Source organism: Zingiber officinale, chromosome 3A (genome assembly GCF_018446385.1).
Source record: "Zingiber officinale cultivar Zhangliang chromosome 3A, Zo_v1.1, whole genome shotgun sequence".
Classification (NCBI taxonomy): domain Eukaryota; kingdom Viridiplantae; phylum Streptophyta; class Magnoliopsida; order Zingiberales; family Zingiberaceae; genus Zingiber; species Zingiber officinale.
The window spans coordinates 61,241,388-61,313,476 of NC_055990.1; the positions used below are offsets into that span (position 1 = coordinate 61,241,388).

The 72,089-nt window shown below is 39.3% G+C and overlaps 1 protein-coding gene and 1 long non-coding RNA gene across 2 annotated transcripts; both read left to right on the forward strand.

Moving 5' to 3' along the window:
- The first annotated feature begins 53,123 nt into the window (after positions 1–53,123).
- On the forward strand, positions 53,124–55,503 carry LOC122053787. Its single transcript, XR_006132364.1, has 3 exons — positions 53,124–53,178; positions 53,279–53,341; positions 55,309–55,503. It is a non-coding gene; the product is annotated as an uncharacterized LOC122053787 (long non-coding RNA).
- Positions 55,504–62,116: 6,613 nt separating this feature from the next.
- LOC122053788 (F-box/FBD/LRR-repeat protein At3g26920-like) lies at positions 62,117–63,647 on the forward strand. The gene is made up of 2 exons (XM_042615749.1): positions 62,117–63,144; positions 63,216–63,647. Exons 1-2 carry the CDS (start codon positions 62,167–62,169, stop codon positions 63,642–63,644), a joined length of 1,407 nt encoding a protein of 468 aa, XP_042471683.1. The 5' UTR covers positions 62,117–62,166; the 3' UTR covers positions 63,645–63,647.
- The last annotated feature ends 8,442 nt before the right edge of the window (positions 63,648–72,089 follow it).

The window sequence follows — 72,089 nt, forward strand, 5'->3', positions numbered from 1 at the left end:
GGAGATCCTTTCAATTCATGAAGGAGGGTTTAAATAGAGGAGGAAATCGGGGCACATTGCCCCATGACACGTAGTGTGAGATTCACACGCCATGTCCATCCTTCTCCTTAAAAGCTGCAGTGTGACTCACCGCAGGGACCTCGTTCTCTGGAAATGCTACACGGTCGTGTGGTGTACACGGCCACCACCTGCTTGGCCTCTGGAAACCTCACACGGTCGTGTAGATCTACACGGCCATGTAAGGCATCTGCTCTAATTTTTTTCAAATCAAGACACAACCGTGTGAGATTCACACGGCCATGTCCTCTTCCCTTCTTGTTAAAACTACACGACCGTGTGTGGTACACAGCCTGATGCTCTCTCCCTTCAATTCCTTCCAAGCTTGCCCGAGGACGCATAATCTTCACCAATTTCGACTCCTGTGTATAGAAAATGCACAAAAAGCAGATCTCCGAACCAAAAGAGTAAATATGCTAAAAGGAAAGCTGGAAGTATAAAAGTGCATAGATCAAGCATGCTCAAAGTATGTAAATGTGCATAAAAACATGCATAAAAGAGTATATAATCTACGCACATCATCTAGCGATGAGTGACACATGACATCTTCCTATAGGCCTGAGCAAGGGTCGATGGGCAATGAGTCCCAGACCGTTAGCATATTCCCTAACATGCGGTGATTATTCTCTGACAGGTTGTTATGATTCCTTGGCTTGATTGTCGTATAGCGTTGCCCGCCCCGGCCTGTTAACCCTGGCTTGGTTCCTCGTACCTGCAATTCTTGACCTGTGAGCACAGGCCTGCATTCCCTGTCGCCTTCCTTGGCTTGTGTTTGTCACCTCGTAAATCTAGATCTGTATGTCCTAAGTCACACATCCTGGCCCACCTATCATGCTCTACGTGTCTCATCCTGTAAATCTCGATCTATAAATCTTAGTCCGCTTATCCTAAACTGTACGTCCTGATCCGCGTATCCTATTCTGCCTGTCTTATCTTGTTTCCTATAGGTCTTTACCAGTAATTCGTAATCCGCCTAACCTGTCTTGTGCTTCCTGGTATGTGTATCCTATCCTGCTTGATCCCGATCTGTAAACCTTAGTCCGCTTACCCTGAACTATGCGTCCTAGTCCGAGTATTCCATTCCGCCTGTCTTATCCTGTATCCTGTAAGTCCTGACCTGTAAGCTTTAATATCCTGTATCGTCTTATCCTGTGTCCTGTAAGCCTTAATATCCTGTATCTTGTAAGTCCTGATCTGCAAGCCTTAATATTCTGTATCGTCTTATCCTGTATCCTACAAGCCCTGACCTGCAAGCCTTAATATCATGTATCCTGTAAGTCCTGACCTGCAAGCCTTAACTTGCCAATCCCGACCTGTGCGCCCTTCCTTCCGAGTTCCTACTGGCTCGGTAGGCCTGACCTCTGAGTACCATATAGGCTCAACCATGACCGCTCTATAATCCTGTCTTTTGACTTATATGCGAGTTGGTCCTTTGACCGCCACTAGACTTGACTTCTGACCTCCACATGAGCTCAATTTCTGACCTTCACATTAGCTTGATTTTTGACCGCCATATAGGCTTGACTTCTGACCACCCTTTAGACTTAGCCTCCAATCACATCAGCTATCCTCATCCCTCTATCATGCACCGTATCAATCACAAATATATATATATAACCTAAACCTGTAAATCGGATACAATCCACATAAACAACATGCAAAAATCTTAGAAACAACAAAATCAAACATCAGATATATGACAAAGTCCCATATACAACAAAATACCATATACAATAAAATCAAACATCCAATAAAAAAAATATGACGTTCAACAAAGTCAATCTTATCATCACATACCATCCAACATTATTCCAATCAAACTAAGACAATATAACATAAGATCCCAGTAAAATCACATACTTCCTTTTTTGTTCCTTAATTTTCTTCTTTTATTCTTGCATCAGAAACAAAAACAAAAAACTAGATAGATAAGATGAAAAAACAGTACACAAACTAATGTAAATGTTCACCTCTTTCATGGATTTCCATTTCTCAACACCTTCCTTGGCAACTCTGTATGAAACAAGGTAATATTAATAAAAAATTCATGCAGTTAATCAAGTAACAAATATTTAAAACACATAAAATCTATGACAAATAACATTCATGTACAACAATTTCAATCACAATCATCACCACCACCATCATCATTATCATCACCATCATCAAAAAATCATAAATTTCTCAATGCTTTTGCCTCATTTCCTGATTTATTTGCACTAGTTGTTCCTTCAAACTGATAACCTCTTCAGTCAATTAATTTATTTGTGTTCTTATGGCTAGTGGGGTGGAAGAAAATGCACTAGTCACTCTACATCTTCTGTTCAAAGATCTCAGTCCAAATATGTTGTATCTTTTTGACAGCATGAATCAAACATAAAAATAAAGCTATAACCACTTACATTGATCTCCCGAAGAAATCGTCGGACGTTGCTGCTGTCGGAAGCACGATCACGAGTAACTGGAAAATACTTCAAGGTTCACGAGCTAAATCCCTAGAGCCCAGGACATTCTGCTTTGACTCTCTGATAACCTCAATCTCTCTCTTTATGCCTCTACTTTCTCATGGCTTGGACGCACTATTTATAAGATGACTGAAGAAGACGAAGGGGAAAAGATGCTCCTTCATCTCTTTGACGTTTGCAGTAATGAGAGAGATGAAGGGGAAACAGCGCCCCTTCATCTCCTCAACATCCAACATTTCTCACTCGTCCAAGTCAATCCATAAGGTTATATGGTCACATAGACCATGTCAGTTACATAGACTACAAGGTAATCATGTCATAATGCCAAAGCCAAACATTAATTGATCATAAAAACCAAATAAGTCACATAAATTAATTGACGATCAAGTCACGAAGACCAGAGCAAAATTAATTAGTCACAAAGACCAAATAAGAATATCCATTTCATACATTAGGGAAAATAGTTTGTGTGACAGCAAGCACACTGAGCATTCATTACTAAGAAGATTGTCACACCTTACATAGCTGCTCTTTAGAATGAATCAAAGACATCAATGACTTGGCGTTACCCCAGATTAAATCATTTACATCATTATGAACATCTCTAATCCCTCATATTGACTATATGTCAAGAGCATATTCAACATAACCAATTAAACAAATTATTCACAATTACATTTTATATACTGAACTAAAAATATAACTAGTACCAGTGAATAAATGTCACAGATGTAAATCAATCTTAATCTTCCTTTTTAGCTAAAATCTATTTATTCTAATCAGTCGCTTTTCTTGTCATGCTCCATAGATCTATAACCAATACGAAAGATACTAAAGTAGCAGACACTTATCAAAACTTCAAGTAGACAGCTAAATAGTCACTTAGGGTAAGATTGAGATTAACTTATAATCTCAAAGGGTTTCACATAGCAGAGAAGCAAGGATCCATTCTCCTACTACCCTTCTTATCGTCATAGCACATGTGGTATGAATCACATGCTACGATGTTATTCTCTTTACTAAAAAAATACATGTTTTTCCCAAAATTTAACATTGTATAGATTTCGATCTAGACATACCTAATGTCTAATCTTAAATTTAACATATGAATTCTAATCTGGCCTTAAGCAAATTCAATAAATAGTGGACATATTTATATGAATTCTTATAAATGGTCTCGTCTTGACACAATTATCAAGGCGACATTAACTTATGGTATGTCTCTATTGACAGCTACATAAGTTGTCCCAAAAGCAATGGTCTTACCTCTATTTGTACTTAACAAATATAGATGATTGTTCATGTGAGTGGACCAATCTCAATCTGCCAACATGCTTATCGAGACTTTTTATTTAAATATAACAAAGACATATACACTGAATAGATCATAGCAATTTTATTAATCAAAAATGTTTTACAATAAGTTACATTCTTCAAAATCCCAAAGACTTCACATGTACATGAAATGACTCTTTAGTCAATGGCTTAGTAAAAGGATTAGCAAGCATATTTCGTGTAGGGATGTACTCAAGAATTATCTTTTTCTTGTCAACAATATCCCTTACAAAATTATACTTAATTTCTATATGTTTGTCTTTGTTGTGATATTTGGGATCCTTGGAAAGAGTTACTGCAGCTTGACTATTACAGTACACTGTAACAGGACTCCCACTGTCCTCAGCAATCTTCAGATGCTTCAGGAACCTTCTTAACCAGATAGCCTCTTGCACAGTCGCTGCACAAGCCATATACTCAGCTTCCACTGTTGACAAGTCTACACAAGCCTGCTTCTTGTTGTTCCATGAGATGGTGCAACCATTCAGCAAGAAGGCATAGCCAGATATGGATTTTCTATCATCAAGGTCCCCTGCCCAATCTGCATCTTTGTAGCCACTCAGGTTCATATCTGATCCTTGGAAACAGAGGCAATAATCCGTTGTTCCTTTGAGATATATGAATATCTTCTTTACTGCTTTCCAATGTCTTGATCCTGGGTTTGACTGAAAATGACTAACTAAGCCAACATCATAGCTTATATTAGGACGATTACACAATATAGTGTACATTAAACTACCAATAGCACTGGCATATGATTTTTTTCTTCATTTTGGCTATTTCCTCAAGAGTCTTGAGATACATACTTTTGCTCAAAATAGTACCTCTCGCTATAGACGTCTGTTCAATATTGCAATCTGACATATTGGAGTATTGTAGCATCTTAGTGATATAACTTCTTGAAAAAAACCCAAAAGCCTTTTTGATTGATCTCTAATGATCTTCACTCCTAAGATGTACTCTGCTTCTCCTATATCTATTATATCAAATTTTGATGAAAGTTAAGATTTGACTTCTATCACACACTTTATGTCGCTTCCACATATTAGCATATCATCAACATATAATGATAAAATGACAAACTTTTCTTTTTCCTTTCATAGGTAAACACAATGATCCTCATTGATCATTTCGAAACCATAAGATAAAATAACTTCATTAAATCTTATGTTCTATTGTCTTGACGTTTACTTTAGCCTATATATAGACTTCCTAAGTCTACATACTCTTTTCTCTTGGCCTTCAGCAACGTAACCTTTTGGTTGTACTATATAGATTTCTTCGTCAAGATTACCATTAAAGAAAGCCATTTTTACATCCATGTGATGTAATTCCATGTCAAATTGTACTACTATAGCTAGAATGACACGTATTGATACAAACTTCACAACTAGGGAGAATGTCTCTTCAAAATCAATACCCTCCATTTGGGTATATCCTTTTGCAACTAATCGAGCTTTGTATCGATTAATCGATTCATCTGCTTTCCTCTTTATTTTGAAAATCCACTTATTCTCAATAGCCCTTCAACCTGGAGCAAGATCGACTAAATCTCAAACTTGATTCTTTCTTATTGACTCCATTTCTTCATCCATTGTAACTTTCCATCCTTTTCTAACTGAGCATCTCAAAACTTCCTCAACTATTCGAGGTTCCTCATCATCAACTAGGAGAATCATTAATGCCTCATTTTCAATATCAACCTTCTCCGAGGAATAATCTGATTACTACTTCTTCGGAGGTTAGACTGTTGAGAAACTAACTCATTCAGTGGCAAATTATTCCCACTAGGTTGACTAGATTCAAGCATCTCCTGATTTGTTGATAAAGGAACATTATCCTCCTCCTCTATCTCATATAGAAGAATTGTCATATCAACTTCACCTCGTGTTAGGAACTCAGTTTCAAGAAAAGTAGCATCACTTAACTCTATTTCAGAGATGCTTCCATCTTGTCGCTCACCAATAAAAACATAACCCTTAGAAGTCTTAGAATACCTTATAAAGATACACTTCTTATCTTTGGATCCTAATTTTCCATGTTCATAAGTCTTATCATGAACGAAGGCAGCTGACCCCCAAGATCTCAAATTACTTAAATCTGATTTCTGTCTATCCAACGTTCATGTGAGGTAGATGGAACTAACTTTGAAGGCATTTTGTTAAGTATATAGGTCACAACTAATAATATATCTCCCCAATAGGAGATTGGAAAATTATCATGTGTCATCATAGACCTAACCATTTCAAGAAGAGTCCTATTTCTTCTTTCCGTAACCCCATTTTACTGTGGAGTTCCAGGGATAGTTAGCTGTCTAATAATCCCTTTCTCATTATATATTGTCTTGACTGATCAGACAAATATTCACCTCAACAGTTAGTGCACAAGATTTATCACACCTCAGAGGAGTCCCTGCCCAGCAAACGGACAGCATCTCCCATGTAATTATGATAATATGAAGCATATATACATTGCCATAAAGCTACTCACAAGCAAATAACAGCCCACACAGTTGGATATAAACACAACCACGTAGTTTATAAGCAGCCCACAAGCTGAAAGTAAACACAACCATGCAATTGATAAAAAGTCCACACGGCTAGAACATAACACATCAGAAGTCATAAAATAACAAACGTGAAACCAACAAAACAACTAACTATGAGCCAGCCCGGCTTGACCCAACAACAGTAAACCAAAATACATGTAACCACAAGACTAAACTCCAAATCAACATCAAATTATTACAAAACCATGTTCATAAAGTCAAACAAAAGCAAAGCCTCAACAAAACCTGAAAGTCTGTCCTCAAATGTAACGTGGGATTGGCAGTCAGGATCCTCCAAGTGTCCTTGTATCATCTACCTGCTACCTGACGAAAGAAACCCAGTTTATGGGGTAGTGAGTACTGGGACTCAGCGGGTAATAGTCAGATAGTGCATGAGCATAATAAATATCCAACGATACAAAGGTATACAGTCTCATAGGGAAGTTAGCAGATACTACATTAATATCATAATCTATGTCCATACCTGAAACCATGTCCTAGACTAATAATAAAAGGTCTAGAGTAGTAAAGATCTGCTACAGTACAACTCATAACTACAAGGGTAACATGTGAGGTATATATATATTACGAATAAGTAATCCAATGTCTATACACACACCACAGGTATATAACTCAACAAATGTAAGCATATCTATCATATGGATAAACTAAAATCATAGCATAAGTACGCAACAGCAGCATAAGTAAGCAACAATAACATAAGTAAGCAACAGCAGCATAAGAATAATAACAACAACATATGTACGGATGGTCACCCCGCCCATCTCTCTGCACTATGACCCTTGTAAGGTTGAGAGGCCGGATCAATGATAATTGTACCACTCAAAGGTCGTCACTACTCTTTAGTGACCGAGTGGATAGGTGCTGAGTAGCTATCTAGCTACAAAGTGAAGGGGGTCACTGCTACTCGCAACTCCAGCTACTACTACCCATGAGTGGCTGAGTGTGGCATGACAGGACAAGTGGCATCTCCTCCAGCTACCACTATCCATGAGTGGTCGAGTGTGTGGTGCGGCCCGACGACTTACTCACCCACAAGGGAGATGTGGTCGCCTACATCCATGCAATAACATAATGTACAAGATGCAGCAGTCATAACATATATAAACAGAAATCATGTATGCTACATGAAGCTAATATGCTCAATAAGATACATGAGTAAACAGTAATCACAATAGATAAACATAATATATATATATATATATATATATATATAACAACGAGAGACTATATAGATACGAATTTGATTATCACAAAGATCGAGTGGATAAGTATCAAGCACAAGAAAAATATAAGTGGAATCAAGATAAATATAACAACTATCTAAGAATATAGCTCATGCACTAAGGTCAATCTACTAAAGGATCAAGGTAAGAAGTACCCGTCTTTATCTGTCGATCGTGCTAAACAATCCCACGTCGAGACGCTCGTCTCGAATCAAAATCCTACAAGTCACATAATGTGCAGTTTAGCTAATCACATAAGCAACAACTAGCTAAACCCAAAGATCCAAACTCATAAAAAACATCATATTCAAATCGATCATTAATTATACTTAATTAATGATAAACTTTAATTACTCTCATCCATGAATCTTTATTACAATCCATTTAATACTGTCGACAAGAAACTGTATAAATCCAACTCATCACCACTAATCGCAATATCAATACAATGATTCCAATAAAAATCATGTACTCCTTTAAAATCAACCAATCCTCTAACCAATCCATTACAAATAAATTCAATTCTATAATCAATTAACTCATCCTTCAATCCATCGTCTCAACTACAAACATGATGAACCAATAGGGTGATAATAAATCACAACTACTTTGGATTTAAGTATCCCTAAGCATTCCACCACTATAATGGATTAAACAATCATTTATCCCAATCTGATTCCAATTAATATCCTTAATGTAAAATATGGTACCCAAATAATAATTAAATAATAAAGTTATTTAAGAAAATAAACTTATTTGAATTTTTAGGAATTTTTAAAAAAAATTTGAGAATTTTTTAGAGCTCGTATGACGAGTTTAAGAGGGATGAATTTATAGGCTTGGGGAAAACCTATTTGGAATACCCAAAGATGGGAGTTAATTGAGGAATGTACTTAGGGTTTGATTAAGTAAAACCTAAGTATATATTTATATAATTCCTTTCTTTTCCTCTTATTGTGTCGTGCCCTATTTCTTCCCTCGCCAAACCCATCGCCGCTCCTTCTTCTCCTCTTCATCTCCCCTAATCGAAGTGACGTCGATCTCCTCCTCCTCTTCATCGCGTCACCCACACCTGAGCTGCACACCGCCATCTTCTCTTTTTCCTCTTCTCTTCCGTCTCTGCCTGTGCCCTAACCATTATCTCGGCCGCATTTTCTCCTCTTCTCGCATTGCCACCTGATCGCCTGTCGCCAGCCGAGCGCCACCCGACCTCCCCTCTCCTGGTCACAGACACCAGGAGCTCGCCGGAAGATCGAGCATTCGAGCCATGCCCTAGATTGGGTCTCTCGCCACTGCACCTCTACACAGGTTGATCTTCGGCCAAGAGCAAGGTTCCAAACCCTACCTCTAGTTGGTAGACACTAGTGCCGTTTAGCCTTGTAATTCTTCTGATATCGTCTCCTCCTCACCACTGCTGCCAACAGCTAGCCACCGACAGCTAGTCCCGATCAATGTCACAGTAAACCACCGGAAAGGAAAGAGGTCAACGACTGATTTGGGGTAAGTATGGTTGATATCAGATTAATAGGAATTGGAGTTGCATTTTCTGTATAGGGTTGTAGAGAATTGGGTTTGATTTCAGTTGTGCTATCTAGGATTGATCGTTCTAGCAGTAGGATTGTGGTAGCTCAGGCCACAAAACGCCGGCAACAGGCACCTTCAGTTAGTAATTTTCTGACAGTCGCTTTCCAGCCGTGGTCAAAAGGGAAGTCTCCGACTTGGGTGAATTTAGGATTGATTGTGCTTAGTAAATTCTATTAGAAGAAGAAATGATTAGGGTTGCATAATCTGAATTTATTAGTTGGTTGCCCTAGTTGGATTAATTCAAGGATATTAACTATGAAAGAAGGATAAGGTTATTAATGGGATTGACCATAGTGTCCTAATCAGATTAGGATTATGATTAGTATTTGGTTTATAATAAAACTTAGCTATACTGTGCATACTATGTGCAGGACTGTGATTGAGACGGTTATCGTAACAGGACGTCATTTGGTTCAAACTACATATTAAAGGCGAATACCTTGACTTATTTTTTAAATATTGTCATTTGATATACATAGTGGATTTTTAATAAGTAGTAATAATTATGTTATATCTGCATCAGTATGTCATTGCTTGATTCCTTCAGCATGCTTATTTATTACCTGTTTTGCATCCATTACCTCTTGATTATTTATGCTCATAGAGGTAGTGACATACCATGCCTTATGATATATCAAACTAGACATTTACCATATCTGATACGTGTACCTAGATCTTCTTGTTTGAGCCATTTTATTTTGGGTACATGTTTTATGGAGTTAGATATGGTCAGAATTTTCATGCTTAGTGTCACGCACCATCTCGCATGATTGCATGTTGAGCGATTGTCGACTCCATTATTATTGAGCACATCGCCAGTTGCATGGATCTGCACACATAACCACTCATGGGTTAGTGGTTTTTATTCAGGCAGGGTGTGTTGCAGCAGGTTGCTCTATCAGTGCTCCGCTGGTCTACTCATGGGTAGCGTGGCGCAGCGTGGTAGCAGGACAGGGGTCCCTCCTTTGAACTGTCTTAGGGAGATGAGAGAATTGAGCTCCCCGACTTATGATTTGGGGTAGGAGGATAGGTGTACTCCGACAGCATCCTGTCCACTCGATCACTCAGGTGTAGTGATGGCAGAGTGCACACAGCCCTACCCACTCGGTCTCACCATCGTGTGTGAGATGGCTGACTGGCGTCAGGGGTGACCATGTCATTTGCATCATATGCGTGATTGCATTTATTGCTTGCGTTTGCTGCATATTTGGTGGATACATATGATTGACATACATACAGGAGATATGATATTTTCGGTCTGACGACCTTATTATTCTAACAAGATGTCCTGGTGAGTATAGCTTCTCCCATTTCCTTCAGTTTTACATTTTCCAGTATTATTCCAGGAGACTGTACGCATAATTGTTACTATTGGTTATTTCCTACTATGCATGTCAGCTTGGTATCCGCTGAGTGTTGGACTCACCCTGTTGATATACTTTCTATTTTAGGTTGAAGCTGTCAGGAGATTCCAGTCGCTAGTCCCCACTAGGTGTCGAGGTGGTTTTATATATATTCGAATTTGTGTTTCCTTATTAGTGAACTACATACTTGTGATGTATGTGTTTTGCACTTTGGATTTTATATCGTGCTTCAGGTCTGATGCCCACGTTTCCATTGCAAAGGTTTTCCAATGTGTGTGTTGCCCTCATTGTAGTGGAGTAGGCATTATTATAAATTGTGTGATTATGTAGTCCGTCGGAGGCTGATTTATTATTAACTGCGTGGATTGTTTATTTTTGTCTATTATATATTCTAACCGTGTTGGCTGATGGTTATAAGCCCTGAGGGCTTTGTAGATGAGTTTCAGATTGTCATTCGTACAGGGGAGATGCTGTCGAAATTTCCTCGATAGGGACTCCTCTGGGGCGTGACACTTAAAACAATACTACTATCAATCATAGAAAATAGATCTTCTAAGTTATTCAGAATCAATCGAATTCAATTAATGCAACTCAACAATCAACCAAGCATTCTACATCTTATTAATCACTCTGTCCATTAATTTGTAATTCAATGTAATTGACAATAAAATAAGTTGTTACCCAATTCTCACCGGCAATGGTGATAGATGACTGAGGGTGATGTCTGTGCCAGTAATGACATGGATCGAGAGAGGAGGGCAAAGGTGTCCCTCATAAGATCGGAGTGGGACTGCTCTCAATGGCTGGAGGAGTCAAAGCCGATGAATGACCACGATGGATTGCCACCATTGTCCATAGGGCCAGGGGCTACGCCGGCTCCAATGCCTCGGATGCAGAAGGGGCATCCAGCCAGTCCCGTAGTAGCTGTTGCGGTGATGTACCACGATGGAGTACTGGCTACTCATGATCGGACGATGCTATACTAGTGCGGCGATGATGGAGTGTAGCTAGGGTTTGGGAGTGGCTGCGGTGGCCACTGATGCGACGGAAGGAAAACTAGGGCACGAGATGGCGGTGAATCTGTGTCGGCGATGAAGAGATGTGGAGGTGTGCTGACGATTAGATCTAAGGTGGTAGCGAGATCCAAGCTTTGGCAATCGAAGGAGAGGGAGAGGGTGAGGGAGGAAGGGATCAGGCAAAGGTTGAAGTCGAGGTTGTCGGTCAGATCCCTCGCAAGGAGCCGATGGTGGTCGTGTCTACAGCCATGGCAGAACCAGGCGATGATAGCTAGAATCCATGCCAGCGAAGTGGCCAGACGGTCAAGGATGAGGTCGCTGGTGGACGATGATCGGTGGTAGCATGGGGTTGCACCGGCAACAAAGAGGAAAAGATGGTCGGTGGCTGATCAGGATTGGGCAAGGGAAGGAACCGAGGGTGAATGCGTCGGCGAAATGGGAGAAAGAAGAGTTAGGGCTCGGCAATTAAAACTTAGTTATGTATATATAACATTAGGTTAATTAATCACAACCTTAGGTTAATTAAAACAATCAACTCCCTAATAAATGGGTATTCTAAACAGACTTTCTTCTAGCCCAATCGATTCATCCCCTTAAACGTGTCATACGGACTCCGTTTAAATCCTAAAAAAAAAATCAAAAATTCCTAAAAAAATCCAATAAGGTTATTTCTTTAATAACCCTTATTATTTAATTATTGGATCTTACATTTTCCCCGACTAATAAAAATTTGATCCCCAAATTTCCTGCTCAACTCAGGGATCATCATTGAGAGGTAACAACAAAGCAGCATACCCATATGTTACTCTATCCAAGTATTATGAACAAATCTCCAACAGTATGGGATGACTCTGTGGTTTATAGGCTCACATTACTTCCGCTACTCACACACTGTTGTCTAACCAACTATAGGTAAATCAACTATCTCCGTACTCCATAACACACTATCAGCAGATCCTCCATCATCCGTATAGTGTACTCAGATTATCCATCTGTTTGAGATTGGAAAGCTCAACTACAACAAAGCTCCATACTCACGATCTGCTACAAACTCTGCCAGAAATGTGAGGTGAATCACGTATCTCAAGATGTTTAATGGACCTAAACAGTGGTTGACCCAACACATGTCATACACACTACAAACAACTAGACAAGTACCAACAGAAATGTATGATAACAATACACAAACATACCTCCTATATCTTGGAGATGTCTTGTCGCTGCCTGATCCCAAAACTCGAAAGGTCACATCGAGAAACCAAATCATGAAAATCCAAAACACGAGAAAATAGGCCTCGTTTTATTTTATACACATCCAAGTCATACAAATTTATAATTTACATTACCAAATCATTTAATTTTTATAAATTTTATGCATATTTAAGTCATGCAATTTATTTAAGTTTGAATATACTATAACTTATTTGATTAATCACAATTAAAGCTAACCACTTAAATTAAAACTTCATTCTAATTAAATCTAAACTAATTAAATAAATATTTTTAATTAAAGCAATTGGTTCAGGACATTACACTGGGTGTCCCAGCAAAGCACCTTATCTTCTCCACAACATCTCTTCAATAGCTCGATGATAACTTTTTATCCTTGCCTGGGTGCCTAGAGTGCTGCTAACGTAAACTCCGACAATTATCTGCAACAACATCTCTCGAAGAGGTGCTTGTTAGATACCAGGCTAGTCCAGACGCCCAGACTTAGTCTGGATCCAGGCAACTGGACAAGTCAATAAAGAGTTGGCTTTATCCAACTACTGCTCTGTTCACTTGTGTGACTCTCTGGCTATCCAAAGTTGAGTTCACTTGAACCCAACTTTAGCCTTCTCTTCGAGCGAACTTTCGCTCTAACTTCTAATCCCTTGGAAGCGCCACATGCATCCTTCTCGTTCGCCGATGCACTTTTTATACTAAAAGTGAAGGACATGCTTTTTATACGTTATCTATGTGGATAAAAAAGTATTCTTAAAAGCACTATTATTAAAAGTCCTCTCAAAGACAATACTTAAAAAGTGTTGTTATTTTTTTTACAAAGATAATATTTTTACAACGTTTAAAAATCGTTGTCATTTTTTACAAAGACAACGTTTTGACAACGTTTAAATAGCATTATCTTGTTTAGCAAAAACAATATTTTTTAATGGATAAAAAATATTATCTTTTTAAAAATATAACTTTTTTAACAAAAGATAAATCTATTATAAAATTATTATCTAATATATTTACATCATGAATTACTTAATTAAACTCCTATAAATAACACCAATTAAAATGTCATAAACGTACAACTCATCAGTCTTACTATTGAATCAAAAATATGTTATACAATTCAAATAGAAAATATATACATACAAATCATAAACTTTAGATCTATGTTAAATCTATAAAAAAAGTAAAAACCCTTCTAATATTACACCTCAAAAAATATAAGTACCCTTCTTGATAAAAAAAAAAAACTCTTTCTTAATTTCTTTTCACATTCATCTGTGAGGAAAAAAATTATTACATTATAATTAAGATGAAGCAGCACATATAATCAATACATTAAATTCAATGAACAAATTTGACAACGACAATAAGCTAACATATATAATCTCATAAATCTCACCCTTTAAACACAGAGACACATGACTATCACATAATTAAATTCATTTCCATTTTACTATCTGCTACTTATCCTATTAACAATAGCTTCGGTAAGACCCCTTTTCAATTGAATACCAGAAATAATATAACTAAAACCTTAATCAAACTATAAAAAAAAAGATCTTGCTTGTTTACTAAAACCATCCCCTCAATTTTTTTTCTTACTAGTCAAACTATATTTCACATAATCAGTATGAATATTACTAAAGTCCTTTGGTTCCAAGAACAAAAATTATTTTCTCAAACTATAAAAAAATATCAATCAGACGAAGGTCACAAATTAAATACGTCACAAGTAAAGCACATTATGTCATAATATATACTATGATATGGTTAGACATAGAAGTAAAAGCAGGTAGCAAGGAACTATATTAGCCTAGAAACTTAGGTAAAGAGGAAACAAAAAATTCAAGTTTTGTAATGTGTCACTATGATAGCCTTATGCTGCAATTGTATCATGCCATATATAAATAGGGACACTCAAAAAATTGATTGGCCAAGCAGATTCACATCTCTTCTAACCTGCACAATCTTCAGTTCTTAGTGTGGAAACTATTTGCTTAGCTTTACATCCATCCTACGGTTTCATTTCCATTACATCCATAGGGCAATCACGTACAAGTGAATGACTTAAATAAGGAAAGATATCACATCATAAGTCATTAGTACTTGAGGTTGATTATCAGTAGTGATGTCAGTATAGAGGCTACTATCTAATGCATTCTCTTATTTAACCTTGAAGTTGATTTACTCAATCTTTACATAAAATTAATACGCAGCCTTGAGCAATATCAATGTTCAATTATTTGTATTTTGGATGGTAAACCATATTAAATTGTGCACTACTATACCATGCTGGTTACATATGCTACTTCTTGTATGCCATATAAATAACTTTTTACTTGAAGGATCAAGAAGTTAAAGCAATCTAGGACCTTAGAAACTCCACAGAAATAGCACTTGGATCATTGCCTGTAATCAAAAGCCTAATCTTTTGGTGGTAGTGATGAGCAACAAACATAACTAATATATACATGCACAATCAGGTCAAAGGTAAGAGACAAGTTAAACAGAAAGATAAGAAGTAATTGTGTTGATCTTACCAAATTTGCAAAAAAAAATCACTGTCAATTGCAATTAATTTTGAAGACATGCTTGTTTTTGCATAGTTTGTAAGAGATTCTCTGCCAAGTTTTTCAACCTAAATGTGGACATGACATTCTTACTAAGTGAGCAGAGGAAATTGAAAATTGTAATAGTACTATGAAAGTATATAATATTGACACACTAATTAACAGGTTCATACCTTTACAGAAAGCTTTTTTTACATATTTGCAAGCTTCTCTCATTGCAAGCTATCAAGAGATATTGAGAAACATTAATTGCCATATTTTATAAACCATATACTTTGATATATATATAAAAACTGAAATGCTTACAGAAAATAATTCTGATATACATGGGCTACTACTAAAGAAAAAAAAAACACAATATTTTAAAATGTTTAGGTATTCGCTACCCTTAAGCCACTGTTTATAGACGTTGGATGAATCCTATCTCTCACAAGATCATTTGCTCTCTGTAACAAAGTAACAAAACCCATCAACAATTCACATTATAATGTAAAGTGCAAAAAGAACTCAACAGGGCACAGTCTCTAAGCCGCCTTAAGTAACTCAGCAGCAAAGATAACCACTGATGTTGTCCCATCTCCAACCTCTCGATCTTGAAGTTCAACAAGTACCTCTCATCATTTTGGTGTTAAATGCGTCTACTCCCTTGCGCCTTAGCAACTCAAGTAGAAAGCCGGGCTTCGATTGAAAGCATTGAGCACCAGGCTACTACCACAAACAATCTGTAAAATTAGTGATCGACAATGAAAAATCTAAAAAAAAAAGATTGAACATTTTTCTTAAGAAGTAACGCTAGTTGACTGTGCTTTAGATTTTCTGGCGGTGGTTTGGGAAGTGAGCTCGATGAGGAAGTGATTGAAAATCTTGGAATAATCGAGAGACGAAGCAAGGGAGTCCTCGATTGTCAGGGCAGGGGCATTGGAAGAGGCATGAAATGCCACACCCCAGAGGGGTCCCTGTCAAAGGAAAAATCCGACAGTATCTCCCCTATACCGGTGACAATCTGAATCCCGAAATACACAGCCCTCAGGACCTCTCAATCCTTGGCCAACTCAGCCGAAACATATGCAATAATTTAAATAAACATTCCACGCAGTTATAATGATACAGCCTCAGGCTGACTATCCATCAATTTCAACTACGCAGTTTAATATAAAACCTACTCCACTACAACGAGGAAAACATCACCCACAATAGAAAACCATCGCTGCGGAAAAACATGGGCAATGTACTAAAAACTCGATATAAAATGCACGAGTGCAAGAACTACACATCAGAAGTCTGTAGATCACATAACAAGGAAACAAAGTCCGAAAATAGAAAACCAACTCGACACGGAGTGGGGACTAGCAATTGGAACCTCCTAACAGCTTCAACCTGAAATAGGAATAAGTCAACGGGATGAGTTCAAGAACTCAGTGGGTATCGATCAAACATGCATAGTAAGATATAACTATCAGTAATAATTATGCAGTACAGTATCTTGAACAATAACAGGTAATACAAAACTGAACAACAGAGGAAACTGTACTCGCCAGGACCTCCTATCTGGATATAAGGGTCGTCAGACCAAATACATCATGTCTCCTGTATACATGTCAATCATATGCAACCACCAAAAATGCAGCATCCAAAATATAGCAATCACAAACAATAAATGTAATCCATGCATATGATGCAAATGACATGGTTACCCCTAACGCCAGTCAGCCACCTCACACGTGATGATGAGGTCGAGTGAGTAGAGCTATGATAACTGTGCACTCTGCCATCATTACTCCTGAGTGACCGAGTTGACAGGATGCTATTGGAGTATACCTATCCTCCTACCCCAAACATAGTGGGGTAGCTTAAGCTCTCATCTCCCTATGTCATAGTCAAGAGGAGGGATCCCTGTCCGCTATCACGCTGTAGTCACCACTACCTATGAGAGGACCAGCGGAGCCTTGACAAATCAAACTGCACACACCTTGCCTAATATACCACTAATCCATAAGTGGTTGTGTGTGCAGATCATGTAACTGGCGATGTGCTCAATTATAAAGGAGTCGACAATCGCTCAGTATGCAATCATGCAATGATGCATGACACTAAAGCATGTAACTCTTGAAAATATCAACCTCCATATAATATAAATCTAGGTACATAAATCTATGTATCATAAATTTAGGTACACATGCCAAGTATATAAATCTAGGTACTCATGTCAGGTAATAAATCTATGTACACATGCCAAGTATATCTAGTAGCTAGACATGTACCCAGTAATGCATTGTATGTCACTACTTCTATGAACATAAGTACACATGGTAAGAAGCAAGAGGGCATAAGCATAAATGCATAACAGATAACAATATGGGCATACTACGGGTATCAAGTAGTGACATACCAAGGCAGATATAAATACAACCATTACTACTAGCTATAACCTATTACGCATATCAGAATGACAATATCAAAAGAGATAAGTCAAAGGTACCCGCCTCAAAAAGAAGATCATATCAGATAAATTCCACGTCGTGATGCCGTCTTAAACAGATCCTGTATAAAAGTATTTTATTTAACTAAGTTCTTATGAATTAAATAGCTAAATAACATCCCCAAAACTAGTTTGGGAAAACCTTAATCGATATGATCATTAACCCTAACTATTAATTAACCCCACCAACTCTAATCCACCGATCAACTAGAGTTAGCTCCATTAACCATAATCATTCCACACTTGATTCAGATTAAGCTAAACATGAATCAATTCAACAACTCACCTAATTTAGCCCTCCTCTGTTGAATCACATCCGGAGAAGTTGCTGTCGGGAATGACGGTCGGAGCTAGGTGGAGTCGCTAACCTCCAAATCCAACACTGTAATTTACAATCCCTGCTGTATAAGTCAAATACCCATCATATAGCTTACCCTACTTCGATCCATAGCTTCTTGATGAAGAAATCCAATCGCAGTAATAGAAGTGAGGTGCTCCTCTCAGATCCGATGAGAAGATGGTGCCACAGTAGCTTGTCGTCAATCTAGGGCAACGACATCCCGTGGTAGAGAGGGGAAGGAGGCGATGACAGCAAGATCAGAGTAGGGCACAAGCAGAGAAAGGAAAAGGAATGTGATGCCGATGGTCATGGTTGGCCGATGAGTATCTGGTAGGGCGCGCGCACTCGCAGATACGGCTGGGGCGACGTTGAGAGAGAGGAAGCTCTGTGGCTCTGGAGACGGCCGGCGTTTACTGAGTTGCTTTCTAGCCTTCGAGATGTGCTCCGATCGTCGATGCTAGAGCAGCCTACGTCGCCGATCAAGTGGCGGCGATGAGGGATAGAGAGGAGAATTAGGGCAGAGGCGAGAGGAAGGGAGCAAGGCAAGGGAGAGGGCTTGAGGCTTTTCCTTGGCCGAGGGGTTTTATTCGCGAGGAAGAAAGGCCTCATGTCAGTTTGGGGGAGACGAAGAGATCGGGGAAAAGGAAGGCGGTCGGCGTGCAAGGAGAAAGAATTAGGAGGGGTCGGTGCAAATGAGAGGAAATAGGGAATAAAAAAGGAAACTAACTTAGGTATTGATATATACCATAGGTTAATTAAATTTATCAACTCCCACTTTAATTGGGATATCCAAACAGGCTTTCACTTAGTCTATAAATTCATTTCCTTAAACTCGTCATACGAGCTCCGAAAAATTCTTAGAAAATTTCTAAAATTTATAAAAATTTTGTTAAGGTTATTCATCTATTAAACCTTATTATACTATTATTATTTTGTTACAGTATTTTACATGAAAGCTTCGGTGGCTTTGAAGGGTTCGAGATTGGGTTGCAGGCAGTGCAGAGGAGGCTAGGTCGTAGGCAACATAGAGGAGTGGAAAAGGCTAGGTTGTAGGCGATGTGGAGGATTGGGAGAGGAAGTTAGTGTTGGAGTGTATACTAAAAGCCTAAGCTTTGTAAACATTCATTATGAATAAAGAATCACATTTGGTCAAATTGTCTACATTTAATTGTAGTTGTTCAATTAATTTATACTGTAGATAACATAGTATGTGATGCCACATGCAGAAGATGATGTTATCAGTACCTTATAAATTATAAACAGTAGCTCACGACCAAAATGGAAAGGAACAAACCATTAGAAGGTCGTAGTGTAATTAGGTATCAGTTTATCTTGACTGTATAATTACACTAGTACACTTAGAGTGTATTGAGTAGGACCATTTGAGGTCGTTTCTTTTATACTGATTTTATAAAGAAACAAAGACCTCGGTTATTATGGAAGTGTGTGCTCTTAATCCTGATATAATAACAAGCACATATATTTGATATTTATTTCTTTAATTTATCAATGGGTGAGATTTAGTTCGATGAATCAATAAGCCCGATAAGTTGGGAAATGGTATCACTTATAGTGTGTGTTGTTGATTATAGAAGGAAACTGTGTCCTAGAGATACTAGGTTGATAATGTCCCCAAGAGGAGCTCATAAGGATTGTCATGTTAAACCCTGCAAGTGGACTTAGTCCGATATGACGATAAGCTTGAGTGGTACTACTCTTGGACTAAGATATTAATTAAATGAGTTGTCAGTAACTCACTTAATTAGTGGACATTCGATATTTTAAACACAGGGAGACTAACACACTCATAATAAGAAGGAGCCCAAAAAAATGTAATTTGGGATTGGTGCGGTAGTTCAATAATAGTTCTCTAGTGGAATGAATTATTATTGATAAAATTAAGTTGTGTGTTCGGGGCGAACACGGGATGCTTAATTTTATCGGGAGACCAAAACCAATTCCTCCTCACGGTCCCTATCGTAGCATCTTATTTATAGAATACTATACCCACCTATACCCACCTTCTATACCCACCAATAGGGGGTCGGCCAAGCTAGCTTGGGAACCAAGCTAGGGCCGACCTAGGTATAAGATTGGGTGGCCGGCCCTTGCTTGAACCCAACCTAGTGGGGCCGGCCAAATTAAATTAAAAAAGAAATTTAATTTTAATTTTTATTATTATGTGGAAGATATAATTTATTAAAGAGAATTAAAATTAAAATATCTCTCTTGTAAAAGATCTACAATAGATTAAAGAAAGAGATTAGATCTCTTTCCTTATTTGTAGATTGGTGAGATATTTTATTTTCTCTTTAAAAATTATTCACATGTTGTAAAATTAAAATTATGGAAATTTCTTTTTATCAACCATGAAGAGATTTTTGAAGAGAAATTTTAATTTTAAAATTTTCGGAAACAAATTAGGAAGTTTTAATTGTTGATTGAAACTTGTCCAATTTGTTCTTCATGATATGGCCGGCCACTTGAATTTAATTGGGAAAATTTTATTTTATTTTTCTCAATTAAATCATGTCAAGAAAATTAAGGAAATTTTATTGTAATTAAATTTCCTAATTTGCCTAGGCCAAGGAATATAAAAGAAGGAGTGAGGGTGCCTTCATGAGAGACAACCTCTATTATTTCTCTCCCTCTTTTGTTCCTTGGTGTGGCCGGCCATCCTTTCCCTCTCTTCCTCTTGTGGTGGCCGAACCCCTCTCTTTCCTTGGAGCTCTTGTGGTGGCCGGATACTACTTGGAGAAGAAGAAGAAGAAGGAGAGGAAGCGAACATCTCTTGGAGCTTGGTTAGTGTTTTGATTTTCTTCCTTGGTGAAGCTTCTTTCTTTGTGGCCGAACCTAGCTAGGAGGAGAAGAAGGTGGTTGGTGGTTTCTCATCTCGGAAGATCGTTGCCCACACAACGTCCGAGGTTAGAAGAGGAATACGATAGAAGATCAAGAGGTCTTTCTAGAAGGTATAACTAGTAGTTTTTCCTTTTCCGCATCATACTAGTTATTTATGGAAATAATACCAAATACAAGAGGCTTACGTTCTAATATTTCGAATATGTTTTTCGATGTTGTGTTCTTTTGTTTTATTTATCCTTGTGATTTGATTGTTCTTTTCGGTTAACCTAAAGTTATTTTAGGAAATTAAATATTAGCTTTCTATAAAAGGTTTTGTCTAGTCGGTGGTGGTTGCTCCCATATCCAAGAAGGTCATGTGCCTCGCCACGTCAGTACTGGGAACCAATTATGGAAATTAATATTTAATGGAATTAATAACTTAAGGTGATTTGGGTCGAACGTGTTAAGTTCCGCAGGAGACCCAAGTCAAAACCTAAAAGAACGAATAGATTAAGTTTTGGATCAAACGTGTTAAGTTCCGCAGGCGATCCAAAATTTAATTTAAAAGAACACAAGGAGTCTTGGTGCGTGGAACCTCTAGGTTTTCCGAGTAGCAACCAACAGTTAGGTCGCTGGTGGCGTGGAGGAGTGGTAGAGGAGGATAGGTCACAATCGTGGAGGAGGAGGCTTGGTGCGGGTTGTTGGAACCCTAAAGCTGTTTTGATGTGATCAACAAGTTAAATTAGGTTATGTCGTGTTTTTAACCATGTGTCTAAGTGTGCAGAAGCTTAGGAGCACAAGGAGTCGAGCAAAAGACACTGCTAGTGAAAAGGACGGCACGGGAGGGAGCCGACAAGCTTGGTGCGTCTGAGGTACGAGGCGCTGCGGAAGAGTACACGGGCGAACGAGAAGAAGGCGTGTGGCATTTTCGAGGGACGAGAAGCCGGAATGGAAAGTTACTCTAGAAGGCCGAAATTGGGTTCGAGTGAGCCTTATTTCGGTTGGCTGAAATCACCCAAGCGAACGGAGTCGGAGCGAAAGACCCACACCGAGGCGAGCAGCACCGGAGCACAGGGCCCGGACCAAAAGTCAACTTGGTTGACTTAGTAGTCCGGGCGCCCGGATCCATTCAGGGTGCCTGGACCATCCAAGCCCCCGGAACCATTCCGGACACCCGAAGTTGGATTTTGACCAGGATTGCGTCAAATGTGATCCGTTGCGAAGGGGATAAAATTTTATGTCCTCCTAGATGTCTGGACCCTTTCCAGGCACCCCCGACCAAGGCTATAAATACAGCCTTGGTCCAAAAGCTTCAAATCAACTCAAGCAATTAGCATTCCGACACTTGTACTCTTTCATTTAGTAGTTGAGCTTCTATTTTTTATACGTTATTGCTGTAAAAGGCTTCTCCGCCTGAAGGAGATACTAGTGTGATCATCTTTCTTGGATTAACAACCTCCCCGGTTGTAACCAAATCAAATCCGGTGCCTCTTCTTTTTATTACTTTCTGCTTTTATAATTTATGCAAATGTTCTGTTGAAAGTTCGAGAAGGGTTTTCTTTTTATTTTTACAGGGCTATCCAACCCCCCCTTTTAGCCGACCGCCACGATCAAAACCCTAAACCCTAAACCCTAAACCCTAAACCCTAAACCCTAAACCCTAAACCCTAAACCCTAAACCCTAAACCCTAAACCCCCTATGCAAATGTTGTGTGGCCAGGGACTGGCCATAGGCCCCACAACTTAGGCCTATTGGCTCGCTTGGCTTTCATACTTAGGCCTTTTTCTTCTGGCTCATGTAGACGGACGCGGTTGGGTATGACGTCATTCAGATATCTTGGAAATTGTGCCGATCCCAGCACATTAAGGTTGAGCGTTTTCTCATACCTCCATTAAATGCTGACCTGTGGCAGAGCTACACGTGTCACGCCCCCGCTTGCCGCACGCCTGACACGACAGACGTTGATTCGACGTCTCGGCGGTTCAAAATCAACGGTTTGATCCTCGCCTAGGTTTTCACGACCTAAATCGGACGGCTCCGCTCGGCCGAGTGCAGAGTTTATAAACTCACGTCGTCGGCCCTTCGCCCTCACTCGCGTCTGCTTCCACGTTTTCGGCGACCGCTGCTCCTCCGTTCCTGTGCGATTTGCTCCGGCGGTCTCCTTCGCACCCCCTCCGGCAACCTTCCCCGTAAGTTTTCTTCCCATCTTCTCTGCTTTCTATCCGCGGCCTTTCCTTTTGCTCCCGGTGACCCCCCGGCGACCTTTTTACTCCTTCGATTATCTTTCTTCCTTCAGTTTTGCTTTCTGTTGCAATGGCAAGTCCTTCACAGCCTCCGACCATTGTTCTCAGACTCTGGTACACCACCATGGAGTCCCGGTTCGATGCGGATGATGTTGAGGTTCTGAAAAATGCATACGAACTTCCCCTTGATCATGAAATCATTTTGACCTCTCCATCCGATCGATCAAGAAAAAGAGGTATAAGATCTACGGAAGGCATTTGTCCACTAATACAAAATATATGGATTACTTAGCAAAATGCACTAGAAATTACTCAGTGTATCCATTGTCTATGATACATGCACAAAATCTTAGTACATTGCAAGCTTTGCATATTTATTCAGTCAATCTTTTTGTAGTAACTATCAGTTGTACTTTGTTGCTTTTTTACAAATTGTCAATTAAGTCAATTAAAGCATGAACTATAATTGTTACCTCAATATTCAGAGAGAAACAGTTAGCGCCCACTAAGGCCCCAATGGATCACAAGCATAGATCCAACCTACATAAGTCATATATGGTTTTGGAATATAGTAAAAAAACAATGATATATAAAATAATCATACTACGTGCCTGTGCATATTCCAGTATGTTCTTCTGGATATTTTTCAGTTTCAACTTTGCTTTAACTTTAGGAAATGTGACATAGTAAGAGAATATAGAAAAACCTGAAGTCTTTGAAAAGCTAAGAAAAACAACCATCACGTTACACAATACATACCTGAACATAGTGGTTTCAATTCGTATTGTAAATGAATATTATTATTGGATATTTGTAGAATTTTGATCAATGAGTGATGAAATCATCATGCGACCATGAGACAGGGTGGAAGGATGGAGGGTATTTTGTAGATGATTAAGCAGTTCATGATGAAATCTAACAAGAAACCAAGAGACTGCAGGATGGATAGTATGGAGGATTCTTATCTTGCATCTTCTTGTTAAACCTAAGAGAATAGATGATTGCTTTTCTGAGAGTAAACAAAAAAGGACCACTAAATCAGAGTGAGAACCTCACAAGTACACCGTTGAAGAATTAATACCCATTTAAAGAAAAGATCATCAAATTTATAGAGTGGGCAATGAACTATTAGCTCAGAATCCTGAGGTTACAGGATCGAAAACATATGAGATGAGCAAACCGTATTAGTACTTGCAACAACATAGAAGATATTTGATACTTTAGTTGCATGATATGATACTAAAGTGTTTGCTATATGCTTTGAGAACGACGACGGAAAGATGAGATGCCTCTCAGGCTCATTATTCCCTTTAAATTATGTATATTGACTTTTATATATTTTCAAAATTTTATTTTATAAAAACTTAATTGGGACCTTTTGATGAAGGAAATCTTGACATTTATGGGGATTTTTTTTTTACTGTTAGTAAAACAAATCAAACAAAATAAATAAAAATTAAACTAACAATTACATATATTTAGTAAAATTCAAAGAAAATTTAAATTTAAAATTCAAAGAAAAATTTAATCGGATTTAAACTCTATATGATATGATATAGAATTTTAACCGGAAGGTTCAATCCGATTAAAATTTTATATAGAGTTTAATCGGATTTAAACTCTATATCATATAAATCCTAAAATAGAACCTTCCGACGCCGCCGCCGCCATCTCTATCCATGGCTGATCAACTCCTTCCCTACGATCTCTTGCTCGAGATCTTCTCTCACCTTCCGGTCAAGAAGATCTTGCAACTCCAACTCCTCTCCAGGCCTTTCCGCCGCCGACCGCCGCTTCCTTTTGTTGCAATCCCAACGCAACCGCACCGCCTCCGGCGTCTTCATCGCCGACAGCTTCAACCGGATATTAGACTTCTTCTCTACACCTTTTTCCTCTTCACTACCTCTCGCGGCCTCCTCTTCTACCGTTGCCGCTCTAACTTCTTCGTCGTGAACCCCGCCTGCAACGAAAAGAGGGGGATCCCTGCCCCGCCGGTAGAATGCTGCCCGCTGATGAACGATGGCTTTGCCGTGAAGTTCCTCGACGACGACGACCACCTCAAGTGCAAATATCAACTCGTGTACCTACGAACCACGAGAGCATCGTCTAGCCTGCACCGGCTCTTCCTCTACGACTCGGCCGCGGGAGAGTGGATCGTCGGCGACCTGCAAGTCGACTCGGAATCTCACTTCCTAAGACTGAACAACCTCGTGGTGTTTGAGGGTTCCGTCTTCGGCGTCTGCATCTGCCCGTCGCCCTACATGACCTCTGCTCCTCCCTATGTCGTCGCCGCTATCGACACCTCCACGAGGCTCGTCGACTTCTTTCCGGCGCCCGACTCCATCGCGCCGGAAGACTGGTGCAGTACAATAAATGCTCATTTTATTAAATATAGTAGAAAATATTAAAAAAAAAAAAAAAGATAACGGTTAAGGGTATTTAGAAGCTTTTAATTAAATTTTTATTAATAAATATTTTTTTACTAAAATATCTTAAAGTAGTTATTTTATTTAAAACAATTATTTTGATAATTTAAACGTTATTGATAAAATAAATTATTCTCTCATCTTTCTCATTATCTTATCACGGGATCTTATCGGGTATAACATAATTATCCTTTGATTAAGTATAGCTTGATTCTAACCTAAACAGAATCGGCACCAGCATAACCTAATTTGAGCCAAGTTATCGATTTCCTAATTTAGTAGTTTTTGGGTGAAGGGACTTCAATTATTTTGGGACACGATTAATTGATACCTCTATCTATTTGTATGATAAGTAAAATAAGTCCCCACGGGGGTGTTTAATATGATAAATTTGTTATAATAGAGTAAGAGATTAATTTTCGATGAACACATGTTTTTGGAAAAAAAAATTCCTCCCACTTCTAGTCACTTGGCGGTCGGCTATAAACTGACCCTGTGATTTACCTTCTTTTGTATATATAATCTGGGGGTGGGCTGTGAATGACACCTACACTACAACAAAAACCTTCATAGACATCGGTTTTCCACCGGTGTCTATTTCATTTTCGACCGATGTCTATGAAGCCGATGTTAAAAGTCTGCCATTTTAGATATCGGGTTAAAACCGGTGTAGTATCACTTAACGACACCGGTCTTCAAATCGGTTATTAACCGGTGTAGTATCACTTAACGACACTGTTTCATCTGTTGGTGCAATATCCCTCAGGTCAAGGTTGACCTGGGTAACCAAGCTGAGTCTTGGTTTGGGTTTAGATGTTTGACAATAAGATATTGATTGAAGAAGAGTCAAGTAGGTCAAGGTTGACTGGATACTTGACTGGGAAGTCCTAACTGGGATGTTAGGCAAAATGAAAGTCCTGGTGAGTGAAGCCAGGCAGAAGAAAAGTCCTGGTGAGTGAAGTCAGGCAGAAGGAAGTCCTAGTGAGTGAAGCTAGGCAGATGGAAATCCTGGTGAGTGAAGCCAGGTGAAAGTCCTAGTGAGTGAAGCTAGGCAAATGGAAATCCTGGTGAGTGAAGCCAGGTGAAAGTCCTAGTGAGTGAAGCTAGGCAGATGGAAAACCCTAGTGAGTGAAGCTAGGTGAAAGTCCTGGTGAGTGAACCCAGGCAAGGGAAAATCCAGATGGATCAAGGATGATCGGACATCTGGTGTTGGGAAGTCCAAGTAGGTCAAAGGATTGACTGGATACTTGGCATGAAAGAAAAGTCCAAGTAGGTCAAAGGGATTGACCGGATACTTGGCACAGAGAAAAGTCCAAGTGGGTCAAAGGTGTTGGTAAGGGAAGCTAGCAGGTCAAGGGAGTGACTAGATGCTAGGCATGACATACCAACCGGTCAAGGTTGACCGGATGTTGGTTTGGGAGGTTTAGGACTTGGTTTTGGACAAAACCAAGTCTGGATCGATCGATGGATCGATCCGAGGCTCGGATCGATCGGTGGATCGATCCACTGATCGAATGAAAGCTCGGATCGATCCGTGGATCGATCCGGAGGATCGATCGGTGGATCGATTGGAATGCTGATAAGCGCCGGATCGATCCGTGGATCGATCGGAGCTTCGAAATGGTCGGATCGATCCGTGGATCGATCCAAAGCCTCCCGATCGATTGGGAACATTCGAATCGATCGGGATCCGACCGTTGGCGTCGTTTATAGCCGCAGCGTTCGATGGCTGCGAGAACTTCTCCTATTCACTCCGGACTACTGACTCCTCCGCGCTCAAAGATCAGATCGCCAGTTCTTGAAGGATCTTGGAAGCTTTCCAAGTCAAGAGGCGGATCAAAGGCAAGAAGAGAAGCTAGGGTTAGGGTTTTGTACTCATTGTAAGCTTGTAAGCTTGTATTTTGTTTCCCTTTCCTTTCTTCTTGTACTGAGAGTCTTGTAGGGCTTCTCCGCCCTCGGTAGTTACCGAAAAGGAGTGTTTTCATAGTGGAGGGTGCGTGCGTGGTGTGGATCCTTGGACTAGTCACCTCTTGTGAGGTGGATACCAAGTAAACCAACCGTGTTAGCGTTGTTTGTGTTTGTTTATGTATTTTCCGCTGCGCATTCTTGAAGAAACAAGCAACACCGAGCAACGAGCACGCGACGAGCTATTCACCCCCCTCTAGCTACTTTTGGTCCTAACATCATCAACGGTGTAAAACCGATGTAATATTGTATGTTAATAACACCAGTTTTGGTAGCGGTAAATGACCGATGTAATATTAGTTAATAACACCGGTTTTGCAACGGTGGAAAACCGATGTAATATGTATATTTTTTTAACAACACAAATTTGATTTCCGAAACAATGAAAAACCGACAATAACAAAAAAAAACACAAATATTCATAAAATTATACAAATATTCTTCATTCAATAATATCCATAAAATATACAAATATTCACAAATTATATAAATAATCTTCTTACAACAGTATCCATAAAATATCCAAACATTCTTTTTACATCAAAAGCTAGCTAATAGATATCAAAATCAAGGTAGAACCGCACTTCAAATGTAATCTAGCATGCATTCAGCCCACTCGAACCGCACTTCATCATTTTCAACTCTGGAGTACTTGAGATTTGTAAACTGTAAAAACACATAAAGCTCACAGCAATGCACACAGCTCGAGATAAAGCCTTAGAAGCATCAGAGACAATTGTTTGATGAACATAAACCATTGTCCCATATAAAAGCTACCTTGGGACATCAGATTGCACATACTTCCCTTCCCTTATGACTTGTGAAACCCTGGACAATATTGAAAATAAAAAACAATCAATATCATTGATAAGCAATGCAGAGATCACATCTCAAGTACCTCAGTCAAAAACCACTACTCATACAATTGCTCTAGTAATGTTAAACTGTAAATAGAATAAGAGAGGTAAACTTCCCTCTGCAGGGTCAAAGTAAACATAATGAAGAATTAGGTATGATCATTTAAACTAATACACTAGTCCAATCTAGAGTCAATATGACTGCATGCAGAAAAAAGATATTACATGTATTAGCCTTAAGAAACATCCACAATTGACCAAGTTTGCCAACTTTGTCAAGATCGATCCTATTCCGAATGAAAATAGGTCCATAGGTCCTGATCATAGGATCGGAACATAGGATCATAAGAGAATTAACTTATATATTTTATAATTATATTTAACATTTAACATTTATCATATATTTTTAGTTTTCAGTATATAGTATTACTATGAATATTTTATGACTATTATTCTGAACCGTAAAAAAATTATAAAAGAATTATTGTTCTGAACTGCATGGGTGGATACTTTTCCAAGACCACCAGGCCACCACTGCACATGTGTGAAATGGATGCCATTATCATTGAAACATTTAGGGATATTTTCATCTCAATTATTTTTATAAATAATTTGATTTTGTGGAGAAAATTATTGTTGAATAATACATGAAGCTATACGATTGTGAAAAGGCACTATTGTCTCAAGGGATCTATTAGTGAATCTAGGTTGGATCTTCAGAACACAGATTGATACTGCTACTTGCTTGAAGTAAGTGTAGGGCTGTGAGTAACAAATTCATCTGTTTTGGGATCAAATGTCGCTGTTGTTTCAAGACCTTGAACAATTGAACCATGACCAAGTTCTGTCTGAGCATAGCATCCAATTATTTACATCTTATAAGCTAGTGGTAACCACTTCTTCTGTTGTTCATCAGTTCCTTATTAACAAATGTGAAGACAACAAATGTAAAGACAACAAATGTGAATCATACATATGGTTTCATGAACTTTCCCTATTAGCCAAAATACTGTAAGTTAAATATGTGAAGAAAGCAAATAGCTACCTGATAGAACAAAACTCAGAGACAAACAAATCATTATTTGGCTTAAGCTACAGAATGTGACATTCACATGCCAGAAAGCATGAAATATTAATTTCTAAGGGTACATTGAGATCAATCTTTCTGTATATCAAGAGGAAACAACTAAACTCAATTTTTTTTCAATATTACAAACTTGAAGAAGGCTAATCTAGAAAACACTCAAGTATCATGATAAATGGCTCATGTTTCTATTTAATGCAACTAAATAATATGCAAGAAATTAACAATACGGATAGGAGAGAAATTACTGTTAGTAAGAAGATGATGCAAACAAACAACTAACTGGAAAGGTGAAAACTTACATTATAGGAAAGCTATGCAAATTGAACCATGAAACCATGGTAATGCTAACATATTATCAACCACCAACCAAGCCTTATCCCACTAGGTGGGGTCGGCTAAATGCTAACATATTAACATGTTATTCAAATGGTACTTAATGGAAAAGTGCTTGCTGTAGATTGAGTAACAAATAAAAGTGGGTAAATGGTAGATAGAATGATACACATCATAGCATTTTAAGTGGGAAAACTGATATTAGCAAGAATATGAAATAATAAATGCCAAGTGCATGCCTTCCAAATAATTCTAGCCGAATTCATACTATCTGACATATGAGAAATAGGAAAAAAGGTCCTCACCCAGTGGAGATCTCCATATCCAGGTTCATCTATGAAGATCCGGAACACAGAGGCTTCTTCTTCTGCAACATCAGAAAAGTGGGTGATTATCAACAAACTGAAAAGCAGGGAAAATAATGCAGGATCCTTTAAAGTGGTAAATTATTACATGCCAAAGGTTCTACTTGCTTGACAAATCCATGTTTTATTACTTAAACTTGTTGTTGTACTAGCCAGAAATGGTTTCTTCTATAGCTAGATGAGCCTGGGATAGTAATACATTTAAGAGGCACGGATTCCAAAGGCATGCTGCCTAATTTTATCATTGGGCATGTATCAACCTCATTGAGACAGTCCAGTCAAACCTAAGGATAGAAGATTCAACCTGGTTTCAGCAGACTGACTATTGTTTTGGAACACTCAGGAGGATAACAAAGAAGTTTCATATAAACATGTTCAGAAGATTAAAGTACGATGCTAATAACCTATTGACATGCGCACTAAACAACCTGTATATTGAAACTTTAGTATGAAGACCGATTGTCATAGCTTCTTGTCTGCTGTCATTTGAGAGTATGCATGCTGATTAAAATCTCACCGAGGTCACTTGTTTAGACTGAAAGCTTCAAGTAAAGCCTTAATAAGAATTAAGTACCTCACAGCTCTTTTATGAAATTTTATAGCATAGTTACTCAAAATCTGAGGCATTACTTGACTTTTTTCTTTCACTTCCATAAGAAACTTCTAAACTTATCGAATATTCATTGAAAAAACAACAATTTGACCAGTTACAGTAGAAAAATATTTTAGTTTATAACATGTTTGGAAGTCCTCAACCAAATGAGTATTTCGTAGAAAGCAGACAAGGGATTCCATGATAGGATGATTTAGTTCTTCGGAACAACTCCACCTTCAGCGAGCTTATCAAACAAACCTCCGTGGTATTCACTATTAAATTAGTAATAGAGTACCATTTGATCCCCCCCTGTCACTTCAGTCAGCTCCATCAATGGAAATAAAATTTAAATTAACTACAACCAAATCGAACATAAAGGGAATTTTCATTCGTATCGAATCAAAAAGTGGATTTCAAAGAGAATAAGCACGGCATTATTATGTGAGCACTAGAAATAGAATTTCCCATCGGATGCATAACAAGCATCATCCAGTTCCTAAGAAACTACGCAAACAAGGAATAAAAAGGAGAATAAGTCAAGACGAAAGAAAGAATCCAAACTGTAGCACAGACAAGAGAAAATCAAAATAACTCACTCGGCGAGATCGCCCAACTGCCGCAAGATCCCTACGAGACCGGCCACCGCGACGCCATCCAAGATCGCCTTGGGATCCTCCTTCCTCAACGACTTCTTGTACAGCTCCGGATCTCCCAACCTGTACTCATTTCTCACCTCCAACCGCACCAGCGGCATTCTCTCACTCCTTCCCCTCACCTCCAAAGATCAGAAAACCGATTCGAGCCCGAGATCTCCGCGCTTCAACGGCAAAGTCGACTTGTTCGCATAGATAGGTAAGTCCGGGAGGCGGTGATTGAGAAGGCTCGCACGCGGCGAAGGTGGCTCCAGCGAAGGCGGCTCAACCGTCGCGCTCCGCACGCTCTCGCATAGACACACATTCACCGCTAAGATTGCCGTCTCCGCAAGCCACTCGCCAAGCTTCGGGTTAAAAAAAGCAGACTCTGTCTCTGTGTCCACACGGCGCTGCGATTAGCGGAGATGGCGGCCATGGAGATGGATGAGGGGAAAGGACGAAGGAAGGAGGAGCGTGGGAAGGGCGGCAGTAGCAACGAGGTGGAGCGGTGCCTCCCAAAACGCCACCCGAGAAGGGGGCTCCTCTTCTCTTCTCACCCAAAGGGAGGAGTTGGAGGAGATGCGGTGTTGTTGACGGATGGTGTTGTTGATTCTGATCGGGAGAGGAAGGGGCTTCGATCTAGGAAGGGGAAGAGGGAGTTGAGGCTGAGAGAGATGGTCGGGCGGCTAGCGGCAAGGAGGAAAGTGGTGGCGGCGATTGCGAGGTATACGGTGGACGACGCGATATAGGTTTAGGTTTAGAGGGAAGAGTGAAGTGTTGCAAATTTAAGTATTGCTGAGAAAATTAAATTATTTTATTGTATCATAGACACCGGGTTTTAAAAACCGCTGTTAAAATCGGTGTCTATTAACGAAAAAAGGCGCTCATACATAGACATCGCCTAAAAAACCGATGTCTATGAGCGAAAATCTGCGCTCATAGACACCGGTTTTTGGAAAAACCGGTGTAAAATACTCAAAGACATCGGTTTTTGCTTAAAACCGTTGTTGTTCCACCGATGTCTATGAGGATTTTTCTTGTAGTGCTAAGATAAGCATAATCATCTTTTGCTATAATTGCAACACTGATAAATAAAATAAATAAATCACGTATCCAAAAAGGTTAATCTTCTCGATCTATCTATATTGGATATTGTATTAGATCATATTACATGCCCGAAATAGATATACATATATTTGTACATTTGTGAAACTTCTCTCAATATCCTATTCCCCTCTCCAAAAATACTATGATTCTTAATTATCTACACATGTTGTATCATGAATGTTATTGATGCAGAGGTGAGTGCAGGGTCCACATGACAGACTCTTGACTAGGTCAATATATAAGCCATGTAGAACAAGGTCAAAGTTAGTCAACATGGGAGACACGATCTGATCTTCTGACTTCCCGAGTCTTGATTTGTCAACTTCTCGACTATCGATTTGTCGAGTTTCTAACTCTAAGTCGGCCCAACATCCTAATCGACTCAGTTTTGAGTCAGTTTGATCTCGCAAACTCGCCGAGCTTTCCAACTTCCCGTCTTGTCGAGCACTCCAACTTCTTGACCTCTCAACTTCCTGCATGTGAAGGGACATGATGAGTGAAGGGACATGATCATATGGAGGTTATTATTGGGGCTGCAAGGTTACAAACGCAGTCCCATATTGAAAACACATGGGAAAGATCATGAGTTTATAAGAAAAAGATATCTCTATTGGCATGAGGCCTTTTGGGTAGAGCCTAAGAGCACAACTATGAGGGCTTAGGTTTAAAGTGGACAATATCATATCATTATGGAGATATCTAAATTATTTTTGATCTTTCAGTTATTACAACATCCTTTAATGGGATGCATCCTTTGGTTTTCTTTCCAAGAGTTATGTCTCTTAGAATTCTTTCCCTATATAAGGTAAGGGGAGGGAGGTTCTAAGGGGTATCTAATCATGATCATCCAATCTCTTGTTATCTGCTTTACTCCATCATTTTCTCCGTTCATTTATCTACTTTATATTATTTGAGGCTCCATGATGACTTAGGCATAAGAGTTATCTCATCAAGATAACTCCGTGTGAGTCCTCTGACGCATGTTACTCTCTCTAGGAATCGATCACATCTCATTCGAAGCTAATTTGAAGAAGCTAACCAGATTCGACGAAAGTCAACAGAAGCAAGTTTCATGGGATTTGACCCACCCCTTGTTCCCAAACCAGAACCGTCATAGCTTGATGTTTAGCCTTAGTCAAGGTACTGTCAGGACTCATGCGACCGACAAAGGGAGGGGGGGGGGGTGAATTGCTCTGAAAAATAAAATCAACCTTTCTTGTACTTTTGAAATAATAAAGACACTTATATGAATGGAATTGATAAACTAATTAAAATAAAGAGACTATCGATTTTATTTGGTTACAACCAGAAAGGTTGTTAATTCAAGACTTTGAAACACTAAACAAATTCTCATTTCATCCTAGGTGGAGAAGTCTCTTACAAGGGTTGGAAGCACACAATCAAAATAGTAGAACAGTAAATTGATTCCTATACAAGTGATTCTGAACCACTGAAATTAGGGTTGTATTTATAACCTTATTCCGGGCGCCTGGAAAGGCTCCGGGCGGCCAAACCGCCTTCGCACAAGGGCACCTCACCAAGGCACCTTGGCTAAACTAGACCAGTCCAGGCGCTCGGAGTAGCTCCAGCCGCCTGGACTCCGGGCGCCCGGAGTAGCTCCGGGTGCCTGGACTCCAGGCGTTCAGACCATAGTCAACTTTGAGTTGACTTTTCATCCGGGTCTTCTACTCCGACTCCGCTCGCTTGGGTGATTTCAGTCATTGGGAATAAGGCTCACTCAAACCCATTTTCCGACCTTCTCGAACAATCTTCTGTTGGTTGCTACTCGAAATATCGTACCGGTTCCCCTGTACAAAAATTTTGTACAAGTGCTGAACCTTTCTTAACAACCTATTATGTTTTTTAGAAATTAAATTTGGAATCACAAACAGAACTTAACATTATTGATTCCAAACTCAACTTATCTGTTCTTAGAGGTTTAGACTTGGATCGCAAACGATGCTTAACATTATTGATCCAAATCCACCCATGTTACAAATTCGATTAAATATTTATTTCAGAGATTGACTTCCACGTTAAACATGGTGAGGCACTAGGCATTCTTCAGTATGGGATCATCCACCACTTCCTAGACAAAGTCTTTCAATAAAATTCAATATTTAATCTCCTTATAGTAACCCTAGGCTTAACCAATAAGAATAATCGAATCACAAGATCGAAAAACCAAAGAAACACAGACTCGAAACATAAATTCGATAGCCTAGAATCATTAGCCTCTTGTGTTTGGTATTTCAAGATCTAAACAAAAAGATGAACTAGTTATGATGCGGAAACTAATAATTAGTTTTACCTTTTGTAGCTTATAGACCTTACGATCTTCTTTCATATTCCTCTTCTTATCTCGGACGTCATGTGGGCGACGATCTACCAAGACGAGAATTCACCCGAGCCTCCTTCTTCTCCTTGCAAGTTTCAGCCAACAACAACCTCCTAGAGATGAAGAACTTCGGCCACCAACCAAGCTCCAAGGGATGCTAAGAAACAATATCTCCTATCTCTCCTTCTTCCTCTAACAAGATCCGGCCACAAACAACTCATAGAGATGAAGAACCGCCAGCCACCAAGGAAGAAGAATAGGGGAAGAAGAAGGATGAGGGCCGACCACCACCAAGGAAGAGAAGAGAGGAATAATAGATGTGTTATTGTGAGGTGAGGTACCTCTTCCCTTTCTTTTATATTCCTTGGTCTTGGCAAATAAGGAAAGTTTTAAACATAATTAAAACTTTCTTATTTTCTTTGCAAATGGCTAATAAGGAAAATTTAATTAAAAATTTCCTCTTAACCCTTTAATGGCCAACCCCTACAAGTCCTCCAAACAGGGAAAGTTTTAAACACAAAATTTAAACTTTCTAATTTGTTTCCGAAAATTTTTAAAATAAAAATTTCTCTTTTAAAATTCCCTTCATGGTTAGTTACAAAAGGAAACTTTAATTAAAATCTCTTCTTTAAAATATGTGGATGGTTACATGGAAAGTTTTCTCAAAATTAAAATCTTCCTTTTCAATCTACAAATAAGGAAAGATATCAAATCTTTCTTTTAATTTATTGTAGGAAACTATAAAAGGAAAGATTTATAATTTTTAAAACTCTCTTTTAAAACCATGAGGATGGTTACAAAAAAGAAAAATTTTATCAAAAACTAAAATCTTCCTTTTAACAACAAATAAGGAAAGATACCAAACCTTTCTCTTAATCCTTTGTAGAAAGCTATAAAAGGAAAGATTTAAATTTTAAACTCTCTTTTAAAACCATGGTATCCACATAAGAAAAGATTTTAAAAAATTAAAATCCTTTTAATTTATTATGGCCGGTCACCTACTTGGGCTCCAAGCTAGGGCCGACCACCACTTGATCCATCCAAGGCTTATCTTGGCCGACCCTTGCTTGGGCTCTAAGCTTGGCTTGGCCGACCACCTAAGGATGGGTAAGAAGGTGGGCTTTAGGTAGATATAAGACTTTATAAATACGAGGCTACGACAGGGACCGAGAGGAGGAATTGGTTTTGGTCTCCCGATGAACTTGAGTTTCCTGTGTTTGTCCCGAACACCCAACTCGAGTTCATCAATAATAAATCGTACCACTAAAGAGTTATTATTGAACTACCGCACCAATCCCATATTACTATATGGGCTCCTTCTTATCATGAGTGTGTTAATCTCCCTGTGTTTAAGAAATCGAATGTTCACTAATTAAATGAGTACTACAACTCACTTAATTAATAACTAACTTCAAGAGTAGTACCACTCAACCTTATTGTCATGTCGGACTAAGTCCACCTACAGGGTTTACATAACAATTCTTATAAGCTCCTCTTGGGGACATCATCAACCTAGATTCCTAGAACATATTTTCCTTCTATAATTAACAACACACACTATAAATAATATTATTTCCTAACTTATCGGGTCTATTGATTTATCGAACTAAATCTCACCCACTGATAAATTAAAAAAATAAATACTAAATATATGTGCTTGTTATTATATCAAGATTAAGAGCACACACTTTCATAATAACAAAGGTCTTGTTCTTTTATGCACTCAGTATAAAAAGAAACTACCTTAAGTGGTCCTGCTCAATACACTCAGAGTGTACTAGTGTAATTTTATAGTCAAGATAAACTAATACCAAATTACACTACAACTATTTCAATGGTTTGTTCTTATCCATCTTAGTCGTGAGCTACTATTTATAATTTATAAGGAACTGATAACATGATCTTCTATGTGTGACACCACACACCATGTTATCTACAATATAAATTAATTGAACAACTATACTTAGCATATAAATGTAAACATTTGACCAATGTGATTCTTTATTTCAAAATAAATGTTTACAAAAAGCTAGGCTTTTAGTATACACTCTAACACCTTCCGCTCTAGTTTCTTGTCCCTTGGAAATGTCGCGTGCCTCCTTCTCGTTCGCTAGCATACTCTTTTGCAACACCTCATTCCTTAGATGTTAACTCTCTCTCGTTTCGTCCTTCTCGCTAGCTGTGCCTTTCACTCAACTTCCTGTGCTCCTATGTTTCTGAACACTTAGACACAAAGGTATCAAACACACACAGAACCTAACTTAACTCGATTGACCACATCAAAACTAACTCGGGGTACCAACAACCTTCCCCTTTTTGATTTGCATCAATCCGAGTTTGAGTTAGGGAAAAAATATAATAAAAATGTAGAATAACATAACAGTTAAAACTAGAATTTTACAAATTACAAAATTATAAATATAACCTTCCTCTAGACTTAAGCTCTCATCTTTCATTCTCTCCCTTTGATCACAGTAAAAGTAAAGTTGGGGAAAAGTTATAAAAATAAAAATGAAACTATTTCTAAGGGTTAAGCTAAAAGGTCTGAATTTTTTAAGATTTAAGGCTCATATTCACAAATTTACAAAAATAATTTAACATTTGGAAAAAAATTTCTTAGAGTGCAACAAAAGTATTTACATATGTAGAAAAATTTTCACGAAAAATTTCTAAGTATTTTAGCATAGATAAGTTATTTTATGTAGAATCATAGTTTTTACTAGTTAAATTTTAAAATTATATTTTTATAAAAATAAAATTTTAAAATATTTTTAAGTACTGAGAACAAAATGAAAAACAAATGAAAAACAAATGAAAATTTAAATTTTTTAAAAATAAGTTTTCAGGATTTTTTAGCTTTAAAAATAAGGTTTTTGATAATTAATCCATATAAAATTTACTATCTATCAAAAATTTACAAAAAAAAAATATTTTCAAATAGAATTTCAAGTGATCTATCACCATAAAAAATTTAGACAAAGATTTCAAAAAAAAAAATGATTGTATGAAAAATGTTTAAAATAGACATGATGCTTTTCGAAAATAAATATTTAAAAATAATTTTATTAATCTAAAAATAATAATGATTTTTCTTGTTATTCAAAAATAAAAATATAACGATAATTTTTTAAAAAAATAGGTTTGTCAAAATACATATCCAAAATATTTTAAATATTAAATTATGACTTTTCAATAAAAAAATTCATAAAGTAATTTTTAATAAAAAAATTCTGTAAAATTAATGCTAAGTTATTTTTCATTGTAGCAATAGAAGAAAAATTTTAGAAATTAATATTAACAGTAAGCATACGAATTTAATTTTGAAAGTGAAATTAATATAACATGCATAATCATTTATTTAGACTAAATAAGATTTGAGGATCCAAAATAAATTTTTACCTACTGTGTTACAAGAAATTTCTTGGGTATATATTTTTTTGATACTTTTCTAATTTAGCCCTTATGATATTTAAAATACTAATTTAAAATTTTATAATTTTTATAGGTATTTTGATTATTATATGCAAAGTTTCTTGATTTTTCAATTTGATCCTTTAATTTTTTATTTTCATCTTTTAATTTATCATACATTTCTAAGGGGCACGTATTTGCTAAGATTATTTTTAATTCAAAAACTTCTTTTTTCAAATTATTATTTTTCAATTTTAGCTTACATAATGATCTAATTATAGATTTAATATCTGAATATAACTGGTCAGGGGTAGTAAACATACTTCACTTACCAGATCTGCTTTGAAGCTTGTTTCTTCCTCCTTGCTGTAGCTTTCTTCTGAGGAGCCTCCCCCTTCATCTATGTGTTGGTTGCTACTCAAAATATCGTATTGGTTCCTCTGTATAAAAATTTTGTACAAGTCTCGAACCTTTCCTAACAACCTATTGTGTTCTTTAGAAATTAAATTTGGAATCGCAAACAGAACTTAACATTATTGATTCCAAATTTAACTTATCTATTCTTAGAGGTTTAGACTTGGATCACAAACGATGCTTAACATTATTAATCCAAATCCACCCATGTTACAAATTTGATCAAATATTTATTTCAAAGATCAACTTCCAGGTTAAACATGGCGAGGCACTAGGCCTTCTTGGGTATGAGATCATCCACCACTTCCTAGACAAAGCCTTTCAACAAAATTTAATATTTAATCTCCTTATAATAACCCTAGGTTTAACCACTACGAACAATCGAATCACAAGATTGAAAAACAAAAGAAACACAAAATCGAATCATAAATCCGAAACCTAGAATCGTTAGCCTCTTGTGTTTGATATTTCAAAATCCATACAAAAGATGAACTAGTTATGATGCAGAAACAAAACTAGTTATACCTTTTGTAGCTTATAGACCTCACGATCTTCTGTCGTATTCCTCTTCTTATCTCGGATGTTGTGTGGGTGATGATCTACCGAGATGAGAATCCACCAAAACCTTCTTCTTCCTTCCAAGTTTCAACCACCAACAATCTCCTAGAGATGAAGAACTTCGACCACCAACCAAGCTCCAAGGGATGCTAAGAAACAATACCTCATATCTCTCCTTCTTCTTCTAACAAGATCCGGCCACCAAGAACTCCTAGAGATGAGATGCCGCCTGCAACCAAGGAAGAAGAATATGGAAGAAGAGGGTCGACCACCACCAAGGAAGAGATGAGGGAAATAATAGATGTGTTATCTAATGGGCCAACCTCTCCCTCTCTTTTATAATCCTTGGTAATGGCAAATAAGGAAAGTTTTAAACATAATTATATCTTCCTTGCCAATGACTAAAAAGAAAAATTTAATTAAAACTTCCTTTTAATCTTTCAATGGTCGGCCACATCATGTGCACTAAACAAGGCAAGTTTTAAACATAAAATTAAAACTTCCTTATTTGTTTCTAGAAATGTTTAAAATAAAAATTTCTCTTTTAAATTCCTTTCATGGTTGGTTATAAAAGGAAACTTTTATAAATTAAAATATCTCTTTTAAAACATGTGGATTATTACAATTAAGGAAAGTTTTCTTCAAAAATTAAAATCTTTCTTTTAACTATAAATAAGGAAAGATATCAAACTTTTCTCTTAATCCTTTGTAGAAACTATAAAAGGAAAGATTTAATTTTTAAAATTCTCTTTTAAAATCATGGTTTCCACATAAGGAAAGATTTTAAAAATAAATTTCCTTTTATTTTTTATGTGGTCGGCCACCTAAGTTTGGGCTCCAAGCCAGGCCAGCCACATCTTATTCCCATCCAAGGCTTGGTTTGGCTGGCCCTTGCTTGGGCTCCAAGCTTAGCTTGGCCGGGCACCTAAGGATGGGTAAGAAGGTGGGTTATAAGTGGATATAAGACTTTATAATTAAGAGGCTACGACAGGGACCGAGAGGAGGAATTGGTTTTGGTCTCCCGATGAATTTTAGCTTCCTGTGTTTCCCCCGAACACCCAACTCGAGTTTATCAATAATAATTCATACCACTAAAGAGTTATTATTGAACTACCGCACTAATCCCATATTACTATATGAGCTCCTTCTTATCATGAGTGTGTTACTCTCCCTGTGTTTAAGATATTGAATGCCCACTAATTAAATGAGTTACTAACAACTCACTTAATTAATATCTAACTCCAAGAGTAGTACCACTCAACCTTATTGTCATGCCGGACTAATTCCACCTATAGGGCTTACATGACAATCCTTATGAGCTCCTCTTGGGGACATTATCAACCTAGATTGCTAGGACACAGTTTCCTTCTATAATCAACAACACACACTATAAATAATATTATTTCCCAACTTATCGGGCTTCTTGATTTATCGAACTAAATCTCACCCACTGATAAATTAAAGAAATAAATACTAAATATATACGCTTGTTATTATATCAAGATTAAGATCACATACTTTCATAATAACAAAGGTCTTGTTCTTTTATGCAGTCAGTATAAAAAGAAACTACCATAAATGGTCATGCTCAATATACTCAGAGTGTACTAGTGTAATTTTATAGTCAAGATAAACTAGTACCAAATTACACTATGACGATTCCAATGGTTTGTTCCTATCCATCTTAGTCGTGAGCTACTATTTATAACTCATAAGGAACTGATAACATGATGTTCTGTGTGTGACACCACACACCATGTTATCTACAATATAAATTAATTGAACAACTACACTTAGCATATAAATGTAGACATTTGACCAATGTGATTCTTTATAAATGTTTACAAAAAACTAGGCTTTTAGTATACACTCTAACAATCTCCCACTTATACTAAAAGACTATGTTGTCATAAACCCTGCCATACATCTGATTCCCAATCCCACAACATGCCTATCAAAAGCTCTTCCCTTAAGGGCCTTAGTGAAAGGATCTTCCAGGTTATCAAAGATTTTGATGTTCAGAAGACAGCATTCCACACTAGATACGGACATTATGAATTTTTGGTAATGTCATTTGGGCTTACCAATACTCCAACGATATTTATGGATTTGATGAACCGTATTTTTCTGGAGTATTTAGATTAGTTCGTTATCGTCTTCATTGACGATATTTTGATCTACTCGTGTTCCGAGGAGGAACATGCATAACATCTTCGCATAGTCTTGGACTCTTCGACGACGTTGATTATATGCGAAGTTCAGCAAGTGTGCTTTTTGGCTATCCTCAGTCGATTTTCTTGGACACGTGGTGTCTAGCCGAGGTATTTCCGTAGACCCTCAGAAGATCGAGGCTATCACCAACTGGGAGCAACCGAAATCAGTTCAGGAGATCTGCAGTTTCTTGGGATTGGCCGAATATTATAGACAGTTCATTGAGGGTTTCTCTTGCATTACTATGCTACTGACACGCCTGACCAGGAAAGGCATAAAGTTCACGTGGTCAGAAGCCTGCGAGAACAGCTTTCAGGAGCTGAAGCGGAGATTAGTGTTGGCACCTGTTTTGGTTTTGCCCTCTAGAGAGGATGGATTCGTACTCAATACCGATGCTTCTCTACAGGGTTTGGGCGCTATTTTGATGTAGTATGGTAGGGTAGTCTCCTATGCTTCTCATCAGTTGAAGGAGTATGAGAAGAACTACCTAGTACATGATTTGGAGCTGACCACCATTATCTTTGTTTTGAAGATTTGGCGACATCATCTGTATGACATTACATTTGAGATTCTTACTAATCATAAGAATCTCAAATATCTTTTTACTCAAAAAGAACTCAATCTCCGACAGAGGAGATGGATGGAGTTCCTGAAGGATTATGATTGTACCATTAGCTACCACCCGGGGAAAGCTAATGTGGTTGCCGATGCACTTAGCCGAAAGTCCAGAGGGACTTTAGCGTGCCACCAAGTTTTTGGTCACGGGCTTGATTCAGGGTTTCTCCGAGTTGGGCCTTGAGGAGCAGAGACAGACAGAGTAGGGTATTCTAGTTACCATGGTTGCTCAGTCGTCGATCAGGACTAGGATCCGGGAGGCCCAAGTCGGTGATCAGCGCTTACAGTCCATTGGCAGCCAGATAGCTTCCGGGCAGCAGACCGAATTCACTCGAGATGAGAAGGGCATTATTTATTTCTGAGACAGGTTATACGTACCTCAATCTCACTCGATCTTGGAGGAACTACTTCAGGAGGCATATCACTCTCGATTTACGATCCACCCAGGAGGAACTCGCATGTATCGAGATTTGAGGCGTTCCTATTAGTGGAATGACATGAAGAAAGACATCGTAGAACTTGTAGCTAGATGTCTAGTCTATTAGTAGGTGAAGGCTGAGCACCAGAGACCTGCCAGATTACTTCAGATGATTCCGATTCTAGAATGGAAATAAGAGCACATCATTATGGAGTTTATGGTGGGATTGCCTAGGACACGACGAGGCCATGACGCGATTTAGGTGATCGTTGACCGATTAACCAAAAAATACACACTTCTTAGCGATCCGGAAGACCGATTCTTTGGATCGATTAGTAGAGTTCTATTGTCGTGGGATCATCTAATTGCATGGTGTCCCTTTGAGCATTATATCAGATAGAGACCCACAGTTCACATCCTGATTCTGGCAGAGTCTGCAGCAGGCATTGGGCACACAACTCTGATTCAGTATAGCATTCCATCCGCAGACAGATGGACAGTCAAAGTGGACCATCCAGACTTTAGATAATTTGCTGAGGTCTTGCGTTATGAATTTTGAAGACAGCTGGGAGGACCACTTGCCATTAGTAAGAGTTCGCCTACAACAACAACTATCATTTGGCTATTCAGATGGCACCGTTTGAAGCATTGTATAGTAGGTCTTGTCTGACACCCACCCTCTGGGAGGAGGTTGGGGAGGCCCAACTGCTAGGACCTCAGAGAACTTAGTAGGAGGCAGAGTTGGTCCGCACTATTAGATGGAGGATGTTCGAGGCGCAGGACCGTCAGAAGAATTATGTTGATTGGAGACGTAGACCCTTGGAGTTCTGTACTGGCGACCATGTATTTATGAGAGTCTCACCCATGAAAGGGGTGAAGAGATTTGGTCTCCGAGGTAAGCTAGCTCCACAATACATTAGGTCTTTCCAAATCTTGGAGAGGATTGGAGTGGTAGCTTATTGTCTGGAGCGCTACCACCGGCTTTGGTGAACATACATGATGTATTCCATGTGTCCATACTGAGGAGATATGTGCCTGACCTAGCACACGTTCTATCAGACATATCAGTTCCCATTCAGCCTGTAAAATACGGTACCCAGATAATAATTAAATAATAAGGTTATTTGTCAGATAATCTTATGGGATTTTTCAGGAATTTTTAGAAATTTTCTGGGATTTAAACGGAGTTCGTATGAGGTAGTTTGTGGGGATGAATTAATAGGTATGGGAGAAAGCATGTTTGGAATACCTAATAAGTGGGAATTGATTGAGGAAATCAACTTATGGCTTAAATTAAAACCCTAACTTTGCTCTCCTCACCCTCTCTGCCGACGCCCCTCTCCCTCTCCCTCTCCCGATTTCCCCTAAACCTCCTCATCGCCGCCGAACCCTTTTTCCACTCGATCCCTTTCCTCTTTATTGGTGCAACCTTAGGTCAAGGTTGACCTGGGTGACCCGACTCGAGTTGACCTGACTCGAGGTATATTTTGATGTTTTACAAGAATGGAGAAGTTATATTTTGATGTTTGACAAGAATAGGAACTTGGGATTGTGGGTGCAACATTTGGTCAAGGTTGACCTGGTTGACCCGACTTGAGTTGACCTGATTCGGGAAAAGTCCAAGTATGGAGACTTGGCACGGAAAAGTCCAAGTATGGAGACTTGGCACGGAAAAGTCCAAGTATGGAGACTTGGCACAGAAAGGTCCAAGCAGGGAGCTTAGCACGGGAAAAGTCCAAGTATGGAGACTTGGCATGGAAAAGTCCAAGCAGGGAGCTTGGCACGGGAAAAGTCCAAGCAGGGAGCTTGGCACGGGAAAAGTCCAAGTATGGAGACTTGGCACGGAAAAGTCCAAGCAGGGAGCTTGGCACGGGAAAAGTCCAAGCAGGGAGCTTGGCACGGGGAAAAGTCCAAGTATGGAAGCTTGGCATGGGAAGTCGGAGAGGGCTTGGTAGCTCGTTCTCCGGACTAGGTCAGAGAGGGCTCGATAGCTCGTTCTCTGGACCGGACGTGGAAGTTGGAGAGGGCTCGGTAGCTCGTTCTCTGGACTAGGTCAGAGAGGGCTCGGTAACTCGTTCTCTAGATCAGGAAGGCTTTAGGGTTTAAGGCTGGGAAATTGGATCGGTCTGCTGACCGATCCAGTGATACTATGGGTATCTGGATCGATCTGCTGACCGATCTAGTGATACACTGGGTCATCTGATCGATCTGGTGACCGATCAGTAACCAAACATATTGGGAGAAAGAATAGGAGGGATCGGTCCATAGACCGATCAGGGCTCTGCAACCAACTCTCTGTGAGAGTTGGGATCGGTCTGGGGACCGATCAGCCTAGGGCCTGATCGGTCCACAGACCGATTAGGGCTCGCAACCAACTCTCTGTGAGAGTTGGGATCGGTCTGGGGACCGATTAGCCTAGGGCCTGATCGGTCCCCCGACCGATCAGATCCGGCCTAGATCGATCAGGGTGGAGCCTGATTGGTCCAGGTCTAGCCGTTGAGTTACAACAGCTAGATTTCTGTCTTCTTCTTCGCAGGCTCATATACAACAAGAGGTGGAGGGCCTCTACAGTAACTCAACAGAGAAGTGTGAACTTCTTCTTCCTCCTTGCGATCTGAGCTTTGCTGAGCTCTCCATTACTGAAGCTTCGTGTGAGCTTCCCTCGGTTGGGTCTCCAACTGAACAGTTGCTGCTGTGGTTGGCATCCATGAAGTTGCTGCTTCATCAACAGTCGACGAGAAGGCAAGCAAACTAGTGTTTTTACATTCATATTGTTCTTGGCTTCTTGCTGTATTTCTTGTACTCTGATCTTGTTGTTGCAAGAGAAATTGTGGCGAGGTTTCTCCACCCAGAAGGAGTTTTCATTAGCCGGTTTTCCGGGGTCTCATCCACCGACGGATTGATAGGATTCGTCCACCTTACGGACATGCCGAGGAGTAGGGGCAAGTTATCCCCAAACCTCGTACATCCTTGTTGTGTTAGTGGTGGGTTGTTTCTTTTCCTTGCATCAGTTTTTCTTTTGCTTATTTCCGCTGTGCTAACAAACTTTTGTGAGAAGATTAATTGAGTTTTTTGAGGAGGCTATTCACACCCCCCCTCTCTAGCCATCCGAAGGTCCTAACAAGTGGTATCAGAGCGAGGTCGCTCTTCGTCGGATTAACACCCAGGGGGAGCACGAGCTAGAGAATGGATCAACTTGGAGAAGACATCACGATTCCACCCTTCTACGATAGCGACGACTTCGCGTATTGGAAGGTAAGAATGAAGTATTTTCTTATGACTAACCTAGTAAATTGGAATTGTGTACAAGTAGGTTTTATTCCTCCGGTGGATAAAGAAGGAGAACCTCTCGAGAAGAAGAAGTGGACGAAGGAACAAATCCACCAATCCATGATCAACGACGAGGTAACGAAAATCTTTGAATTTTCATTACCTGATGATATCTTGTGTAAGATAGGTGGATACAACAATGCCAAGGAGTTGTGGAACAACTTGGCTAAGTTCCATGGGGAGAGCTCCAATTCAAGTCATGAAGAGGAGTCAAGTGAGCCAAGTAGCTCACATCATGGAGGTATGGAATTAGAAGTTGAGGGCTACTCAACATCTAAGGAAGAAGAGGAGGAGAGTTCTTCTTCAAGACTAGAGCAAGAAGAAGAAGCCTCTACCTCCGGAAGGGATGAAGGAGAGAGCTTATATCCATCCTCAACCCTAGGTAACTCAAGCAACTTAATTTCAAGTAAATTACATATAATGTGCTTTGAGTGTAGGGAATATGGGCATTACAAAAGTAAATGTCCAAACAGGATTAGGAAGACTCCACCGGCACCAAAAGTCAAGGAAGCCGGAGTCCCGATACGCAAGGGCAAGGAGCACGTGGTGTGCTTCCAATGCAAGCAAAGGGTACATTATAGGAGTCAATGTCCAAGGGGGAGGCAACCTCACAAGGACAAGAGACCAAGCACATCTATGGGGGGAGCTAAGGCAAACCCTAAGGTATCCTTTAAGGCACATTCTTGCAATTCTAATAAGACACATGCTAGTAGTTTTATTGCAATTGCCAATAATGATAAGCATGATAACCATAGAAACCGATACATGTGCTTAGGTGCCAAATATGTTAGCCTAGATAAGGACAATGCTAGAAATGCCAACCCTAGAGTTAACTCATCTAAGGTTAAGGAAAACCTAGATAGGAATCCCAAAACAACTAGACATATGCCTAGGAATACCTCAAAGAAAAATGAAAAATTAAAGCTTGATGTATTAAAGAAGGAAAATCAAGTCTTGAGGTCAAGACTTGACACTTTAGAAAAGGCTCTTAAGAATTTGGAGAAGTCAACTCTAGGGTCTAAGGGTCAAAAATCAAAGCCCAAGGACATGAGAGGTTTGGGTCACAAACCTAAGTCTCAAGTGGTCAAGCCCACTTATCATAATGTTCCATTCGATTATGGAACAAGACCTAGGGCTAAGAAGACCATCACCAAGGTCACAAGGGGAGTCACCCCTAGAGTTGATCTTGATGAGTCTCAAATGACCAAGGCTTTAAAGCCTAGGAGGGTCATTAGGAGGGTTGCTAGGGAAGTCATCCCTAGTGAATATTTAGTGAACCCAATGAGCTCAAATAGGTATTGGGTTCCTAGGAGCGTGATTCCTTCACGCTAGATGGTTTAGGGTGTGCCAACCTTAATTGGATAGGTAGTTAACCTACTCATGTCAAAAGGTGGCACTTTAGGAATTTTCAAGGTGTAATCAAGCCTTGAAAATGAAATTAAAAATTATTCCTAAGGTGATTAGGATATGCCAACCACATTTGAGGAGTTTTCTAGGATCAATCTAATTGGCACATAGTGATCTAAAAATCTTTAGTATATGATTTTAGGTCTATTACACTTAGGGATATAGAATTTATGGTAAAATGATCAAAATTATCAAAAATGGCAACTAAGGCTAGAATTAGGTATTTTCTATACCTTTATATGTTATTTTCCATACATTGTTTGTCATATGCCATGTCATGACATTATATTTATTTTATTATCATTTGAAATGTCATGATAATGCTTAGGTTAGTTATATGTCATGCCTTATTTAAGTTTCATACTTGATGACATGACATCATTGTTGGGTTTTTGGGGCCGCAAAAACCGCTTTTTCGCGTCGCGAAAACCGCTTTTTCGCGTCGCGGAAACCCCGAATCACCCTAGCCATTGGATCTCGTGCGAAGAAAAATTTCGAAAACACGAGTACGAGTTTAAACGTTGATCTACAGTAGATCTACATAAGGGAAAGCCTTATACCTTTGAAGCGTGCCCTCGCAAATCCTGCTCGTCCAACGGTACGCCGGATCTCGAAGTTATCAACGTAGACAACTCTCTAGCGATATCCACACGAACAATAGGTGTTCTCTAACACTCAAGGATGGAGAAGAGAGCACCTAAGTGTGCTAGCACTTTCTAGGGCTCTCGGGTAGGATTTAAAAAGGGGAGAAAGGAGAGAAGGAAAAAGGGATCTCACATAATCCTCTAGGTACCCTCCTTTGTGACCTTCACTTCACCCTTTACTCTTGGAATTCACTCAACCACCTTCTCCTCCCTTGAAAGCTCACGGCAACAGCAGCAAACCAAGAGGAAAGACCAAGGAAGAAGATGGAATGAATGCACACATCAATTGCCACAAAACCAAAACTCATTTTGCATTAGTGTGGCCGGCCACACCATTGTAACCTCCCCATTTAATGTGGCCGGCCACATTAAATGGAATAGGAGGTGTAACCTCCATGAGGTGGCACACCTCATGAGGTGGTGATGATGTGGCTTCCATGTAGGATGAGTCATCCTCCATGAAGTGGCAATTCATCAAGTCAAACTTGATGTTTCAACTTCCCTTTTTGGTCAAGTCAAAATTGACCAAATTTTCTTCCTTGTTGAGTTAAATCCAACCTTTGATTCAAGCCAATTTGAATTTAATGAATCTCAATTCATTAATACAAATTGACTTAATGAATCAAATTTAAATTAGACTTATTCAACAATTGAATCTAATTGAGTCTAACTCAATAAGTCTAATTTCGAATCCAATCCTTGGAGCATCATATGAACCTAATCCAATTGGTTCATCCTATGAACCTAATCTCCATCCACTTGTTCTTTGTGTGTGATCCAATAGGTTTTTGTAACGTTGGCAATGCCCCTAAACTCATTTAGAAGCATAAGTAATGAGCAGTATCTAGCAATACATTATTACTACCCAAGTTACAAGAATGTCAAGATCCGACATCACCTTGTGACTACTAGTTGTAACTCCTCACAAAATATGACAAGTGTCCTTCTATCCTAGACATCTAGATTGATCAATGTGAAGCATAGACCATGTCATCCTCTGACCAATCTAAATCTTGAACTCCAAGTAGACTCACTAAATCAAATGAGCTCAACATCTCATGTTGACTCATTTGGGCATGGCCATGCACTTCGTGGTCTAAGTCTATCAAGAATACTGATGTCGCTCCCGTCATATGGGAGAGATAGATCCCATCTACATCACTCACATCCCTCTGCATAATTCGTTATATACCCAGTAATTGCCTTTATAGTCCACCCAGTTACGGGTGACATTTGACGAAACCAAAGTACATAACTCCTTATGTAGGGATCTATGGTGACTTCAGGTCTAAGGACTAGTAGTCATACTAATAGCCACATGAGAAAGTATATGACACTCATATTATGATCCATGATACTTTCTCATGGCGGGTCATTCAGTATACATTCTCCAATGCATACCCATGTGTCAACTTGATATCTTCATATCCATGACTTGTGAGATCAAGTCATCGAGTTGACCTACATGCTAGTCTGATTGCATTAACATTGTCCCTGAATGTTAATACTCGACTAGGAATGATTAAGAGTAGTGTTCCCTATATCATCTCACTATCGATTCAACCAATCGATTGATATAAGTAAGAATCTTCTACTCAAGGACGTTATTATACTTAGTTTATTTGGCACCAATACAAGTAAGTATAATAACCAAACAAATGCCTTTATTAATATAAAAATATGATACAATAAGTCCATAATACAATCATCAAATGATTGGCTCTAGGGCTCTAGCTAACAATCATGACATTGGCACATGTTTCCACTTATGATATTATTTTATGTCATGTCATCATCTTTTGCATTTATGATCAATTAATTTGATTTAAGGATAGAAACTCAATTTGATATGGAGATCAAATTGTTGTTTAGAAAATGCATGAGAACTTAGCTTAAGATGACCTGATCCCATATCTCACATCAAAATTGACTTGGATGTGTTTGATACACCTTAGATGTGTGTGAGATATTAGGATTATGAGTTAGGATCAAGGTGCATAGTTCTTGTACCTAGATGAGCCTAATTCGAATTTGAGGATCATAGGGAAAACTTGTGTATAAGTCATGTACATTTAGCCCTAAGATTGTGGTCCTAAATTGGATGGTTTAAGATCATTTCAAAATTGATTTGAAAAACCTTGATGAAGCTTTTCTAGTGATAGCATTCATCATTGAGCAAGTTGATACAAAGATGGATTAACCTTGAGCTATTTCAAAGTCTTTCGAACTTTGTATCAAGATTTAAAGATGGGAGTTATTTTCATAGAAATCTATTTTTCCATGATAATATATGTTATGAGGAATGTATCCTCAAAATTTTACAATTTTTGAAATTTTTTGTAATTTTTTAGGGGTTTCTGAATTTCGGGAGAAAAATCAAAAATCCTTATCAGAGAGTCGTGGACCGATCAGAGGAGATCCTGATCGGTCCAGGGAAGTCTGGATCGGTCACTGGACCGATCCAAGGCAGTGTGGATCGGTCTGGTGACCGATCAAAGCATGCCAAAATGCTGATTTTCGACTGTTGTCTGAAATTTCAGCTGTGGAAGTTGGTGTTTTAGATTTCTAAAGGGTTGAAACTCTCCAAGACATTGTTGGTGCAATGATCAAGGAGGAGTTGACCTTTAGGGGGAGTTTTACCTATTGGTCAAGGGGGAGTTTTTACTCGTCAAGATTTCTGAGGATGAGTGATATGGGATTATCACTAAGTTGATTATTGACTTTAGTATCAAGGGGGAAATTAAGGGTTTCAATGAAAGGTTTGACTTTCATTAGGAAGAAACTCTTGACCTTGATTCACTCTTTTTGATGTGTGTCAAAAAGGGGGAGAATGTCCAGAGAATGTTCAAGGAAGAACATTGGAATTTGGGGAGAATGTCCAGAGAATGTTCAAGGAAGAACATTGGAGTTTGGGGAGAATGTTCAGAGAATGTTCAAGGAAGAACATTGGAGAACTATTGGAAAACCTAAGTTAGGTTATCGAGTTAACCTAACTTGATTATGATTTTTGTCAAACATCAAAAATGGGAAGATTATTGGTGCAACCTTAGGTCAAGGTTGACCTGGGTGACCCGACTCGAGTTGACCTGACTCGAGGTATATTTTGATGTTTGACAAGAATGGAGAAGTTATATTTTGATGTTTGACAAGAATAGGAACTTGGGATTGTGGGTGCAACCTTTGGTCAAGGTTGACCTGGTTGACCCGACTTGAGTTGACCTGATTCGGGAAAAGTCCAAGTATGGAGACTTGGCACGGAAAAGTCCAAGTATGGAGACTTGGCACAGAAAGGTCCAAGCAGGGAGCTTAGCACGGGAAAAGTCCAAGTATGGAGACTTGGCACGGAAAAGTCCAAGCAGGGAGTTTGGCACGGGAAAAGTCCAAGCAGGGAGCTTGGCACGGGAAAAGTCCAAGTATGGAGACTTGGCACGGAAAAGTCCAAGCAGGGAGCTTGGCACGGGAAAAGTCCAAGCAGGGAGCTTGGCACGGGGAAAAGTCCAAGTATGGAAGCTTGGCATGGGAAGTCGGAGAGGGCTTGGTAGCTCGTTCTCCGGACTAGGTCAGAGAGGGCTCGGTAACTCGTTCTCTGGACTGGACGTGGAAGTTGGAGAGGGCTCGATAGCTCGTTCTCCGGACTAGGTCAGAGAGGGCTCGGTAGCTTGTTCTCTAGATCAGGAAGGCTTTAGGGTTTAAGGCTGGGAAATTGGATCGGTCTGCTGACCGATCCAGTGATACTATGGGTATCTGGATCGGTCTGCTGACCGATCCAGTGATACACTGGGTCATCTGATCGATCTGGTGACCGATCAGTAACCAAACAGATTGGGAGAAGGAATAGGAGGGATCGGTCCACAGACCGATCAGGGCTCTGCAACCAACTCTCTGTGAGAGTTGGGATCGATCTAGGGACCGATCAACCTAGGGCCTGATCGGTCCACAGACCGATCAGGGCTCGCAACCAACTCTCTGTGAGAGTTGGGATCGGTTTGGGGACCGATCAGCCTAGGGCCTGATCGGTCCCTCGACCGATCAGATCCGGCCTGGATCGATCAGGGTGGAGCCTGATCGGTTCAGGTCTAGCCGTTGAGTCACAACGGCTAGATTTCTGTCTTCTTCTTCGCAGGCTCATATAAAACAAGAGGTGGAGGGCCTCTACAGTAACTCAACAGAGAAGTGTGAACTTCTTCTTCCTCCTTGCGATCTGAGCTTTGCTGAGCTCTCCATTACTGAAGCTTCGTGTGGGCTTCCCTCGGTTGGGTCTCCAACTGAATAGTTGCTGCTGTGGTTGGCATCCAGGAAGTTGCTGCTTCATCAACAGTCGACGAGAAGGCAAACAAACTAGTGTTTTTACATTCATATTGTTCTTGGCTTCTTGCTGTATTTCTTGTACTCTGATCTTGCTGTTGCAAGAGAAATTGTGGCGAGATTTCTCCACCCAGAAGGAGTTTTCATTAGCCGGTTTTCCGGGGTCTCATCCACCGACGGATTGATAGGATTCATCCACCTTACGGACACGCCGAGGAGTAGGAGTATCATCTCCGAACCTCGTTATATCGTCGCGTTTGAGATTTGATATTCTCCTGTTTCGTTTCTATCTTTTATTTCCGCTGCGCTAACTCAAATTGTAGGAAGAAACGAGAATTTGAGGAGGCTATTCACACCCCCCTCTCTAGCCATCCGAAGGTCCTAACACTCTTCTCCTCCGTCCCTCTTGCTGAGATCGTCTCTTCATCTTGTCTTCGTCGCCGACCAAAGGAGCAGCCGCTGACACCTCTGGATACCGAAGCAGCTGTCCATTTCGGACGTCGGCTCGTCTCGCCATCGATTCACCGCCGGCCATGGGAGATTGGTGATGCCGAGGTCGTGCACTCGCTCAAATCCCTTTCTCTTCTATTCTTCTTACTGTCATCGTTCGATCCGTTCACCATCGGTGTTTCTCGTCGCGTGCCCTAGTCGGATTTCCTCCGCAAGTTGCCATTTCCGACCACGAGCTTGCATCATCTCATCGATCCGAGCCCTTACTTTGCTGGATTTGGAGCGCTGGAATCGGTGGTGATCGGCAATTTGGAAGGTGACTTCTCGTCTTCCCAAGTCCTGAAGCTGAGCATACCTCTTCGCCATTTTTGGGGGTTTCCGATACTGAGTTAGGTTAAGGTACGTCAATTGTTTTTTTCTTTGGTTGATAGCTTTAAAGATCTAAGATTTGAGGTCAGAAGAGGAAAAATTAGGTTAACTGAGGGTTGCTTCTTGGCAGTGGCTCACTGTGAGGAGCTCGGCTACAACTCCCAGCAGTTATTCTTCATCCGAGAAGCATTAGGTAAGGCTCTACCACTCCCGATGTTAGATCTGTAGACCTAGGTGTTGAATTCAATTTGAATTGGGTGCAATACATGGTTAACCAGTAGAGTTTTGGTGTACTGATTGATTTGGGGTTTAAAACTAAATCTGAACAGATAATGAATTGTGCTTAATTGTTAAGCTTGGATTTGATTAGGGTGATGACTAGTTGTTCAACTAATGAGGATTAGTGTTGATGAATTGGAAGGGAATAATTGAGTTTTAAATGATGACTTGTGGTTGATTGAGGATTATTGAATCAATTGACTGATATGATCAATTAAGCTTGCATTTGGATTATGGTTTGAGGTTGTTAATCTACACTTAGTTGGTTGGGATTGATTTGGTGATGTAGCAGATTTGGAATTCGATGGAATGTTGAAGATGGAGATCGGATTTCATGGTATGTGGTGGTTTGGTTAGCATTGATCTATGTTTGTTTAAATTGGTTGGACTATGGAGTTATTAGGGTTATTGAATCTAATGTAGTTATGATTGATGGTGAAAGAGATTAGTCCATTTTATTGAGATAAAACAAGTAGAGTTGATTCATGATGTCTAATAGGTGATACAATGGATTAAATGATGGATTTATAGATTTTGATTATGATTGAGAAGATTAAAGGAATCATAGATGTGTGTAATTGATGTTAATCATATCGATTAGGGTTTCCCCTAATTAGTTTGGGTTTTAGGGTTTAGCTAGTTATTGCATATGTGGTTAGCTAAACTGTATTTTGTGTGATTTGCAAGGCGTTAGTTTGAGACGAGCGTCTCAACAGGGGATTGTTTAGCTCGATCTACATTTAAGGTGGGTACTTCTTACTTTATCTCTTTAGCACATTGATCTTAGTGCATGAGCTATATGTTTTAGATGACTACTATATTTATCCTGACTCCACTCTTATTTTTCCTGCGCTTGATACTTCCACTCAATCTTTGAGCTACTTGTGTCTATTTCTATACAGTCTCTTATTGTTATCGATGATATTTAGCAGATACTATATTACTAGGTATCAGATACCAGATGCTAGACATTAGATATTAGGTATTGGATATATAGACACCTGATACCATGTTTACATGCTTTGGTTGATGTTTATTTACACACCTTACTGAGCATGCTGGCTTCATGTAGCATACCTGTTTCTATTTTTATATATATGATGATTGTTGCATTGTTTGCATCATGTCATTGCATGCATTGCCAACGATCCTGTCTCCCTTGTGGTTGAGGCGGTTGTTGGCCAGGGCCGCACGCTCGGCCACTCATGGGTAGTGGTAGCTGGAGCGTGCCGCTTGTCCTGTCGTGCCCCCACTTGCACACTCATGGGTAGAGATTGCTGGAGTCGCGGGCAGCAAGGACCCCCATCGCAGACGTAGCTATTCAGCTACTATGCACCTGTCCATCCGGTCACTCGAGAGTAGTGGTGGCCTTTGGGTGGTACAGTTGTCATCGATCCGGCCTCTCAACCATATAGGGGTCATGGTGTAGAGAGGTGGGCGGGGTGACCATCCGTACATACGCTGTTGTTTATTATATCTGCTGGTTGTTTACTTATGCTGTTGTTGCTTATCTATGCTGCTGTTACTAGCTTACGCTGTTGTTGTTTATTTATGCTGTTATGCTTACATAGGTTGAAATTTATACCTGTGATATGTGTTTAGACACTGACTTACTTACTGTTGACATGTATATACCTCACACGATACCATGTAGTTATGAGCAGTACTGTAGCAGAACTTCGTTACACTTTACCTTTTACTACTAGCCTAAGATATGGTTTCAGGTATGGACACTTATTATGATATCACTGTAGTATCTGCTATTTCTATACGAGACTGTATACCTTTGCATCTCTAGTTCTTTACTTTACTCATGCACTATCTGTCTATTACCCGCTGAGTCTTTATACTCACCACCCCGTATATTGGTAATTTCACCAGGTAGCAGGTAAAGGGTTTATGGAGTCGCCTGGAGATCCTGTCCGCCAGTTCCACATCACATTCAAGGACATTCTTATGATTTTGGTATTCTTACACTATTTGTATTTGGTTTCGTTTCTTGTTCTGGTGTTATTTATCTTGTATTTGGTTTGATATTATTGTGTCAAGCCGAGCCGGCTCGCAGTTAGTTACTTTGTGTTTTGTGATCGTTGTTTGTGATTTCCGCTGTGTTGATTTTAGTACAGCCGTGTGGGCTGATTCATATATTTATATAACTATGTGGTTGTGTTTATTTCTATTCCAGCTGAGTGGGCTGGTTATAACTGCGTGGTTGTGTAGATATATTCCAGCCGTATGTGGCTGATGTATATTGTATGTATGTATGCCTCAGATTGTCACCCATACAGGGGAGATGCTGTCGAAATTTTTCGGTAAGGACTCCTCTAGGGGCGTGACACAGCCTGACGTTACCTACAAGGAGGTTCCGATACGAATTGTGGACCACAAAGAGCGTCAGCTGCGGAACAAGACTATCTGACTAGTTAAAGTCGGATGGTAGTATCATTCTGACGAGAAGGCTACCTCAGAGCTCGAGGTTACGATCCAAGCTTGATATCCCCATCTTTTCTCTTGAGATATGTGAGTTAGTTTTCCGTTCAACATTTATACTGTTTGTCTATTTTTAGTACTTGCTGATGGTAATTAATAAAAAATTAGGGGATCAAATTTTTATTAGTGGGGGAGAATGTAAAATACGGTACCTAAATACTAATTAAATAATAAGGTTATTTAAGAAATAATATTATTGGAATTTTTAGGAATTTTTCTAGATTTAATCGGAGCTCGTATGATGTATGTATAGGGGGGTAAATTATTGGGCTAGGAGAAAGCCTGTTTAAGCTATCCTATTTGAATGAGGAAATGTTTGATTTTTTTTAATTATTTCTTTTCTTTTCCTTCGTTTCTTACCCGTTCCCTAAGCCTCCCGACGCCTTCTTCTCTTCATCTTCCTCAACCGATGTCGCCCTCGCATCACCTCGCGACGCCTCTCCTCCCTCGCATACATAATGTAAGGTAATAGGTTGCTAAACGTGCAAACGCACAGCGGAAAAATCTATTACCCCAGAGGATCCATGCGAAGGGAAACAAAGAAAACTTTATACTAAGTTAGATCTAACATAGCATGAGATATTATACCTTTGTAGCGTGCTCACGGACTCCCGAAGACAGCTCGGATCACAGCACGATCTCGCGTTCGCGCCTCTACGGTATCCACACGAACAAGTGTTCGTTTGTCTCACAAACTCACAAAAGGAGAAAAGTTGTACTATCAACCTTGAAGGTGGATTTTCGGCCAAGGAGAAGAGGAGCAAGAAGAATGAAGATTAAGTCCAAAATGAAGAGCAAAAAGCTTAAGTATTTTCATCCAATGAAACACTTAATTAGCATTAATGTCCTTAATGAGCATTTACACTCCATTAAGGACCAAACTTGTAACTCTTCATTTTGAATGAGTGTAACTCCTCATTTCAATTTCAAAAATTGAATGGGATAAATAATCATTGAATTTCGAAATTCAATGATTATTTCCATTAATCTTCACTTGAGTCTAACTCAAGTCTCCTCACTTGAGTCTAACTCAAGTCTAATTCACTCGAGTCTAACTCAAGTCTAATTCAATCGAGTCTTTACTCAATTGATCTCATGCAATTCAAATTCAATGAATCACTATTTCATTAATTTGAATTGACTCCTTGAGTCTAGTTTGAATTGGACTTAATCTAACAATTAGATCCAATTGAGTCCAACTCAATATGTCCAATTCGGATTAGACTTAATCCAATGATTCATCATATGAATCCATCTTCAAATCTACTTGTTCTTTGGGTGTAACCCAATAGGTTCTTGTAATGTTGGCAATGTACCTAAATCAACATTTAGATACATAAGCAATGAGTGACATCTAGCAAGGCATGATTGCTACCTAAGTGACGAGAAGGTCAAGATCCGACCTAACCTGTCCGTGGCTATTATCTTGTATGACTTTGTCCCTCTATCCTTGATATCTAGATTGATCAATGAGGCATAAACCGTGTCATTCTTTTATCAACCTTTGTGTTTTTTGATCTCTTAGTAGACACACTCAATCAAATAAGCTCAATATATCATATTGACTCATTTGAGCATGACCATGCTTTTCTTGTGTCCTACTAATCAAGGGGCCCATAGATATCGCTTCCGTCATATTGAAGGGATACATCCCATCTACATCACTCACATCCCTCCACATAATTCATCGCATACCCAGTGATCGACTTTATTGTCCACCTTGTTACAGGTGACGTTTGCCAATACCAAAGTACACAACTCCTTATGTAGGGAACCGTAGTGACTTCAAGTCCAAGGACAATTCATACCAATAGTCACATGAGAATGTTTATGACACTTATATAACGATCCATGAAACATTCTCATGGCGGGTCATTATATTCTCTAATATATACCCATGTGTCAACCTGATATCTCATATCCATGACTTGTGAGATCAAGTCATCCGTTGACCTACATACTAGTCTCAATGTATTAATATTGTCATTGTATATTAATGCTCGACTAGGAATAGTTAAGAGTAGTGTTCTCTACAATATCTCACTATCAATTCAACCAATTGATATATTGTAGATAAGAACCTACTACCCAAGGACATTATTATACTTATTCAATTGGCACTGAATTGAAATAAATATAATATATAACTTTGTCTTTTATTAATAATGATATGTGATACAATAATGTGCCTTTTACAATCATCTCATAATTGGAACTAGGGCTAATACTAACACATAACCCCTCGGCCAAGGAAGCCTCAAGCCCTCTCCTTTCTCCCCGCGTCACCTTCCCCTCCTCTTCCCGTCGCCTCCTCGCCGCGGAGATCCCAATTGCGCCGGTACCACCGATGGGTAAGCTTCCCAGTTCCTCCACCGTTGCCTCCTCGACCGATCACTGTCTAGTGTCGGGTCTTCCCCTCTCGATCTGTCGGTTTCCCTTTCTTCCTCGACCTTCTGCGCACGGACGCACCCGTTGCCGACACTTACCGCCTTTGCCTTGATCTCCCCAACGGGTCTCTGTCTTCCCCTAGAACGACGACCCTGACCAGGAGTCGGTTGACGTGTTGGCTGCCCACAACCTCACTGAGCGGAGCCCTAGCCGACGATCCACCATCTACGATCTTCTCCTTCCTTTGTCATAGCCAAAGCAGATGTGTCGCAGCCCTAACGTGAGAGCTTTGATCGACCAGCCTTCTTCTCCTTTCCGACCAGATGAGCATCGACTAAGTAGTGCCTCACCCAGGGCCTTCTTACGGCTACACTGAGGTAAACGACTAATTCTAGCTTGAAGTGAGGTTATTGTTTATACCTACTGCTGATTTTTGGTGTTGGTGTTTGAGATCAGCAGCTCAACTGTGGATCTGGGCATCACTGTTGGAGGATGATCCATAGCTTTAGCCACAATTTCCAGCAGCAAGCTCTTTGGTCGTGAGTTGACAAAAGGATAATTAAATTTAGGTAAATTGTGGATTTATTAAGGTTGAAACTCGATTAACCTGAGTTTTAGGTGATGAACTTGTTGTTAACCCTAATCTTTTGGTGTATAGAATTATTTAGGATTAGGATTAACGACTTGGCTTATGATAGAACTTAGTAGTATTATATGTTCTGTGTTGCAGGATACTAGTAGGAGACATATCTCGATGTGGAGATTGTTTGTTACGACCTTTTTTTTGAGGCGGGTACTTTGATTTATCTTTTGATATTGTCATCTGATATGCTTAGTAGGTTATAACTTGCAGTAATAGGTATGTTTGTTTCTATTTGGTATGTCAGTACTTGATACCTGTAACATGCCTTATTTGTTGTTTGCTATACATCCATGCTTATACCCTCTTGATTATTGCCATGTGTATTATGTTCATAGAGGTAGTGACATACCATACCTTATTGTGTACAGGACTAGTTATTTGTCATACCCGTCAGGTGTACCTAGATCATTTTATTGGATCCATTTACTTTTTGGTGCATACTTTATGGAGGTGGATATGGTCAGGATTTACATGCTTAGTGACATGAACCATCTTACATGATTGCATGTTGAGCGATTGTCGGCGCCATTATTGTTGAGCATATCGCCAGTTATATGGATCTGCACACACAACCACTCATGGGTTAGTGGTATATCAGGCATGGTGTGTTGCAGCAGGTTGCTCTGTCAAGGGCTCCGCTGGTCCGCTCATGGGTAGTGTGATTGCAGCGTGGTAGCAGGATAGGGATCCCTCCTCTGAACTGACTTAGGGAGATGATAACATTGAGCTCCCCCACTTATGATTTGGGGTAAGAGGATAGGCGTACTCTGATAGTATCCTGTCCACTCGGTCACTTAGGAGTAGTGATAGCAGAGTGCACAGTTGTCATAGCTCTACCCACTCGTAGGGGTGTAATCGAGCCGAGCCGAGCCGAGCCGAACTCTTGGATGTTTGAGTTTGGCTCGTTTATAATCGAGCCGAGCTCAAGCTTTATTTAACTAATATATTCATAGCTCATGAGCTTATTTGAGCTTTTATCGAACATAAACGAGCTTAATAAATATAAATTATAAATTTAAATATTCATTAAAAACTAAATTATATATTTTTAAAAAATTAGAATATTCTTGTTAAAATTTATAATTTTATTCTATTAAATAAATTTAATATATTTGTCTATGTTTTTCATAAGTAGAGTGTAAAATCTATAAATTTAATATCAAAACTATTATTTTTTATTTAAAAATTGATTCATGAGCTTAACGAACATGTTCACGAGCTAACGAGCCGAATATTGTGAAGCTTGAGCTTGCTTTGTTTATCTTAACGAGCCTAATTAAACGAACTCAAACGAGCTTTTATCGAATCGAGCTTCGAATAGCTCACGAGCGGCTTGACTCATTTACACCCCTACCCACTCGGTCTCACCATTGTGTGTGAGATGGCTGACTGACGTCAGGGGTGACCATGTCATTTGTATCATATGCATGTATTACATTATTACTTATGATTGCTGCATTTGTTTGGGTTACATATGATTAACATGCATACAGAAGACATGAGGTATCTAGTCTGACGACCCTTATGTCAGGATAGGAGGCCATGATGAGTACAGTTCTTCTTTACTTTTCAGTTTTCGCATTTCCTTTTATTGATCAGGAGACTGTACTCCATGATTATTACTATTAGATATATCTTACTATGCATGTCAGTTTGATATCCGCTGAGTTGTTTGAACTCACCCCATTGCTTTATTTCTATTTCAGGTTGAGGCTGTCAGGAGGTTCTAGTCACTAGTCCCCCACCTCGTGTAGATATAGCTTTCTACTTTCAGACTTTGTGTCATTGTTTTATAATCTACATACGTGTGATGTGTAGATCTTGTACTCGTGGATTTTTATATCGAGATTTTGGTCCATTACCCTTGTTTACTGCTGCTATGGTTTTTCGTTGTGGGTTGTGTTTTACTCGAGCAGTGGAGTAGGTTTATTAAACTACGTGGTTGTGTCAGCTGGAGGCTGTATTATTATAAACTGCGTGGATTGTTTGTCATATTTTATTGTATATATTCCGACCGTGTTGGCCGAGGATTATGAGACCCTAAGGGCTATGTAGTGAGGTTCCATATTATCACCAGTACAGGAGAGATTCTGTCGAAATTTCTTCTGACAGGGACTCTCTCGGGACGTGATAGATTTCCTCATCAATAACTGACTATAAATCATCTCAAATCAATAAATTTTATGGATAATAATATAATTTATTATATTCATATTTAATATAAGTATTGATCAAAGACAATGAAGATCTTTCCGAGACTATAAAACAAGAAATGAAAAATGCAAAACAAGTCTTTCAAAATTCAAGTTCAACTAGAGCATCATAGGTGTAAAATTGCCCAAAGGATTTCAACCATTCAGTAATGAGTTCCATACTCAAATTTAGGATTTTAGATCCCAACAGTTTCATATTTCTGCATTACAAAAGTTAGAGAAAGCAATTCTAGAAACTCTGACAGACCAACTATATATTTCTGCATTACAATATGTACCTCATTTTGATTTCCAATTGAACCAACTATAAAACAACTATTGATGAAACATCCAAACAAATTAGAAATTAGAAATCTTTCTACAATACAGAATTCTCTATTAGAGAAGCTACATATAACCAAATTTAGGAGTCAAACATCTTAATTAGAATTTAGTCAATTTGTCACCCGGCTATTCAAAACCATTCGAAGAATGCCCCTTTACTCCACTTGCACAATATCATAAACTGAAATTTCCACCTCTTGATCAAATCATTATATTATTCAAATATAATATATATGTTTTAATATTCCGACAATTTTAAGATGAAATTTTAGATTTTTACCCAATCATATATTTATAAATACAAATCTAATTTCTCTCAAATTCATATATTAATTCTCTTAATTAGTTTATCAAATTTATAAATATATTATCAATTATATTAATTTTAAATTCTTATTGAATTAAGTTTATAATTGCTATAAAAAAAAGCAAATAACAATTTGGTTTTTTCCTATATTTGCTAATTGATATTATAACAGATGTAAAAAAGTAAATAAATAAAATAATGATCTCAATTTTAGAAATTACTATTTTAGAAATATTTCATACCTTAGTTGTTGTTCGATATTATTATTTAACGTTTAATTATGAGAATTATATAACCTATCCTCGTGATTTCCTCGACAAATAAATAAGGGGCGGCGGCGATACTTCGATCCCAACGCCTTTGCTCGCCTCTTGATGGCGGACCCCGACAACACCCCGTGTGAGCCGCCTGCGGTCCGTCGCCATCGCCGTCGCCGCCGCAGCTCAATTGGATGCCGCCGTAATGATGTGCAGCAGCAGGATGTCCCAGCGGAGGACCGCCTCACTTCCCTCCCCGAAGGCCTCCTCTTCTGCGTCCTCTCCTTCCTCCCCATCAAGCAGTGCGTCGCCCTCTCGGCCCTCTGTTCCGACTTCCGCCTCCGCCTCCCCTCCCTCATACCCCGACTCGACACCTTCAGCCTTTACGTCGTCGGCGATGTCATCCCCCAAGAGCACACCTTCCCCCGCGCCCTGATCCGCCAATGCCACATCCGCTTCTCCGACGTCACATATTTATCCAAACGCCCCGAGCGGCTGCTCGTCAAGGATCTCGTCGAGTCGGGCGTCCAAGATCTCACCCTCGAATGCTCCAACGAGCATTGGATTAATACCAGCTTCAGGAGAAATTGCAGGTTCTTGAGCATCAGGTCGCTGAGGAGTCTCTCCTTGCACAGAATCACGTTCCGCCACCGTCCGCCAATTGCCTGCACCCTTCTCACCTTCCTCAAAATGGAATATTGCAGCCTTCTCGACCATGATTTCCTGTTCACCTTGCTCGCCTCCTGCCCTTTCCTCGAGACTCTGCATTTCTTGAGTTGCCACAACTTATACATGAGCAAACTAAGCATCCACTCCGCCTCCATCAAGCATCTAGTCGTATTATACAAGACTCTCATCTTCCCCCTCATCGACATCCACTGCCCAAAGCTTGAGTCGCTCACCGTCAACACCACTGCGCTGCGCATTGAAGCGCCCAAGGTCCGGAACGCGTCATTACTGCTTAGCCTCAATCCACATGCAGATCCTTCAAATGCATTGATGGAGTTTCTCGGAACTCCTCCTTTTCGAACAGCTGTTTTTCAAATGACAGCCGTTTGTCTCATGCTGAAGCTGAATTCTAGCACAATCCCAAACGTGAGAGAAGATCGATGAAGCTGACATTCATATTTTATTCATACTCTAACATAATTCGCTTTGGTTGACAGATATTAGCAGCAGAAAACGAACTTGATAGATTTATTTATCCGGAAATCAAAGAGTACGCCGTGATCTTCAACTTTGACTTCAATCTGAAAGATCAATCATCATCAATGATATTAACCCAGCTGCTCCAGGCGTACAATGATTACAATTCTGTGTTTGATATACAGAGCACCAATGAAACAACAAGGGTCGATCACTTGCTTCATGGCTCTACCGACGTAGAGCTAATTAAATTACAAATGAGCATGCCCGAGAAGATGTTTGAAGGGTTTCTCTCGAATCCGGAGAAGATGGAGGAATTAAAGCAAGTGGTATTGCAAAAGCTGAGAAGTCGCACCAGCAGAGAGCAGTTCAATGATATATTAGCATCCAACGAGCCCCTAGTCGAAGTATCCTCCAGTATCACTAACTGCATTGAAATGAAATTTTAGTACAATCGATATGAATGTTTTCGCCCTTTGTTGGATTTGAGTCTCAGTTCATGCATTTGTATTGACTAGTTTATGATTTGCTAGCTTTTGATTACCTTTAATGATTATAAAATATGCTAATAAGATGAATGTTGAGGTAAAGGTAATGATATGAATGTGTATATTGATCTAGTAGTTATCAAAGTGAAGGTTTAGTTTGATTTGCACAACATGATTTAATCTGCAAACCCAAAAATAAATTTACTTAGTTTCCAACACCACTCTAACACATCATTTGTTAGATTTCACTACATCCAATAATATACTTATAAATCCAAATCTAATGTCTCTAAAATTCATATATTAACTCTCTTACCTAGTTTATCAAATTTATAAATACATTATCAATTATATTAATTTTTAATTAGTATTTAATCAAGTTTATAATTGCTAAAAAACAATAACCGTTAGATTTTTAACTATAATTACTAATTGAAATTATAACCTATGTAAATAAGTAAATAAATAAAAATAATGATTTAAATTTTAGAATTAATTTTTAAAAATTACGTTAGGTCAATCAACAAAGAACCAATCATTCTCATATAATTTATTTATTTTTAATTACTATTTCAGAAAATTTTAATACTATATTTTTTCTATATTATTATTTATCGGTTCAGTTAGAAGAATTATTCAACAAGCGATAGAGATATTTCGATCCAGACGTCCAAGGTCTCACTGATCCTATCCGAAAATCGAGTCGACGGAAGCTGGGGATGAGTGCTCTCGTTGACCGTGCGTAGACTCCAGGCGGAGCGGACCTACAACCACAACCATGTCAGTGCCGAGCTAGGAAAGGATTTTCTGACGTTGACTCTCCGACGCTCAAGTCAATCATTGGCGATGTGGAAACAGTGGAACAAAGAAGGAAAGGAACAGTAGCAACAGTAATGTGCTCATACCTCCGACGAACCTTGGACCTCTTTATATAGGGCTTCCACAGCACATGCACACGCTTCCCAAGGCATGCACACTTCTCAAAGTTTTCTATGAAAAGATGTATCAGTAAAGTGTCACTGACACAATACCTTAACAAGCCGAGCATATCTCTGAAGTGACAGTGGAAGCTTCCGCCGTACAATCTTCTGTCTGAACTAGCCACCGACCATGCCGCCTGTCAGCGGCGCTCGCTCCTAAAGGGATATCGACAGATTCTCCTTTTGTCTGTTACAAGGCTGAGCGGAAGAGCCGAGCAGTTTTCAGCTATTTGAGCTCCACCTGCCATTGGTCGAGCGGGATAGCCACTCGATCGGTGTTCAACTATCAATGTGTTCCGTTGTTGTGCCGTGCGGGATTGCCACTCAGCTGTAATATTATTATGTCTGAATGTAGTCTGCTCGATCGTAACTCCTGCTTCGTTGATTTCAAAGATTGATATAAAGCCGAGCGGGGCAACCGCTCGGTGTATCTTTGCAGATACTTGGGCCTTGCTTTTTTGAGCGTCGGATGCTCGGTGTATTACCGAGCTGTGCTGATGTTGGAGCGGATCTTCCTTATCCCGGTCAGGCGAGTAGGTTGTCCGACTAGCCAGTGATATAGGAGCGTTGGCTGCCTTGACTTTGACCTCTACCGCGGCATTGATCTTCCGCGGGGTGGGTCCCTCCTTATCATCGCATCACATGCTTCCCTCTCAAGTCTAGTCGAATGAGGCTGCAAGTCCGACTGACTGGACGAGAAGTTGTTTGTAGTTTATCTTCCGAGCGGCTGCTGCCCTCCCCTTGACTCAGCTCGGAACTGTGTGGCCAGGGATTGGCCATAGGCCCCACAACTTAGGCCTATTGGCCCGCTTGGCTTTCATACTTAGGCCTTTTTCTTCTGGCTCACGTAGACGAACGCGGTTGGGTATGATATCATTCAGATATCTTAGAAATTGTGTCGATCCCAGCACATTAAGGTTGAGCGTTTTCTCATACCTCCATTAAATGCTGACCTGTGGCAGAGCTACACGTGTCACGCCCCCACTTGCCACACGCCTGACACGACAGACGCTGATTCGACGTCTCGACGGTTCAAAATCAACGGTTTGATCCTCGCCTAGGTTTTCACGACCAAAATCGGACGGCTCCGCTCGGTCGAGTGCGGAGTTTATAAACTCACGTCGTCAGCCCTTCGCCCTCACTCGCGTCTGCTTCCAGGTTTTCGGCGACCGCTGCTCTTCCGTTCCTGTGCGATTTGCTCCGGCGGTCTCCTTCGCACCCCCTCTAGCAACCTTCCCCGTAAGTTTTCTTTCCATCTTCTCTGCTTTCTATCCGCGACCTTTCCTTTTGCTCCCGGTGACCCCCCGGCGACCTTTTTACTCCTTCGATTATCTTTCTTCCTTCGGTTTTGCTTTCTATTGCAATGGCAAGTCCTTCACAGCCTTCGACCATTGTTCTCGGACTCTGGTACACCACCATGGAGTCCCGATTCGATGCGGGCGATGCTGAGGCTCTGAAAAATGCATACGAACTTCCCCTTGATCATGAAATCATTTTGACCTCTCCATCCGATCGATCAAGAAAAGAGGTATAAGATCTACGGAAGGCATTTGTCCACTAATACAAAATATATGGATTACTTAGCAAAATGCACTAGAAATTACTCAGTGTATCCATTGTCTATGATACATGCACAAAATCTTAGTACATTGCAAGCTTTGCATATTTATTCATTCAATCTTTTTTAGTAACTATCAGTTGTACTTTGTTGCTTTTTTACAAATTGTCAATTAAGTCAATTAAAGCATGAACTATAATTGTTACCTCAATATTCAGAGAGAAACAGTTAGCGCCCACTAAGGCCCCAATGGATCACAAGCATAGATCCAACCTACATAAGTCATATATGGTTTTGGAATATAGTAAAAAAACAATGATATATAAAATAATCATACTACGTGCCTGTGCATATTCCAGTATGTTCTTCTGGATATTTTTCAGTTTCAACTTTGCTTTAACTTTAGGAAATGTGACATAGTAAGAGAATATAGAAAAACCTGAAGTCTTTGAAAAGCTAAGAAAAACAACCATCACGTTACACAATACATACCTGAACATAGTGGTTTCAATTCGTATTGTAAATGAATATTATTATAGGATATTTGTAGAATTTTGATCAATGCGTGATGAAATCATCATGCGGCCATGAGACAGGGTGGAAGGATGGAGGGTATTTTGTAGATGATTAAGCAGTTCATGATGAAATCTAACAAGAAACCAAGAGACTGCAGGATGGATAGTATGGAGGATTCTTATCTTGCATCTTCTTAGCTTGTTAAACCTAAGAGAATAGATGATTGCTTTTCTGAGAGTAAACAAAAAAGGACTACTAAATCAGAGTGAGAACCTCACAAGTACACCGTTGAAGAATTAATACCCATTTAAAGAAAAGATCATCAAATTTACAGAGTGGGCAATGAACTATTAGCTCAGAATCCTGAGGTTACAGGATCGAAAACATATGAGATGAGCAAACCGTATTAGTACTTGCAACAACATAGAAGATATTTGATACTTGAGTTGCATGATATGATACTAAAGTGTTTGCTATATGCTTTGAGAACGACGACGGAAAGATGAGATGCCTCTCAGGCTCATTATTCCCTTTAAATTATGTATATTGACTTTTATATATTTTCAAAATTTTATTTTATAAAAACTTAATTGGGACCTTTTGATGAAGGAAATCTTGACATTTATGGGGATTTTTTTTTTACTGTTAGTAAAACAAATCAAACAAAATAAATAAAAATTAAACTAACAATTACATATATTTAGTAACAATTACCGACGCTCAATGAAGTAGTAAATTGCCGAGCGGAAGGGCTAAGAGAGGGCAGGACATAATGGGCACGCCGATCGGCTGGCGCGGGAAATTAAGGCCATCAGGACGACGCTATTCACGTCGGTCGGCCGGGCGGTGGTTGAAGGATAGGAACATCTTCTGACAGACGTCAAGTCCTATGGCTAGGCCATACTCTAAGTCTGACAACAAGGTGTTCTGTTGTCCTATCGAAGACGTGACTGAACTGTAGCAGTATGGTGTCAGGTAATTAAGCTCTCTGACAGGTACATACCGAGGTATGGGCTGCGGACACTTATACGCCTCGGTGGACGTGCACTAGTTCTCTCACCGCTCTATATAAAGAGCCTCTTCCTTTGCCGGAGGTATGCATTCTACGCATTTCGGAGCCACCCTTTTTCTGTCCGCTTACCTGACTTGAGCGTCGGAGGGTCGCCGCAGGGAACCCCTTCCCGGCCCGACTTCTGTGCAGGATCGCCGGAGCTTTGGAGGCCTGCGTCAGCGATTAGGAGAGCGCCACGTGCCCAGCGTCCTTTGGTTCGACGATTCGGACAGGATCAGTATATATAATCTGAGGGTGGGCTGTGAATGATACCTAATATAAGCATAATCATCTTTTGCTATAATTGCTACACTGATAAATAAAATAAATAAATCACGTATCAAAAAAGGTTAATCTTCTCGATCTATCTATATTGGATATTGTATTAGATCATATTACACACCCGAAATAGATATACATATATTTGTACATTTGTGAAACTTCTCTCAATATCCTATTCCCCTCTCCAAAAATACTATGATTCTTAGTTATCTACACATGGTGTATCATGAATGTTATTGATGCAGAGGTGAGTACGGGGTCCACGTGACAGGCTCTTAACTAGGTCAATATATAAGCCACGTAGAACAAGTTCAAAGTTAGTCAACATGGGAGCCACGATCTGATCTTCCGACTTCCCGAGTCTTGATTTGTCAACTTCTCGACTATTGATTTGTCGAGTTTCCAACTCTAAGTCGGCCCAACATCCTGATCGACTTAGTTTTGAGTCAGTTTGATCTCGCAAACTCGTCGAGCTTTCCAACTTCCCGTCTTGTCGAGCACTCCAACTTCTTGACCTCTCAACTTCCTGCATGCGAAGGGACATGATGAGTGAAGGGACATGATCATATGGAGGTTACTATTGGGGTTGCAAGGTTACAAACGCAGTCCCATATTGAAAACACATGGGAAATATCATGAGTTTATAAGAAAAAGATATCTCTATTGGCATGAGGCCTTTTGGGTAGAGCCCAAGAGCAAAATTATGAGGGCTTAGGTTTAAAGTGGACAATGTCATATCATTATGGAGATATCTAAATTCTTTTCGATCTTTCAGTTATTACAACATCCTTTAATGGGATGCATCCTTTGGTTTTCTTTCCAAGAGTTATGTCTCTTAGAATTCTTTCCCTATATAAGGTAAGGGGAGGGAGGTTCTAAGGGGTATCTAATCATGATCATCCAATCTCTTGTTATCTGCATTACTCCATTATTTTCTCCGTTCATTTATCTACTTTATATTATTTGAGGCTCCGTGATGACTTAGGCATCAGAGTTATCTCATCAAAATAACTCCGTGTGAGTCCTCCGACGCATGTTACTCTCTCTAGGAATCGATCACATCTCATTCGAAGCTAATTTGAAGAAGCTAACTAGATTCGACGGAAGTCAACAAAAGCAAGTTTCATGGGATTTGACCCACCCCTTGTTACCGAACCAGAACCGTCATAGCTTGATGTTTAGCCTTAGTCAAGGTTCTGTCAGGACTCATGCGACCGACAAAGACATTTATTAGAAATGTCAAGATAAAGGATCTAACATGATATTTTATTTTATTTTTGTATTATTTTGAAATAAATGTCATTATAAGGTATTTATTATGACACTTAGAAATAAGTGTCATTAAGATAATATCACAATAGATCAATTTTCCTGTAGTGGGAGAGGAAGCGGCGATGGCTTCGGCGGCTTTGATCCGGTTTATGTTTTTAACCTAGCATTTTTTTTATTTTAATTGTGATTTTTTACTTATTACATTTTTATTTAATTACTTACTTTAAGTTTTTCTTTACTTATTTTTTTTAACCATGTTTATTATTGATCGGCTTTTGGGGTTGGATGTATTTTTTTATTATTTACATATTTTTGTTTATTTTTTTTTTTAAAGATAACTATCTTTTAAACTATAATTTAAAAAAAAAATTAAAGTTAGTCAAAACATGCTGGGTCAAAACACATTCCTTTTAATCATGGTCGTAAATAATAATTTTTTTTTATTATTATTTTTTAAACTAATCGCAGCATGTTGCATGCCGTTAATAATTTTAAAAAGTATTCGCAGCGTGCTTATTTTTGCATGCCGTTATTGTTATTAAATATTTATAATATTAACGGCATACTTTTAATGTGCGCTGTTAATATCTAGACGTAATTTTTTCCTTCTTTAAGTTTATACTATTAACAGCGCGCATCAATATGCACGCCGTTAATAATACTATTAACGGCGTGCTTTAATCAAGCTACCGACAAAGGGAGGGGGGGAGGGTGAATTGCTCTGAAAAATAAAATCAACCTTTCTTGTACTTTTGAAATAATAAAGACACTTATATGAATGGAATTGATAAACTAATTAAAATAAAGAGACTATCGATTTTATTTGGTTACAACCAGAAAGGTTGCTAATTCAAGACTTTGAAACACTAAACAAATTCTCCTTTCATCCTAGGTGGAGAAGTCTCTTACAAGGGTTGGAAGCACACAATCAAAATAGTAGAACAGTAAATTGATTCCTATACAAGTGATTCTGAACCACTGAAATTAGGGTTGTATTTATAACCTTATTCCGGGCGCCTGGAAAGGCTCCGGGCGGCCAAACCGCCTTCGCACAGGGGCACCTCACCAAGGCACCTTGGCTAAACTAGACCAGTCAGGGCGCCCGGAGTAGCTCCGGCCGCCTGGACTCCGGGCGCCCGGAGTAGCTCCGGGTGCCTGGACTCCGGGCGCCCGGAGTAGCTCCGGGTGCCTAGACTCCGGGCGTTCAGACCATAGTCAACTTCGAGTTGACTTTTCGCCCGGGTCTTCTACTCCGACTCCGCTCTCTTGGGTGATTTCAGTCATTGGGAATAAGGCTCACTCAAACCCATTTTCCGACCTTCTCGAACAATCTTCTGTTGGTTGCTACTCGAAATATCGTACCGATTCCCCTGTACAAAAATTTTGTACAAGTCCTGAACCTTTCTTAACAACCTATTATGTTTTTTAGAAATTAAATTTGGAATCACAAACAGAACTTAACATTATTGATTCCAAACTCAACTTATCTGTTCTTAGAGGTTTAGACTTGGATCGCAAACGATGCTTAACATTATTGATCCAAATCCACCCATGTTACAAATTCGATTAAATATTTATTTCAGAGATTGACTTCCACGTTAAACATGGTGATGCACTAGGCCTTCTTCGGTATGGGATCATCCACCACTTCCTAGACAAAGTCTTTCAATAAAATTTAATATTTAATCTCCTTATAGTAATCCTAGGCTTAACCAATAAGAATAATCGAATCACAAGATCGAAAAACCAAAGAAACACAGACTCGAAACATAAATTCGATAGCCTAGAATCATTAGCCTTTTGTGTTTGGTATTTCAAGATCTAAACAAAAAGATGAACTAGTTATGATGCGAAAACTAATAACTAGTTTTACCTTTTGTAGCTTATAGACCTTACGATCTTCTGTCGTATTCCTCTTCTTATCTCGGACGTCATGTGGGCGACGATCTACCAAGACGAGAATTCACCCAAGCCTCCTTCTTCTCCTTGCAAGTTTCAGCCAACAACAACCTCCTAGAGATGAAGAACTTCGGCCACCAACCAAGCTCCAAGGGATGCTAAGAAACAATGTCTCCTATCTCTCCTTCTTCCTCTAACAAGATCCGGCCACAAACAACTCATAGAGATGAAGAACCGCCGGCCACCAAGGAAGAAGAATAGGGGAAGAAGAAGGATGAGGGCCGACCACCACTAAGGAAGAGAAGAGAGGAATAATATATGTGTTATTGTGAGGTGAGGCACCTCTTCCCTCTCTTTTATATTCCTTGGTCTTGACAAATAAGGAAAGTTTTAAACATAATTAAAACTTCCTTATTTTATTTGCCAATGGCTAATAAGGAAAATTTAATTAAAAATTTCCTCTTAACCCTTTAATGGCCAGCCCCTACAAGTCCTCCAAACAGGGAAAGTTTTAAACACAAAATTTAAACTTTCTAATTTGTTTCCGAAAATTTTTAAAATAAAAATTTCTCTTTTAAAATTCCCTTCATGGTTAGTTACAAAAGGAAACTTTAATTGAAATCTCTTCTTTAAAATATGTGGATAGTTACATGGAAAGTTTTCTCAAAATTAAAATATTCCTTTTCAATCTACAAATAAGGAAAGATATCAAATCTTTCTTTTAATTTATTGTAGGAAACTATAAAAGGAAAGATTTATAATTTTTAAAACTCTCTTTTAAAACCATGAGGATGGTTACAAAAAAGGAAAGTTTTATCAAAAACTAAAATATTCCTTTTAACTACAAA

Excerpts from the sequence above, each read along its gene's own strand:
- LOC122053788 (XM_042615749.1), top strand. The coding sequence starts at position 62,167 with ATGGCGGACCCCGACAACACCCCGTGTGAGCCGCCTGCGGTCCGTCGC. Across the intron at positions 63,145-63,215 it reads ATTCTAGCACAATCCCAAAC|ATATTAGCAGCAGAAAACGA; the intron begins GTGAGAGAAGAT and ends TTTGGTTGACAG.